Source organism: Gallinula chloropus, assembly GCF_964237585.1.
Source record: "Gallinula chloropus genome assembly, chromosome: 13".
In the NCBI taxonomy this organism is placed as follows: Eukaryota; Metazoa; Chordata; class Aves; order Gruiformes; family Rallidae; genus Gallinula; species Gallinula chloropus.
Genome location: NC_140098.1, coordinates 3,549,553 through 3,621,641, shown reverse-complemented (window position 1 = coordinate 3,621,641; position 72,089 = coordinate 3,549,553). Strand labels below are relative to the sequence as shown.

At 40.1% G+C, this 72,089-nt stretch overlaps 1 protein-coding gene across 1 annotated transcript; it reads left to right on the top strand.

Annotated features, from left to right (window-relative positions):
* The first annotated feature begins 49,396 nt into the window (after positions 1 to 49,396).
* On the top strand, positions 49,397 to 70,542 carry GPI (glucose-6-phosphate isomerase). Its single transcript, XM_084270167.1, has 18 exons — positions 49,397 to 49,569; positions 53,708 to 53,798; positions 54,665 to 54,733; positions 57,479 to 57,598; positions 58,282 to 58,365; positions 58,457 to 58,603; positions 60,294 to 60,365; positions 61,398 to 61,442; positions 62,251 to 62,304; positions 63,109 to 63,169; positions 64,795 to 64,838; positions 65,048 to 65,200; positions 65,540 to 65,669; positions 65,998 to 66,074; positions 67,285 to 67,413; positions 67,890 to 67,965; positions 68,047 to 68,113; positions 69,512 to 70,542. Exons 1-18 carry the CDS (start codon positions 49,451 to 49,453, stop codon positions 69,633 to 69,635), a joined length of 1,662 nt encoding a protein of 553 aa, XP_084126293.1. The 5' UTR covers positions 49,397 to 49,450; the 3' UTR covers positions 69,636 to 70,542.
* Positions 70,543 to 72,089: the final 1,547 nt, after the last annotated feature.

The window sequence follows — 72,089 nt, the reverse complement described above, 5'->3', positions numbered from 1 at the left end:
CATTGCTGCAGATGGTTCTGCTTCTGAGATCTAGAGCAAATATTCTTTTATGTTCCCACTTTTTAAAACATGCCAAACAGATAAAACACAGCAGAAATTCCCATATGCATTTCAGCATCCCTTACTGAAGTAGACTAAGCTGATTACTTTCTTTCCTAATAACTATGTTACACTTCTCTCAAAATACACGCTGAATGCATCAAAATTCAATAAGCCCATTAAAACCAGAATCTTCTAGGAGGCCTTGCTATCATATGCACAGCTGAAAATATTTTTCTCCTTGCTTTACAAGCTATGATGCCTCACAGTGGAAAGCATGATTAAATTGGTTTTCTTGATTGCATATAAATGTAGATGGAACAAAAGGGTTGGTTAATTTATATGCATTGTATAAGCAAATTGGTGATTATCTTCTCTAAGTACACATGAATTTCACTTTGCAAAGGAACTTAAGAAATGACCATGAAACATCTAAAAGTTAATTAGTGCCAAAAGTAGAAAAAGCTAAGATGAAGGGGTTTTCAAGCTATACAGTACTGAATTCGACAAGCATGTTAGAGATGCACTACAAGTTGGTGGTTCTGATTGATCCTGAAAGGCTCAGCGTGCAAACTAAGACACTCAACTGATCATTTGAAACAGTCTGATACTGAGCCAATACATGAAACTACTACATTCTAACACAACTACAATGACTAGAAAAAAAACATTTTCAGATTTTCTACAGCTATCAACATCCATAAAAAGTATTGTGTTTTACTTATAGACAACTTCACAATCAAACCTGCAAGTTTTAAATTCTTCAACTTCAAGATTCCCTTGTAATAAAATCAAATCAGAAGCTTAAAGAGGACATCGTATATCTTTAGCATCTAAAGGGATGTTTCTTTAGAGGGAGGAATGCTACACTTCTCAACATTAGGTATGTGGTAAATGCTATGTCTTAATGCTTTCTATGCTCACAAAATAAGCCTTCTTCCTTTTGCATCTTTTCTTGAATGAGTGAAGCAGAAGATGTTCCCACACTCTCTCCCTCCCTTCCCCAAGGTTATGAATCCCATGCTGCTCCTGGTGCATAGACTAAAAGTGGGGGCTCCATACTGTAACTATATGAACTTTATGCCAATCTAACTCTCACCATAATACGAAAAATAAAGTCACACAACATACAAGAATGCTGTGTTCTTGTCCAAGATGTAAACCTTGTATTTGATTTGGCAGAAAACAGAATAGTCACAGAAATCTAGTATAGAAAGTACAAAAAAGCATATCAGGAATAAAAATTATTCCTCCCTTTATGTAATCAAGATAAAAACAGTGTTGTTCATATACTATTAAACATTGTAAATAGAATATATTAGAACAAGCTCCACATTGAACCCTATCTCTTTGAAATCTATAAAATGCTACTTGAAAAGCTCACCACACTGTGTCCTCACTCTAAGTAGTTAATTCTGTAGTTAAGGAACCACGACTAGTGTGAACTATTTGAACTTCCACAGAGAATCAAGCAGACATCTGCATGAGTTGCTCTAAAAATGGCCATATTTGCATATAGGAAACAGAAATTGCATGAAAATGAGTGCATATGCAAATCAAGTTCACTATTTTTTCTTCCAAACGTAACATCCAAAAATCTTTTGGTTAGGTAATTCTCAAAAAATCAGAAGTACTTTATCCAACTTCACTGATTGCAAGAGACAAATTAACCCAGAAGGCTTTCAGACAAATAGAATTTGGCACCTTGCTGTTACTGTTTTAGACAGGCACTAAGGGGTCTAATCCCTCATCTGTCCTGTTTGGGATTAGCCTGTTAAGAAGGGGCAGCATATTTTTCCTTGAATCAACCCAGGAAACTGAGCTGGAGGAAGTAGTGTGCAAAACATACAAGTCTATCACTGGTTAGTTTAGTTACACAATTACCCATACTGTCAACTTCCTTTCAGCCAACTTCATTTACTACCTACATGAAGGCTTTACAGGCCATACTTGTAATTTTTTTGACACCTCCCCCCCCAAATTCATGTTTTAAGAAGGGCTCTGATCTCAATTTTAAAAACTGCCAGTAACCATGTTCTTTATGAATTCCAGTATAACACGAGGAAGATGATCCAAACTACCTAAACTGAATTATTTTGAAAGTAACACTTCTAGGCATTGTAGACTGGTTTAATTTTATGAAATACAGATTCCAAATATCAGGGCGAACTTAACAAGCACCATTCATGTAAAACAATCAAACATGAAAGCAACCAATTTCAATTCATGTCCCAAAAAACGTAACTCCAGAACAGCCAGATTGCTTACCAGGGAAAAGCCTGAACAAATAAAGTCGACTGCAAGGCTAAAAGGTCAGGAAAGCTGCTAGAACCAAGGGCCTCCTGTCTAGACCACACCAATTCCCTTTCACATTTAGTTACACAAATCTTGTGTAAAACAGAAGTTACTCCATTATGAGACCACCGTTCCATTTGCTGCCATCACCAATGTGTACATCAGATCCAGTACCTTGCCAATCCACCCTGAAATCCAAACACGCACACCTTAAACACAGTAAAAATACCTCAAATGGTCTTTTGACACCTGAGTAGGAAACTGGGAGCAGAACAGTTGGGAAAGCCCATAGGCTATTTCCAGAAGACCAGCCTTCCACTGGCCCCATCATGAGCTGATTTAGAACTAAGAAGGTTACCAGCTGAGGTCCAAACAATGCCAGTTTGTGTACTGGCATTGCACAACACAACTAAACACATCCTGGCCAAGGAAGCCCAGTGGCCTGAAGCTGGGACAGCTGTCGGTCTCAGACCCAAAGCTGAGCGTGCAGTGTATCACAAGACAGCCTCTGGCACTTTGATCACCTGGAGCACCACAATGCCAAGGGCAATGTGACAATGGCAAGGAGAGAAGAGACAACAGTAAGGCACTGTGGAGAAAGACATGCTGACCAGCCCAACTGTAAAAAGGTTTCACACCAGTAATCTACATGAAAGCAAAGACACAATACTTAGACAGGAGAAATGGAGAGTTACTCCCAGGCAGGAGCCTTCTAAAGTAGTAGTCTGCACTGCTGTGCTCAAGGCACAAACTATCCATACCAAATCTTTGTCTGGAGGGAAGAACCACAGGCTGCGTGCAATGTAAAAGGTTATTTAGTTCTTGCTTCTCCTTTTAGATAGGCTACTAATTGTAGATAACATGCATTCTTACCCAAGACTGATGGTGGAAACTACATGACATAGAATATCAGAATTTCAGCAGCAACCCTCATAGCCTGAGAAATTAAATTCCAACTTCAACTAGAAGTTGTAAAGTGGAAAATAAGTTGAGAATGGAAAACCAGTTTTGTAGTAATGCGTAACGCAGCTACAGCCATGTATCAAAAAACACCAACACACATTGTTCTATTCACCCAGAATACAAAAATGTCACTACAATGTTCAGTTTCCAGATGATTTATTAAATTCTTCCTGTTTATCATACATCTCCTATAAAAAAGGTGTAATAAAGGGTTCTTGGTTCTTAAATACAGTTGCTACTGCTCACGCAAAATGTTGCCCAAGTCAGGAACAATCTTTATTTCCTGTTTCATGCTATCTACATAGTAGGATGTAGGCACACACCTCCTGGTACTGGAGACTGGATTAATTTCACCAATGGATTTATTCATCATAAAAGGTCCAAACACACTTGCTGCTTCAATGCAATACATCACATAAAACCAACACCAAAAGCTAACAAACAAAACCAAAGGCCATCTACTCTCAATACACATCCATTAATATTAAAATTGACATAAGAACGACATTTGAGAATATAAAGGAGTTTCTCAACTGTATAATATATTCAATCCATCCATAAAAATAAACTGTACATCACTGGGATTGGAGGGGGCTTTGAAAAATCCGTTTCCTTTTGAAACACTGTCTCAGACAAAACTTCTCAGAATAGTACAAGAGCTGAAACTGTGGTTTGAAAATTAAACTTTTCAGTTGACAAGAACAACCATCTTCAAGTAATGCTGACCGCAGAAAATATGCATTAATCTCTGACATCAACTAAGTTATTTTACACCTGTAATTTCTTACCAACACATCATAAATACTTAAAGCATACGAGTGCTTTTATTAGGGTTGACAAGTATCATTATCTTCACCACCAGGGCAGACAGGGCTTACAGATCCTCAGGACTTGCTCCAAGCAGCCATCCGGATGTAGGCACATGATAAAACCTCAACAGTCCACGAGCACCAGCATGGAGAGGACGCGCGTCCTGGTAGCTCAGCCTCTTGGCAAGCACCACACATCACCAAACCCCGACTGCTTTTGGTCAGGTGCCTGTACTTTGGCTACAAAGCCAGAAAGGAAAACTAACCTCGCTTTACAAGGCTGACAGCCTTTCTAAGGGGGTGGGTTGCAGCCACTAGAAGACCCAGACATATCCAAGTTGTAAAAAGGAGGACAGGGGGAGAAAGGGGAAGAGAGACAGAAATAGTTTATTGTACCAATATCGTTTTAGTTCTTGTTAGCTCATGAATTGCTTATTGGGATTCCTTTTTGGCTGCTTGCCCAGAACAGTTGGAGGAAATAAACAAAACAGAAAAAGTAGGCAAGCCAACCCTTAGTGAATCCAGGAAGCCAGGGTTGGAAACATCCTCCTTCCAGGGTCTCCCCTTCCTAACACCAGCTCACCAGATGCGCTGGCCCACTCCCCTGCCCACTCCAGGTTTGGAAGGACACTGTCTTCCCTCCCACCAGTTGAGGATCATAGCTTACAGGATATACTTCCCAGGGACTATGTAGTTAGTGTAGTTAGAAACATCAAGTTGAGCATCCTATTTAAACGCATAGAAATCTAAACAGTCCTGAATTTTAGAACTATAGTCCCTATAAAACACACATTAAAGGTAGAAGTGCCTCTAAATCAGAGTTGTCTGTGTACTGAGCAGGATTTTTCTAAGGCAGAGCCTACAGTGTGTCAGGAGACTCACTATGTTTTCTTTGAAGTAAGCCATGCAACACACAGAATAGCACTAACTCCAGTCTCAGCAATAAGCTATGACAGCAAAAGGAAAAGCTGGTGAAAGGTATGTGCTAAGCCAGACCTTCTTTCAGGTTTAGGTGCCTCCCTACACGTCAGAAATAGATGCCTATGTCAGATCAGGATCACTGTTTCAGTCCTGCCCTGGCAATAGGTGCTTACATTATTCAAAGCAGGACCAGTTATCATCTGAAAGAGAATGGTGGGTGCAGAAGAGAAGGGAAAGTCCATTCTTCTGATACAGTAACCTAACAAAGCTTTGCACAGAACATGAGAAATTCCCATGCAATGTGACTGTCAGTCTGAGGAGACTTAAGACTCCATCTCTCATCTCCCAAAGGGTGCACTTGCTATCAGCCACCAGCACACTCTGTCTTGCTCTCAGAGCTGTAAAACATGTTAAAATGAAGAAAAGGCTCTTGGGACCACAGCAAGAGTGAGCATGAACAACACAAGCTTTGTGCAGAAAAGGCACAGCTCTGCCTCTGAGAACAGATCACCTACAGAACTCTGATTCTGGCCACTATCTGCAGGACTGCTTGGGAAGAGACGCCTGCTCACGCTGCAAGGAAACCACTTGCAGACAGCCAGCGGAAACAAAACACTTCTAAACAGAATGAAGAACTGCAGGCCGTGGTATTAAGGAAGGGATGCAGAGATGACTATTTCTGTATACTCCTGAGAATAAGTTAACATCTATTCCTATAAGTGGCCTTTTTCTGCCACAGACTTCACATCCCGCTGAAGGGAAGGCAAGAAGAAAAAGCTGAACTCGAGCACTATTCAATTTCAGCATACAAGGAACAGCAATATTATGTGGTCAGGCTTGTGCATCATGGTCCAGTTATGGCCATTTGAGGTAATCTGACCCCACATGCCCCCTCCAAAGTCTTTCCTTACCAATACACAGCACATCATATATGCCCTTAAAAGTCTAAGCTACAGCAGAAGCCACCTATGTTAGACTATTGTTCTCCATCCTGTCACTTCTGATTACAGTTTTACTTCTAAATACAGGAAGCACAAAGAATCTAGGACAGTATTACATTGTTAAAACAAAGAGAAAGCAAGCATTAAGAACAGAAAATAATTGTTTCTCAGTTCCATAGTGATAACTACAAAAATCACGCTTTCCTATGCTTCTGCAGACCAGCTTTAACATGGGAGGAACACAGTACAGCAAACAACAGAACCACAAAACTGAGAAGTCCCACAGTCATATAATCTCATAGTAGACATCTTAAACCTAGTAATAATTTAATCTTTGGGCTCTCTTCAATAATGGACTTAAGCATATGATTAGTTCAAGTAAAGTCAGTGTTATCTCCCATATAACTCAAGCACCTTGTTAGATCACGAATTGCAGCTTTCCAGTATTATAAAATCTGTATTTTTCAGTTTCACTCAGTGGGAAGAGAGGTTTTTAACACACATTGTATGTTAAATTTTCTACTGAAATTTGTTAAAGAGGTTTAGGAAATCACCTCGAAGAGCTTAGTTACTGATGAGTCAGTGCAGATCAAGAAATCAAGTAAAGAGCTCTATGTAGAGCTCTATTGCCACTAGCTTAGAATTATTTGTCCATGGACCCAAATACTGCATAAAAAGCTGCTGCACCTAAAAATTAGGTATAATTCCCACCCTTTGGCAAAGTGCTTAAGTGAAGTACTTGAAAGACCTTCCATAAACACTACACTCAATACATCATTTTCCAGAAGTCAGGTTCTCTTGAGTAAGTTTCCATTGCCCCAGAGAAATCATACCTTAAACAAGACATGGAAAGCAGTAAAAAGAATAAAAGCTCAAGTCAAGTAGTACAGCATTTATGCATGCCATACTACACACACTCTTCTACACACATGCAGTGGGGTGACTTTGTAGAACTGAGGGACTAAAATAAGAAGCTAGATTCATTATGGATGAATTCATCATGGGAAAAAAAAATCCCAGCCTCACATACAAAATGACGAGCTCTGGCCTGATCCTTACTGCTTAGGAAGACATCTCAGTGGTACAACTGACTGTTTTGGATAAAATGTCAGCCCAATGCTAAATGGGAATCAGAAGAGTAATTCTTATGTTACAAACTAGCAACAAAGGAATTTGGAAGGGAGCTGCAGCAGTAGGGAAGCCAGAAACATAATTATGCCACTGCATAAATCTATGGGTTACCTACACTTCAAATTCAGCGTGCAGTTCTGGTCTCCTTATCACTCTTTCTTCCAGAGGGGCTCATTTGGCTTACTAAATAGATTAACCACAGGCTCAGGAAATCCTATATGCAGCAAATCATTGAAGACAGAGTTTTAAATGAGCATAGCCCACAAGTTCACCCTGTTCTTGCCTTTCCCTAGGTATCCATTTATGATCTCCATGGGATAAAGAAAGCCAAGTTGGATCAATTTTAAAGTCTGAACCAGTGTGGCCACTTTTACCTTTTTATTCAGTCCAACTCAGTTGTTCATTGAAAGCAGTGTATCACGATGACACTGTTTACAGCTGCTCTGGAAACACAAGCATTTCCTCATCAATAAATCAGCTGTCAACTTTTAGACAAGGCTTCCAGCCATTTTGCTTTTCTTGCAAACATAGATGCTACATTTCATTAAAGCCACTGCATTCACTTATTAGCATATACAGATTTGCATTTTTCCACTGAAATATTCCTAAATCAGATTTCTAGACTGTTTTAACTGAGTTTGTGATGCTATGCAACTTAAAACCCAAACTCAGAGCAGTTTTAGTATGTTTTCACTGCCTTGAAATAACTAATGTTGTCTAACACTACTAAAATAATTAAAATTACAGATCTACATATTTAAAACTCTTCTTCTATAAAGACAAAAGTTTTGAGTGCTACATAAAACGGGTTATGTACAGAAAATCCTGTGGAGCCTTTGAGAGATTTTTCTTTTCCTCCTTGTTTTTTGTTTGCAGCAAGAATGATGAAAGATTTCAAAACATTTGGAGCAAGTGAACGCCAACAATCCTTCCTTTCCCAAATTACTACATTTCTTCAGAATTCTCAACACTTGCCCCAGAATGTCTACAACATTCTCTTGATACTAGACTAAATCAAGAGAAAGAAAATACTCTGTATATGCGTTTTCTTAGTTACATTAGATACACTGATCATAAACTACCCATATAAAGGAAGTGACTACTATTAGCATGTATTTACACATGTAAACAATGTCATTTTTCCTAAGTATATTACCTGACTATTTCTTTGTGACTGAAATTAAACCTAATCCAATATTTACTCTCTTTTATTTTCATCAGTACATGGTAGAAGCTCTGTCTATCTTAATGTTCACCTTCTCCTCCAACTCAGCCATTTAAAGTCTCCTATGTGAAAAGTATTAAGTGATACAAATTTAATTTCCAAAAATAGGAAACAGGAGTACTTATCAGAAAAACTGACATCAGCACATACACTTACTGCCTCATGACAGTTGCAGCCACAAGCCTTTTTGTTGTGTAGCTAATACACAGATTCACGTCCGAATACCACAACTCCTGCCTTCTGAGAACAGACTTTCCAAACGGTTTCTGGGCTTACTGTATTTGAGTAGCAGTAGATTCATCACTGAACAGCTGGAGTTTTGCCCAGGAAAACAAACTACATTCTATACTGAAGAGAAGGACATGATGATTAGGCCTTTCATATCCCTCTCATGTTGAAAATTATGGAATTATCAGAAAACTGTAATCATGAAAATGTTACACTAAGGAGAATGTATTTTTATAGCAAATGAACATAATTATGTTTACCATATTTGGGCCTGAAGTCGGCTGGCAATTCAGTCTGTATATAGACAGCAATATCTGATTCACTGTCACAGGATATGAATAAACCAGAGCAATCCAGTGCGAATAACAGTTTCCCTCCTATAACAAAACCAAATATTACTGTGTACATAATACTGTAAATAGCAGTTTCATAAATAGTAGTAGCTTAATAATTTTAACTTTAATTCTGAAAATAATTCTTGAACTAAATCTTTGTAACAGGAGACTTTTTTGAACTGTCAAAAAGCTTTATTTCTTACAAATCCACAGTTTGTAACATATTAGAGATTATGAAGAACTAATTTCTGTAGCTGATGAAGGAACAGTGGTGACAAGTAATTTGGGATCATAAAGATTTAAAAAGTAGAAACGGTAGCATGCATACTTCATAACCTTTCTTCATTTTTTTATAATCAAAAAAGCTACTTGTGTCTTCAGCACAGCGCTCCCCTCCTCATTAAGATCAGAATTTAAGTCTTAATTAAATATAGATGAGATTTTTAAAATAGCACCAACTCCTCCTGCAAAGGCAGGGTCAAAACATAATTACTTACAAGATCAAATGTAGCACCCTTCCAGTTTACAAGTCTCTAATACAAAAAAGAAGAAAATACAGACAAATCTTACCAACTATAACCTTGCCCCCTCCAGAACACCCAAAGCGCCGCACTTATCTAGTTGTTCTGCCCGCTTTATGCAGCAGGCAACTAAAAAAATCCTTCTGAGTTGCTCATCTTCTACAAATTCCATTAGCAACTGGTTCAAACACAAGTTAAGCACCACACACAGTAGGATTCTCCTCTTGCCCTTCTTCAGCAAGGTCCTGTGTTCCAACAAGTATCTCTGCATCTTCACCACAATGGCAGCAACTTACATCTCTGAGGCTCCAGTATCTACTGCGTTCTATTAGCTGCTTCAGTAATCCTGCTTTCTATTTCAGTCCACAGAATAATTTGTTGCCTTTTATCCCTGCAATGTAAATGCCAAAATAGGCCACAGGTCAACTTAAAATCAAAAAGCTGCAGACTGAAGGCTGAGGAATGCTAGAGCAATCCTAGGTCTTCTCTATCCACTCTTTACACTGATGCAGCTGTGAACATTTCTAGTCTGAAAGCAATTAGTTGGGCTTGTGCTTTCTAATGTTCTTCCTAAGAAGAGTAGCTTGATTAAAGTTCTTTTGTTTTTATTAAGAAAGATTAATATTTGAAGACATTCCTATTTTCCTGCTTCTTTAAAAAGGTTAACATTCTTAATGAAGTTGAATTTCTTTCAATGAAAATATATTTTATATGAAAACAAATATCTTTTTTATTGTCTAGTGTAGATGTAACATGGAATATAAATAACTTCCCACAAGAGCTCCTTGCTAACAAATGCATACATGGAATTCTGCTGGCACGTCTCAGCAGCAGCGCAGCTTTCCTCGCTTCCGGCTTGAAACCGCCACATTCAGTATACGGCACGGAACGGCACACACACAGCAGCCAGGCTGAGAAACACTGATGCCGATTGACTGATGCGATTTTTCCTTTTCAATATGCATCGTTCTTCGGTTAAAATCTATTCCCCAGAGAACTCTCAAAATATTTACCAATAAAATTACCAATTATTAAACAATTATCGATCCAAATTTACAACATACATACAAAGCACAGTCAGACTACCTTAACATATCCCAAAAGTAGAAGTACTGATCGTTCTATATTTAAAAAAAACCCTAAGCCCTCAATCATGTGCATGATTTGTCACCAGGGTATGTGCCAAAATTTCTGCACTGAGTTGTGCAAGACATTTTTTGCCCAGCAGAGGATACAATGGGATATTTATGCTCGTATAATACGACTTGAAAGAGAAACACATGTAAAGTTTTAATCTATAAAGCTAATTAATACTATGTGATTGATCTATTCAGTAGATGCAAAATCTCCATAAGCAAACCCGATGACTTAAGCTTAAACTTTTACTTATTAGACCTTTCTGAAAACTCACATCTGTGGCCCCCTATGTGAAGCACCTAGTACCAACAGTCCCACAATACCACATGTATGCATCAGTGGAGAGCCCTGACTTCACACCTAATTAAGTACATCCAATGGCGTATCTCAATATTCATTAACAGAGCTGAATTTTGTTCACAAATGAAGACTGGGAAGAAACATTTAAAATTTTAACTGGTATCTTCAGATGTATCAGTTATACTTAAAAATTATCAATGTGAAAGACTAGGTTTACATTAAATGATGCTTAGGTGATTTAAGCCACGCTGACACTCTTTCCCAGTAGCTTATGTTGACAAAGGGCTTTCTGCTGCAGAAATTGCAACACAGTAAAGCTCTGCCAGCCATGAGACACTTCAAAGAGGCCAAATGCATTTAAGCAATGTTTCAATACCAGCTGACACATCTATTACAGATCTGGCCAGACCCCTTTCAAATACATTTCTTCACTATTAGACTTAGAAAAAGGCATCCTTTTTGCCACAAGGACTGTTTATGCAGAGGGTGTGCTGACAGCCAGGACCACCCACCCTACTGGTACCAAGCAGTACTTGTGACTAATTTGGCACCAGCAAGCAATGGCAAGGAGAAGGCTACAAGACACAACATTAACCATCAAGGCGATGCCTGGCAATTTTTACTTTATGTACTACTACAAACCTCCCCAGGCACCATTTTTAGCTACTGCTGGATTTCCTCCCTTCTCCCCATCCCCCAACCAGGCTCCAAACCTTGAAGTAACCTTGTTCTGTTCCCCCCCCCCGCCCCCCCCCAGACAGCTCCATGCCTGAAACATAACCTCTAATCTTATTTTCTATTTCTAGCTTACAATTCACAGCCCTTATCCCAATTTTTTAAATTAAATATCCTCCACATTGCAGACTCTGCTTCCTACAATCAGGATAAGTCACAGAACATGTCAATTTATAACCATATGTTTCTTGTTCAGGACAATTTGACATTACTTTTAAGAGCATTAGAAACACATAGTATTTATGCAATACAGATTTAAAAGCCTTTTCCCAAAAAAAGGTTTTCACTACAAATGTCAGTAGTGTTGAAAAGCAATGAAAGAGCTTTATTTGTTAGAAGGTTTAGATAAAGACCTTAAAAAACAACAGATCTGCACTTCAGGGCAGTTTACAAATCAAAGCATTAACTTGCAGCAGTTACTGATACTTGAAGAGTATCTGTGGCCACAAAGCTGAAGTCCCACAAATTACAGGCTTTTATTACAAAAGAAGACATCTCATATCTGACACCATCTACTTGTGAAAAGGACTTTGCTTACTTGATGGGGGTTTTTTGCAACAGCAAAATATGTTGTTTATTTGCCATCAATTCTGTAACATTTCTTACACAGAACAAATTAAAATAAAAACGGTCTACTGGATCCATCTAGGCCACAATGGCCAAAATTGATGCTTTAATTCATTAGCTCCATCTGTAACTCTTTCATATTCTTTATCAATTGCACCCAGTATGTGCAGTTGCTAGGGCAAAATGTTCTTCCATGCACAAGTTGTCCCACAAAAGCACTTTGACACAGAACAGCTCCCTGAAGAATGAAAAAATATTTTTCTGTCTCCAAAGTGCTGAAAAACAAGAAGTTTCCAGCATGCATCCCAACCAAGCCTGGAGGGTGTGGATTGACACAGCCATGCCCCCTCAGCACTTCAGAGGGTTACAAGTACACCTCTGCATTTCCATCACCCACATGCTAACGCTCTCCTGCCTATCGCAAAATAAGCTATTTTAGCCCCAGAAAACACATCCCTGTGGAGCGTGCAGGGAACCTCTGTCACTGTTCACCTGCTTACCCCAAGGGAGGAACTGATTTGGTCACCATGCCTTAGTGAGCACATTCATTTATGCACAGAGAAAGTTAAAAAGAAAGGTGAATTCTAATGTGCCCACAGATCAAAATTTAACAAGCTAGTAGCTAGCCTTTCAAAACAAGGCCAGCTATACTGACATGACTTTCTGCTGATTTATCAGAAAGCTAGAGAGCCTAGGATGCTAACAGCAAAGAAATTGTCCCTAGTACTTAACAAAATTACTTCCTGAATTATATTTTAGACATAATCAGTTATGGAACAACCTGACCACACAAGCCAAATTAGGAAAGGAGGAATAATCCTTAAACTAAGACACGAACTGTTACAAAACATTTGGTTAAATTTCATATATAATTTACATATAATTTTTAATATATGTGTCATCATGTTTTACAATAAGTATGGTTTCTTTTGTGTTGGTCTGCACAGGCAGTTCTAGTAAATACTGCTAGATTGTTCTACTTTCTCTCTCCCACACCTTCAGCTTCCATCCTATTCTCAGCAGGGCATCATTTGAATTTATCAGTAGTTCCACAGAAATTGAATAGTGCAAGTGGGAGGACAGCCTCTAGCAATTAAGAATAAAAGCAGGTAAGTGAACATAAATCAGACTAGAGAAAAACAAATGTGAGAACTTTTCAAGGCAGCAGAGCTGGGTTTTGAAATGGACAGGAAAACAAATACAGAAATTGCAAATTCAAGAGTCATCTCATCAACATACTAACCAGATCAATTTATACCATGAAGCAAAAGCTAGCACAGTAACAGTAGCGCAATCAGAAACAGCCTGCCATGAGATTCTGGGGCTACTAGGGGAGTAACAACACTCTCTTTCCTAACTTTAAAAAAAAAAAAACCCATAAACTACCACATTGTCAATGAATAACCGTGAGTCAGGACTACCTTTCCCTCAGCAAAAAAAGGATTTTATAAAAACATATTTTGAATGGTAACTTAATTCACTCTGATGGGTCAACATTTGAAAGCTTCTCTGCCTCGCCCCAAAACGAGGGCTAGAAGCATCTCAAAAACCCTCACTGAGAGTGTCATGTCCATGCGTGACAGCCACAAAAATTTATCATAGCACTAGGAAAATATGTGCAAGCGTGTTTTCAAAAGGATACTGTTATTCAAGTGGAAAATGAGTATCATACCACCACTGTCCAGCAACCCAACTCTTCCAAAATATTAAATTCATTAAGCACGTTGCTAGTGTCCATAAAACACATAATTAAAGAACAAATAGAATATCACTTGTTGATGTAAAGATAATTTTTAAAATGTTTTCCCACAGTCTCTGCTTTAGGTTTGAAAGTTACAGAAGCAATTATGAAGTTCTCACTGAGGGCAGTATTAAGGTCTTTACTCTTTTAAAACTGTTTCCACGCCCGCCTTTCATAAACTTGTGGGAACACAGTATAGGTGGTTTTAGTCATGTGAGAACATTCTTCAGCAGTCACGAAGAATGAAAACCACGTCTGTACCAAAGGAAATCCACACTTGACACAGTTTTTAAATCCTTACGTCACTGAGAAGAGGGCTCCTGCAGTACTAACACTGATGCAGGCTGAAGATGCACGACAATTTGTGCCTCGATTTTGGATGAAGCATGCAATAAACATTCTACATAGTCAAAACAACCCCCTTAACATACAGCAACTTATACGAAACATTTAAATTACTCAAGAAGCATCCGAAAAAAACATTTCAGCTCACTGAAAATTTATGCTTCACTTTTTCAGAAGTCCTGAAAGAAAAATCTAAGATTTCTGAAAATTCTCTCAACTTACAGCAAGACCATCATCAGGTGAAGTCATCATAGTGCTAACAGTAATACCGTTACTACAGCTGTCAGTACTGGCGCTTAGAGAAACCAACACTGTTCATTCACAACGATTGATTTCTTTGTTTGGTACTCAACAATACAGTTAAATTATTTTTAACATTAATTTAACAACACCATTTTTAATATTAATTAGATTAACATGATATACAATACGAACACCATCAAGTAGGCATTGTATCTTAGATAAAATTAGTGGTCAAAATAGAAAATGTGTCTCCTGACCCTCTCCAACCTGCCACAAGCTTTCACAACACATCTGATGTAGTCCACATGAAACTTCACTGCTACAGAGCCTCCAGCCTACTATGAAACCCACTTTCCCACAAGAAGCGAGATATGCAGTCAACACCTCTCAAGAGCCATAGCCAGTGATCTCCTGTTTGAACCCCAGTGGAACCACCACGCAGTGGCTGGTTCAGACTGATTTTGGATAAAACTCAATGCACACTACTACTCCATAATCATAATATATTATGGAAATAACTCCTTCCACACATCTCATGAGAAGCAAGCTAAAATTCACCTTTCCCATTTACTGATAATACATAAACTTCCATATTTTTTCCCCACTAGGCAAGTTCTGACAAAAACCTGAACTCGTGTACTCTGCTCCTGAATTACCGATCACAGCAGAAAGTGAGAATCTCTACTGCACAGTCACAAAAAATAGCCAACATGCTTTTGTAAGAAGGATTTCCACCCATTCCTGTTCTCCAAAGCATTAATGGAAAAAAACCCAAACAGAAAACTGTGTTCCTACCGCTACTAATATTCCTTCCTTCTAGGCCTCTGGGAGGATCTTGTTCTATTTCTAGCTATCCTGTTAGACAATTACAAACTCTGTATCCTGCACAAACCTATAATGTGTACCGGTAGAAATCTCTCAGAAAACAGGACAATGAATAAACACAGCAATGCTACATTTATTTTTTGTAACTTCTTTTAAAAAAAAGACAATTATAATATCAAGTCTGTAGTTATCAACAAATTTTTGAACACTAAAAATATCTCACTTTCTTGCTTTGTATTCAACACCATAGCTCTTATGTCCAATTTCTTTTTCCTACTTTTAGATTCACGTCAACAAGCTTATAACACACAGCACTAGAAATGCATCCTCACTACACACCAAGGTTTTTTGTATTTGTTTTTATCCACAATACAAAATACCTATTTCCTGCATACATCTAACAATACCTATCATGCGCGTATTACGTGATGTATGTTGTCCTTTACTAAAGGATTTGAATTTCAGTGAGTCATTTTCCCAAAATTTCCATTCCAGAAATAATTACCTTCCTTCAAAGTGTCCAGTAACACTACACAGCTGAAGCAGACCATCCCACTTCTTGCATTTATTATTTTAGTAGGAACAATGTGTACTACAGTCAGAACTAGGACTAACCACAATCAGAGTATTATTTGATAGATCAAGGGATTTTTATCCTCAACTACCATGCATGTATTACTGTGGATCAGGAGAGTTTAAGCTGTGCTTCAGCTGCACAGACACTGCACTAGCACTCATACCAAGCTGAGTTTAGAACAACAGGAAATCTTTCACATTTTCAGCACGGCAGATTCCTCTCCCCATCTTTCAGCTACATTCCAATCCCCACTGTGTAATACATACAAACAGGAGAGTTTTAAATGTGAATTAAAGTCTAAAGCAAGAAAAAAAGCAGTGAAGGTAGGAACAAAAATCACAGGGAGAAAAGGAGAGTGATTGGAATCAGCAGCATAAAAAAATTGGATGATTGTGGACTTGGCAATAAAACTGATGGCTTTCTTTACAGTGTATCAATAAGATTAAAAATTGAGATTAAACCATATTTTAGGGCTCTCAAATGCTATTAGTAAGGCATTCTGCTGCTTTTTGAGTTGCTGTATGCATATCAGCAAATAATTTTAAACAGTATAGCCACTTGTAAAATGGACTCTTATCTCCTTTTACAGCTAACATATTATTCTGTTTGGAATAGAAAATTCTTCCACCAGCTGCTTTTCCTATCTTCCAGGTGATTATGCTGGGATTTTTTTGCCTCTGAGATTGAAACACAGACTCCACTTACACAGACATTTCTTCGTTCCAATTTTGGACAAGATAGCAGATTTTTATTGGTCAGAAGTAGTATTAACTACCAATAAAAACAATTTCATTGTTACATTAAGCAATCTATACTAGTAAATTCCTAGAAGATAATGGCTCAAGAAAAAAAGGTCAATTAAAAGAATCTTACAGCATCTTGGTTTTTACCACGTCAACGCTTTAAAAATCTGAGTATCTTATGCTTATTTTTGTCAGATTTAAGCTTATTTTAAGTGAATTGAAAGGTTTTAACCTAATTGTTAATTCTAAAAGGTTACACCAAATAATCTCAGTGTTTTTCACTGAGTTTATGAATGAGGAGTTGCTTTGCTATGTATCTTACCATAGTCTTTCAACATGAAGGTACTCAACAAGAACCAAATCCTTTTGAACATAGAGAAGAAACCAAACAAGAGAAGAAGAAATTAATATTCCCTACTATTTCAGAACATATTAAGTGGGGCTTCTGAGACCACCAAGTCTGGACTATTTCAGATGGAGTACTTACTGTCTCTCACAACACTGTCTTTTGTCCAAATGCTATCTGCCTGCAACAGTGTAAGGTAAGTGAAAGCCAACGAACTATAGGTCAGTGATACCATGTAAAAGAAAAGAAAATAACCTCTCACAACAGAAAGCTTTAGAGATAGCTAAATAAGGAATAAGTAGTCATTTAAGTCAACAGTGCTTTGAGACACGATCAGGCTTTTCACATGCTACCAAGTACTATAATCAATATTGACACATACCTAGTTGCATTTTTGTTCCAAGTCTCCTGTTTCAAACTACAGAAGTTTGAAACTTCTGCTCACATTAGGATTGATCTTAAGAGAAAAATATTTAGCACAGACATAGCATGCAAGATGCTCTGCATTCATATCATAATTTATTCCTCAACACACTGAGCAACTGGATCAAAACACAGCATACCTTCCTATCGACGACCTTGATGAGGGAACAGCATCCACCCTCAGCAAGTACACCAATGATACAAAGCTGGGAGGAGTGGCTGACACGCAGGAACACTGCACTGCCATCCAGCAAGACCTGGACAGGCTGGAGAGCTGGGCAGGGAGAAACCAGATGATGTTCAACAAAAGCAAGACTTTAGTCTTGCACCTGGGAAGGAATAACCGTTTGTATCAATCAGTACAGGCTGGGGGATGACCTGCTGGAGAAGAGCTCAGTGGAGAAGGACCTGGGGGCCCTGGTTGATGACAGGTTGGCTATGAGCCAGCAGTGTGCCCTGGTGGCTAAGAGAGCCAATGGGATCCTGGGGTGCATCCGGAGGACTACAGCCAGCAGGTCAAAGGAGGTGATCCTCCCCCTCTACTCTGCCCTGGTCAGGCCCCACCTGGAATATTGTGTCCAGTTCTGGGCTTCTTGGTATAAAAAGGACAGGGATCTCCTGGAGAGAGTCCAGAGAAGGGCTACAAAGATGATTAAGGGCCTGGAGCATCTCCCCTATGAGGAAAGGCTGAGTAAGTTTGGACTGTTCAGCCTTGAGAAGACTAAGGAGGGACCTAATTAAAGTCTATATCTATCTTAAGCAGGGGATGCAGGGGGAATCAGCCAGCCCCTTTTCAGTGGTCTGTGAAGACAGGACAAGGGGCAATGGCTGCAAGTTGGAGCACAGGAAGTTCCGCACCAACATGTGGAAAAACTTTTTCCCAGTGAGGGTGACAGAGCCCTGGGACAGGCTGCCCAGGGGGGTGGTGGAGTCTCCTTCTCTGGAGATATTCAAGACCCGTCTGGACACCTGTCTGAGTGACCTGTCCTAGGGAGCTGCTTTGGCAGGGGGGTTGGACCCGATGATCTCTCGAGGTCCCTTCCAACCCCTACGATTCTGTGATTCTATGATCTACACTTATGAGGACTGTATCACTTGCAAAACTTTAAGCAGCATAGTAACGTAGCATAGAAAATTCCATGAACTAGACTTACCCTTGTTTTTCTTGATACATGATTTAATGTGCAGTGAAAAACAATCAGTACAGCAGAGATGAGCAACTCATGCTCCAGAACAGAATAGATCAAATAGCATATGCAAGGAAGACACAATATATTATTTCCCTGAAACCACAAGAATTTTTGAAAAGAAACTACCTCATCTGTGCTAAAGCAATTTCAGAACAAAACACAGATACAACTTTTTAGCAGAAAGGCACTGACTGAAATACATAATTTTCTCCTGTTTCAGTATGCAACTTAAAATATCAGTAACAACATGTTACATCTGACAGAGAAAAGTATCCACTGGCTACACTGTGAAAAAGCCTTTAAAAATGTGAATGTCTCAGCAAAAAGAACCAACCACAACTTAAGGTCAAGTCACATTTTACCAGTCATATTAGCAGTAGTCTTCTCCATGGCACAAAGCTGAGGGCCATGAAAGCCTCCCAAGAGGAACATGCAATTAGAAAAGGGTGTTGAAACACAACACAAGGCAGAGTCTGGACAGACACTTTCCAATCGATAATCTCCTGAAGTGCAAGGGATGGAGAAACAGGCATTAAAGCACAAAACAGTAAGAGGATAAGGACAGACAATTCTGAAGAGACCAAGAGCAACACACTAATCTATAGATAGTTTGTTATAAATTACTTGAGATCTTTAGTTCAGAAACACACTGAACTGTCACGAAAGCCCCACATGTCAATGTATTGCACAAGTAAAGAACTCTGTGCAGTTTAAGAATAAATTAAACTTACTATATTGTAACATTAAAGCCAGAGGACCTATTCAACCATGAACTCTGGTATCTGTAAGCCATAGCAATTCACCCACTCCGTATTCAGTCCAACAAGGTGTCTGATTAATGTACACTCTTCAGAAAAGCATCCAGAATCAGTAACCATGAAGAGGTTTGGAGCAGTAACTCTCTGACATCTGACCGGCAACAACTTAAATAGTGATTCAATGATAAAAATGTCTCCTGAGGCTTGAGACGGCATCTATGATTTGATAGACACCTCTGCAGCCCTCATGGTCACCGTGACATAGTGATAGGACAGCTAGAATCTTCTAACTCGTGTTCAGGGAAACATAATTAAGAGAGAAATCATGGTAATTTATTTGTCTGACTATCAGACAATCCTAATCAAACTTCGTAAAACCCAACTGTTCCAGAAACTAAAATGGAAAAGTTTTCTCCTACTATGTCTTCAAAGGAAGAAAATGCACTTTTCCCAAAAAAACACATTTCCCTAAATCTTGTGTGTCAACTACAGATTTACTCTATCATACCAATCTATCACCACAAAAATGTACCATTCCTATATAAAAACAAAATAATGTGTCATTAGTGGTTTTCAACAGATTTTGTGTCCAGCAACATCTGCAGAGCAATATATTTCACTTAACCAGACCAGGATCTTTTCTAACCGCAAAACCAAGCAACAGATTAATTTCAAAATAGCACAGGTCGGATGTACCACTTTTCCACATGGATAAAACAGTAAGAGCACTTGTGTACCAAAGACTGCCAAACTATATGCTGTCCCATGACCCAAATTACCAGTTCAGTTTTAAGATCAAATATTATATGAAAGATAACGTTTAACTTAGGGTTAGTAACTTGGATCTGTAGAAAACCTTTGCTGAGAAGAACTCGTGAGCAAATTTGTGTTAAATTCATGGCCAAAGCTATTTTGTAATAACTTTTTTCAAACTTTATGATACTTGTTCCTCTTTGGACCTGAAATGAGGTCAAAGTGCTGAATCTGACATCACAATCTGTTGCCCTGGAAATTTTTGCAATGTTTAGACAAAGAAGTTTATTATGAGATCCAACAGGATTGCTTGAGAGAAAATGTTTTCATTCTCTTCCTGAAAGCAACAGAAGACAGACAGAAAGTCTGGAAGCTCTTTGAGTAATGACTCTTCCAACATTCTAATGAATTAAAATATTTCAAACAACAGTACTTCTGCTCTTTTCAGAGCTTTCTTCCAATTATTGGCATTTCCTCCCAAAATCCCATACAGTTTTCATCAGCATGGAATTCTCTTCAATGAGAAAACTAAGCTACAGAATTAGACTTACATTGCATTAATTTATGAAATTTAATTTTTAGATAACCCTGCTTTTCTATACATAAACTTCAGCAACTTTTCTCCCAAAATAGCAAAAAACAAAAACAAAAAAAAAAAGCTGTATTACCAAAACCTTAAGCTTGCTTTTATCTTAACTTCTGTATCTACACTGGTAGCTGCCCAGAAAGACAGTTTATTTGTACTCCACTGTGCGTTAGCGAAGTACTCACAGTTTGGTCTCTCTAAGTGAAGAATGTACAAGCATCTACTCAAAACTCTGTGTTCCTGCTGACAACAGCAGCAACCTGGCAGTCCTGATTTGTGCTACTTGGAACTGAACTCAGTGAAACAAAATTCCAATCACTACCAAATCTTACTTTTGTCTATTCTCTCCTGGTTTTTATTTAAAAAGTGAATGGGTTTAACCTTTCTAAATGATAAACAGATATTTAGCATTAGACCTATTTTTCAGCACCGTATGAAAGTGCTTTATTACATCATCTGCTTGTAAATGTTCATCTTGTAGGAAAAAGGGCAAATCTTATTACCTTATTATTTAAATATTTGCAAACCATGTTGCTCAGCCAAAAAGACACAAATATCCAACTATGTCTTTGGTAAGAGGCTAAACAAAGTTTATTCTGGAGCCATGAAGCATGCCCCAATGAAGCTGGATTCTGTAACAACATATTTGCAGAGTTTTAGTTAACACCACCTGGCCTTTAATTCCTGCTTGGACAAAGAACTGCAGACATTCAACGGCAGGCAATACTGCTATCCTTCCCTCCTGCCAAAAAGTCTCCTACCCTCAGGATCTTTCCATCTTTTACCAAACACAGGTGCCTTTAACAAATGATGAAAAGCCACATTTTTACCTTCAGTTGACAAACACAGTTTCTTCTGAGCATTTGGAAATGATGAATGTTGAAGTTACCCAGCAAGATGCATGCAGAAGAACTTACAGATCTGAAGAATTAAATTTTTAGGTAGCCTCTTCCTCCTTGCATTCTTCCTCCTTCTACACAATACCATCTGGTGCAAGACTTGCAAATAGCGTTCTGAGAAGAATTTTGAAATACTCAACAGAAAGAGATTATGTTCCTCAAATCTTTTGGAGTCTGTCACAGAATGACATTTATCCGAAGTGATCTTTCCCCTGTGACACTCAGTCTTTTACTCAAGCTGTGAAGATGCAGACACAAGAAAAGTCTTTCAACAACAAGAAGTGTATTTCTGTCTCTGTTCTTCCTAGTCACTACAGCTTTCACTTGTTTTCAGCATTTCTGCTATGTGCTGGGCCACATAAAAAGAATGCCTAGCTGCTTCTTCAGGATGAGACTTCCAGCTTCAAGTATTTTTAAGGAACTTTTTAAAGTACAACTCTCAGGAAGCAACACTTAAAATATCTCCAGATTTTTCTGGAATGTGAGATGTAGATATTCGGGTGCTTTATCTTTCCCTTGGGAAGCTCTTGTGCTTGGACTAGAAGTGTTCTTCTAAAGCACAAATCAGACAAGTTCTGTACAGGAAGAGCACAAAGTTCAACTTTCAAAAACAAAACCAACCCACCTAGGAACAGTGCTCATATGATATCCCCGTATCAGACAGACCACGCGGACATACTTCAAAAGATCTGATTTTACCACAGTAAGTCCATATGGATTCCAAACACCATTCAGAAACTCACAAACATACCAAGTTAACACAGTGAGGTAAGCTACTTGGGAAATTAAAACCACTCAGTTGCTGACAGCATTACAAGTACATTTCATTGCTAGATAACTCTCACACGAATGAATCACACTAGGGATGCCTGTGGACAAGTAAATGGAAAAAAGGTCCATCACAGTTCTTCCTTCCTACTCTTCTCCTACTCTCTCACACTGCTTTAAAGTACCCAAAATACAGCATGTTAGAATAAAGCATGAAAGAATCAAAGACAAATATTACTATTTCCACCAAGGGGAACAAACTTTCCCTTACATTCAGAGACTTAAAATTGAATTTTGTGTCATTCCCAGATAGCAGAGTATGCTGCACAGGGCCTGTGAGGAATCTTCTGCTATTGGACAGTACCACTTACATATCAACTTTGAGTGCACAACTAAACAAGAATCATGCCTAAAATACCGTTATTAAACAACCAGCTGACTTGTTCCCCTTCCACTGCCTAACCAACACACAGGTAGTGTCAGGAAAGCACAAAAATAGAATATCCAAACCTGAAAAGGGGTGGCCGACAAGGTGGTAGCGAGATCTTCCTGTTGACATTTTCCAAGTAATCTGTGTAATAGCATTACAAAATACAGAAATACTTACCAGAAAACATTAGCACCTGACAAGTAGCCCATTGAAACATGACTATATAAACCAAAACAATAAGTCACATTGACCAAAAAAATCTCTAGCCACTTGAAAAAGAAGAAAACTATTAGAAAAGCAAGAAACAAAAGACCACAAAGAGGGAATGCAACTATGCTGCACGACAATTAAAATCTAGCTAGCCTAAACCAGAAAATATGCATCAGTCATTTCAAGGAGCAAGTTTTACTTAAAAAAGCAGGTATTGGTCACAGTTTACCAAGGCATTGTAAATGGTTTTAAGGATTTCCTAAGGATTTTTTTTCTCTGATGCGACAAGAACAGTACCAACACACGAGGTAATTTAGAAGAAAAAACCAACCCACATGGACAGCTACTTTAAAGCCAAAGGTTTTTTAAAGTTTTTTGTTTGCTTTGTAATTAATACAGCAATGTTTACTAGTGCTACCATGTTCTCCTGCAAGAGCTTTCCTTCGAAGGGAGAGCATTTATTTCCTTTGTGAAAACAGTTCTTCAAAGGAGAGCCCTAGAATATCCCACTTCAAACTTGAACTCTTTGAATAAAGTTATAATAGGTGCTTGCCCTGATAGACTGCCATATATTACCATTAGACCAATGTACCAGCGATGGTATGCAATACCACAGCTGGAAAAACATCTGCTTTGCTATAAAGGCTGTTGAACGTACCTGAAAGCCTCACAGAGCCTCAGTTACTCCCTCCCACCTAAGATACACACATACCGATCTTTACTCACAGACACCTCAGGATTCCCCCAGCCACACCTGGAGTACTTCGCATTCCCCTGTTCACAGCCTTTCTTTCATTCTCCAAAGTTGTCAGGTATTTACAGGCCCTATGTTCTGCTATTTCCCCACACTCCCCTTTCTCTCGTACTCCAAGGCTGCTCCAACCTGACTCCTTGGAAATCCATTTGCATCAAAGTTTACGACCTTAATAGAACCACACAGATCAATCCTCCCCCCTCCCCCCTTTATCTCACATAACCAACGCACTAATCTTCATTAATTACACAAGAGTAAGAAAAGATTGATATTTCAAGACCATAGTTCTCAAAATAATTTGTCTTGTCACATTAGAGCACTTCAAAGTGAGACACAGCTCATTAGCACCAACACCATCTTTTTGAGGTTTCATAAGAAAAAAACTTTTTTCTTCTTTTTTAATTACTATTTTGGCAAAATTCAAGGACTGGACCAAAATGGTTTATTCACGGAATACTAGAAGACTAGGACTGTATCAGACTAAATCAGCAATTAACCTGCAAAGCAGTACTTGTGAAACAAATGCCTCCTACACCCCACCTACACCCCTTAATAGTTCTTTGGGGGCAGAAGGGATGAACTCCTCCTGCCATAAAATTATCTTGAGGTACACAAACAGGAGAAGTGAAGAAACCCACACAAAGCCAGAGACACAACAAAACACAACCATTACTAGCTTCTACTCAATGACTTTGGAACCCATCTTCAACAAATTCTACTTAACTTTCAAAATATTTTTTTCATCCTACCAGGCAAAACTTCAGATTTTATGGCTATCAAGAAACATCACCTTCTATGGTTTAGATCCACAGTCCCCACACAAGTTACCAGCTTTCAGCCACAAGACACAAAATCTAAACAGAACCCAGAACACAATATTGCCTGGAGATCACAAGATTGCCTGTGGCATGTTACTAATAAATTGCTGTTACTCAAAGGCCAATGAAGGTTAAGAAACACTAATGCAGACATATCTCTAAGCTCTAAGACAACCAGTGTGATTGTAACGTTGATTCTGCCAAGCCTAGCAGAGCCAGTTGCCCTCTGAGCCAGCCCCAGCACAATGTTTTGTGATGAGGTTACCCATGCTGCTGGAAATGTCATCTTTCATGTATGATATAAAACCCTCTCTATAGCTACTAACAATACCCTGGTGTTGTCTGCAACATGTAGGGTGTTGTTCTGGCTAACGTCCAACTGCAGTAATAATATTCTATCTACCTACAGTAACCACAAGATATTCTTCATTTTCAGCCCCAAGTGGTTTTGCAGCACAGCAGCAAGCTCTTAAAAAATTGCCACACTTCACTGCAAGTTCCACATTTCACTATGCATTTATTTGTCTACACAGATCAGGTATTTCTCTGGAAGTAGAAGCACCATGACATTATTGGGAATAAAGGAGCTCTTTTCGTATGGCACAATTAGTCATATCAGCAGTGATACCTATTTTGAGTAGCACCCATTAATCACTATCATTAACAGGATTTCTGGTGTACCAGCATTCATTGTACCAAGAACAAGTCTTTTCCTAGTAAAGTTCTACTATATAAACAAAAGCAGCAGCACAATTACTTCTGACACCATCCTGTTTTGAGTAAGAGGCAAGTGGCAGCCAGTTGAAATTCAGAGTAAACAGGGATGCTTACTTATACCTTACTGGACAGCAGAAATACAGTTGCTTTGCTGCAAAGAAAAACTGGCCACCATTTGTATGCTGGAGAAGAGGTGCAGGAAAGAAGCAGGGAAAAACCCTCTCTGGTTGGAAGTGGAAAAAAACCTCACAGAAAAATAAGATTCAGGTGGAAAAGATTCAAGTGATCAAATACAGGCTGATACTTAGGAAGTAGAAGAAACCTACACTTCCCATTTAAACATCTGTAGCAGATATTTTTTAATTACTTTGAAGGATTTACCTGTTAATCAAATTTCAGCCTGAGACTTCAACTAGAAAAACACTCTTTGTACACATTATTTCTAGCATCCTAACAGCCCTGAGTAACTCCTGATTCAGAATGAAAAACACCAAGGATTTATGCCTTTCGCCCAATTCCTCACACCCCAAAAGTTCTGCAAAGCACCAAAACCACTTATGTTGACTTGAAACACACCTTCTTACATTCATAGATTAAACACTTCGAAAATCCTTCTTTCTAGGAGGGAAAGTACAGAACAGAAAGGAAGAAAATCAAACCTAGTGCGAGTCTTGAACTTTGGAAAATAGCAATTCTTTACAGGAGAGGGGTCTGTCGTATTTTCTATAGAAGCATTGTCACTCCAGCCAAGAAACAAAATCATCTGAATATCCATGGTATACAAATAGCATCTGTGAACATATCAAGATTGGCCAACACTCCTGGTCTCATGAACTGCATACCACGACCTTCATGTGGCTGGGAGCTACGCGACACATAACTGCATACCTTAGAGAGGTGAGGTGAGGGGAGCGTACTGCAGGAGCTTCAGCCACCCATCACCCACAGGAAAAAAAGAAACACCAAGCAACAACAGCCTTAAATCCACAGCGCCTGTTCCCCCAACCTCTACATTTGAGATGATCAAACAGCTACACTGACAGTTACAGAATGTAGTGCCATTTTGGGAAACAACCTTCAACCTTTTGCCAGCTCTGTGGCCCTCTGGAGCCAGAGGCTGACCAACTCTCAGAGCCAGTTTATTGCTGCTACACACAGCCCATGTGTGCCACTCTTCAAGACACCCAGACATCTCTTCCTCTAGAAAGCACACAATATCCATGTCAGATTTATACCTAATCTTTATACAAGATCTTTTAACTTCTTTCAAATTTCTAATCTAACATCCACCTGACAAATAGATACCCACACCATTTCCTCTCCATTCAAACAAAAAAATACCCCTCAAGCAGGGAGAAGCAAAGCTGTATTAGTAAAGTTTTAAGCCGCAGCCTAAACCGAGCTATTCTCTCCTGCTTGCAGTTACCATATGCATACAACGCGCTAAACATACGGCTAGATAACAACAAACAGCACTTTTCAGTCAGCATCAGGTGAAAAATCCACACAAGCACAGCCCACTGCAGCGGCCGCCAAGACGGAGACGCTCCTGCCCGCAGGCCTCCGGGCCGGGGGCGCCAAGAAAACCCACCGAAAACCCATCGCAGGCACTGTGACGAGGTGTGCTTTCGGGAGGCCGACGTTACAACCCTCCTGAGGGCCAGGTCCCACCGGCACCGCCCGGGAGGCCCGCACGGCGAGCGAGGCCGCCTCACCGCTGAGAGCTGCCGGCACCCGGCGGGGCCAGGGCAGCGCCTCACAGCCCTGAGGCGAGGCCCCCGTGGCGGGGTCTCGCTGCCGGGCCGGGGCAGGCTGGCGCTCCGGGCGGCTGCGGGTCACTATTTAGCAGGAAGGTGCGCAGGAATTCCCGCAGGCGCAGTCCCAGTCCCCCGCCGCGCTCCCCGGGCCGCTCGCACACGGGTCACGGCGGCGGGAAGGACGGGGTGGGGGGGGCTAAAGCGGGGTGGGGGGGCGCGGACGACGACGACACACGGCCGCAGCCTCGCCACCGCCCCGGGCTGCGCGCCCGCGCCGTGCTAAGGCTGCCCTCGCCACCACACGGCCGGCCGGGCCCCACCGAGAGAGCGCGGCGACAGCCCCCCGGCCGCGCCCCGGGGCACCGCCGCCCTCCCCCCGGCCAGAGCTCCTCCAGGCGCTGCCGGCGGCTCCTCCCAGCCCCAGCCGGCGCCCCCCGCCGCGGCCCAGGAGGGCTCCCCCGAGCGGCCGCAAGGCGCTGGCTGCCCTCCTCCGCGCCCCGTCCCCTTCGGCGCCCGGGGAGGGAGGAACGGCGGTAACGCCGTCTATGCCAGCCCGGTGCCTCACACCACCAGGGCCCCGCCAGCCGAACTACGGGGCTGCTGCCGGCCTCCCGCCGTCCGCAGGCAGCAGCCGGGTGCAGCCCTCACCGCGGTGCCGAGAGAAGGTCAGTCGGCGGGAGCAGGGGCTCGGCAGCGGCGCTCACTCACCTGCCCGCGACAGCCCCCGCCGCGCGGCCAGCCCCGCTCTGTGTACTCCGGAAACGGCGGCTCCTCCGCCGGGCGCCGGGGAGGGGCCGGCCAGGGGGCGGGCGGAGCCGCGAGTGACAGCGGGAAGGGGAAGGCGGGAGAGGGCGGGCAGCCGCCGGCTGAGGGGTGAGGGAAGGGCAAGCGGCGGCGGAGAGGAGGCGATGGGAACGACTAGGAGGTGGAGGAGAGGCGGGCAGCGGCTGCACCGAGGGTCCTTGGGGGCGGGGACGCTGCCGGGGACACGGGGGAGGGTGAACTGAGGTGAGGCGACGGGGGGCGGTGGCGGGGTTGTCCCAGTGAGGGGTGACAGGGACCGCCCGGGACAGGCCCTGACTGCGGGGTGTACTGGGGAAGGAGGTGAGGGACTACCAGGCAGAAGAAAAAGGAAGAAAGGGAAAAAAAAACCCAAAAACCTGTGAATATTTTATACGTGCTTAAAATAATGAGGCTTCTCGTTCTGTTTTTCTGTGGTCAGGTGCAGTGTCCTTCCTCACTTTGTGATGGAGATCGCCAGTGGCACCCGCAAAGTAATGGATTCCTCTTCCGTTCAAAATTGCCACCTGGAGAAATTGCAGATGTCATCACTGCTGTTAAATGGATTGATTTGGGAATTAGGTAAAATGCACAAAAATTGTCTCAAATTGATCACTTTGACATAATTGTCATGGTACTACCAGCTTTAGGAATTGTTCAGAAACAGGCCTGGTTTACAATGGATTTTCTGTGTGAGTTTAAACTGTTTTGTTATTATTTCTCAGGCTTAATGAGGATTTTATACAGAAAAGTTTGTTGTGCAGTACGATATATTTTCAAATCCTATTTCCAAAGAAATAGTCTTCTGTTAATCCCTTCTTTCTTAGTAGAAAGTGATTATTTTTTAAGTCCAAGGCTTATTTAGACTTTAACATTTTAAATGGAACAAGCATTTAATAATGTACAGAATGTCTGGTAGAAGTTAGAAAATAAGGTACTGTGTAATAGTAGGAGGGTAGTTAAAAATTGTTGGAATACATGAAGGCAAAAATTCTGTCTACAGGGCTAAGCATCTGATCATCTGTCTCTGATTCCCCGCCCCAAAAGAAAAACCAAACCCACACACTTGGATATGATAATAATAAAGTGCAAATAACAGTAATTTCCACCAGTTCCAGTGCTGCTAATCAGAAAACTCTGTGGGAAGAAGTGAAATTGTCAATTTATTGGGCACCTTCTAGCCACAAGCTAGAAATAGTCCTCAAGTAGTGTCTGTGGGGAGCTGCCTAGGAGCAATCTGCGGCTTTGTTTCCTTCTCCATAACAGATGGTTGCTGGCAGACTGGGCTTCTCATCAGCGCGCTTCCCCCGAACTTTTCTTATTCTTGCATGTCTACTAAGCATGTCTCTTCCTAGTAAATTTAGTCCTCAAATTAAGAAATACCTGGGAAATACTTGGAAAGCATGCAAAGGAACAGAAGGCTGTCATATTGTTGGCTCCTTCAAGAGAGGAGTGTTGGAGCGTTCTTTGTACTGGAAGAGTACAATAAAGGGCTGGAGAAGCTTCCTTTTTTTTTTCCTGCTTTTAACTAAATGGTAGATGAAAGATTGTTTAAAAAAAAAACTCTGATGGTTTTTCAACAAGTTTTTGAATAGAAGGAAGTGTACATATGAAGTGGAAAAGCTGAGTGTAAAGGAAATAGGAAGGAGCTGAAGAGCAAAGGAAAGAGAAAAGAAAATAGTTGGATAGATTTTCCTTCCTCCCAGGCCAGATACTGAGGCTAACCTTAAAAGTAATCAAAACCAAAAAAAAAACCCCAAAACACCCAAAAAAAAGCAGCACACAATACCTCCTGGTTTTGAGTTTGTTGTTTGGGTTTGGTTGGGTTTTTTTAAGGAATGAATAGAGAGAGATTAACACATGCAAACACATTTTTTTTTAGGGATACTTATATTTCCTATCCTTGGGAATCATGTTGGTCAGTCTGGAGCTTTTTAGCTGCAAGCAGCTCTCCAGGAGCTCTGGTGTTTCTCTTATGCTGAGGCTGTGTTCTGTAGCCAGCGCAGAACAGTGCTGGGGACTGTTGTAGGAAGAAGCAAACCATCAGGAGTCATTATGGCAGATGTTACCACTCAAGCCTGACTCTTGTTTCATACCCAGTCCAGGCCTGTCCAAACAGAAATCTAGAATCCCTGATGAGCTATTGACATTTGCAACCTGCAAACTGTTCTTCACTCCAGAAACCCTCCTGATCTCCAAGTCACATACCTTGCAGTTCTTGGTCACTATCTCTGTCAGCGTGATAGAGAATCATAGAATCTTGAAGGTTGGAAAAGACTTCAAAGATCATCAAATCCAGTCCTATATCACCATGTCAACTAAACCATGTATTGAAGTGCCACATCTATGCATTTTTTAACACTTCCAGGCATGGTGACTCCACCACTTCTCTGGGCAGCCTGACCACTCTTTCACTGAAGAAATTTTTCCTAATATCCAATATTAGGTGATATCTAATATCATCTACCCTGATGCAACTTGAGAACATTTCCTTTTGTCCTATTGCTAGTTACTTCGGAGAAAAGACCAATCCCTACTTCACTACAACCTCCTTCCAGATAGTTGTAGATAGCTGCAAGATCTGCCCTCAGATGACTCTCCAGACTAAACAATCTCAATTCCTTCATCTCATCCTCGTAAGACTTCTGCTCCAAACCCATTACCAGCTTCACTGCCCTTCTCTGGACCCACTCCAGTACCTTGTATAGTACTTGCAGGATCACAATAACCTTCTGCCCTGATGAACGGCTGGCAAATTATATTGTACTAGCAGATAGCCATCCACCAGTTTGACCAAGAGATCCCAAAATGACACAAGCCACACTGATTAAAGCATATTGTGTTCACAGGCAGAAGTCTGTTCTACAGACCTAGTCTTACAGTTCAATACAATGCACAAACATATTCTTCCACACTATGAGGAGGTGTCCAAATTTGCCCCATATTTTGTTATCCTAGTAATTTAATTATAGTCAGTGAATCTGTGCAGAATTAGGTGCTGCTAACACTAACAGTGGAGGTATGCACACAAAGCATATTTTTTTACTTGCTGGATATATTTACATACTATCATTTTTTACAGTACTCTGTAACAACTTTCAACATGTGAATGTCTCTAAAGAGCAGACATTTCGTTTCAAATTTATTACAGGTGGATTTTATAGCTTAAGAGCACAGAAGACTGGTAAGAATCCTAGACTTAAAGCTAATATGTCTTAACCAGATGGTAGGAATTTAAGACAGACTGAGAAATAAATAGTAAGTTCACACTTCTTAATATGAACCGTGTATGAAAACATCAGATTCAGCAGAAGTACATAATAACCAATGCAGAATAAAGAGGAAACTCTTAAGGACTAGAAAATGTGTAATGTAGATATCTATTGTGACATTGTACATTAAAATGATTTTCCAGAATACTTAAAATGCTATATTTATACTGAATATTCTAATTTTTTTTTACTTTTGTGAATTCTAAGTATTTTGGAAGATGCTACTGTGATTATTTAGTAGTCATATTTAAATCCTCAAAGACTAGATATATTCAGTTATATTTATGATTTTCCTATTGATGTTTCATATATGTGAAAAGTGCTTTCCAAAACTCTGTGGAAGGGAAGGAAACCAGTGCGCTGTTTAAACAAAAAAAATAACAATGTTGTTTAGAGAACAGAGAGGAAACCAGCTTTGAAATGTATTATGAGTGCAACTTGATGTCATGGGCTGTGGGAGGAAGAAATCATTAGCTTGGAAAAAAAGCAGCACTGGCACAATAGCCATGTGCAAATGTTAATAAGGATATGCGTATCAGCAAGGTGTGGGATAAGATTAGGGGGATGAATGTTAGAAATAAAATCCCTCAAGAGTGGGTTGTCTTGTTAAAGGAAAAAACTAATTTACAAGAGATTCTTGTTGCTGTTAATCAGTTAGAGATATGTTTAGGGAAAGGAAATGTGAGGAAAAACAGGGTGACTTGGGGAAACAGACTTGATCACTAAAGTCCTATTGTATCCACAGTGATTTTCCCTGCGTGGCTACTAATTACTGTGACTGCTGTAGTGGTAGTATGTTGAAGTACAGGAAGAACAACAGTAGTGTTGCATTAATATTTGGACCTTATATTTGCAGCTGGAGGGTGAGAAGTAATGAAAATGCAGGTTTAGATCTAGATGTGTTACACAGTTTGTACAGTATGTCACAGTCCTTGTGGCTTGCAGCCTAACTCACTCTTGCTGTCTGAATGTTTGACAATGCAGGCATATGCGTAGGCAAATAAGACTTCTAAAAATACATTTCACAAATCATCCATTCCAGCTGCCAGGGTGAGAACAGTCCTTTTGTCCTGCAGCCCTGGACAACTAAAACCCTATTTCAGGCAAGTGAAATTTAGTTATTTGCTGCCTGACGGGAAAGCTGCTGACCTATGCTTTATACCCCTCAGTACATTGACCGACCATTGTGTCCAACCTGAGGCTTAAAATGAGAATTGGCCTCTTGCCCAGCTTCTTTGTAAACACTACCAAATGGCAAAAGAAATGTGTGGTTAGAGCCTCAGCCTGCTGTTTGGAAAAATTCTTGCCTGTAACCTCCACAGGCCAAGTCCCACTTTGGAAAGAGTGAACATGACTGACTATATATGGCCACATAAAAATAAAAATTGGGACAGTCACCTTTTCTTGTCAGACAAATCAAAGATCCAGGTCACCTTAAAAATCCTAGGCTGCCAGCCAATGATAGTGGCTATGGGGGAAAAAAAAAAATATATATATATACATACACACATATATATATTAAAAAAAATCTCTTAATCCTACATGGCTCAGTCCAATTTTGATGGAAGCGAATGGAGGCCATTGACTGCAATTGATGTTGGATATGTCCCATGACCTTCTAGTTTATATATTTAGACGCTCCATACTAATCTTCTCTTCTATGGGTCTGATGTCATCACCATTATTATAAGCAGAAGTTGTCACTTGGTTGACAACAAATAACCTTTCCAAAAAGTAGCCAACAAGTACGAATGTTTTGTAAGAGTGACATATGATCATGACTGCCTGCAGTCCATTTTTGTTTACAGGCACTGGAAGAATGTCAGATATTTTTAAGGTCAGTGTCCCTAGTCCAGAGATGAAGGAGAAGATGTGTTTGTTTTTAAATGCTCCTCTGTTAAAAAACTGTCTTCTGTTTGTGCTAAAATAAAGGACTAGACTGTGAAATAAATCCTTTGTTGCAACCAGCTGGATAGGTACAGGAATGGAGTCCTCCCCACTACATGCACAAAAACGGTCATTGGCATTTCATATTTTTGCTTCAGGAAGTCAAGTACTTAAACATATGTATAATTTTTTTTGAACGTCTGGTGATTCAGATGTCTGGGATCTCATTTTGCTTGTTTTCTTGAAAACTTTCACAAAAAGGAATCAGCTTGCAAAACCACAAATATGTACTTCTCAGCCAGCTGTGGTATAAGAGTTTGCATGGCCATCTCAATACTGGAGAAGGTTTTGTACTTTAAAAAAATATTCCAATGAGTAGCAAATTATTATGAATTCATTATTAGTTAGCCATTAGCAGTTGGCTTAGAACTATTCAAAGTGTGCAGCAAATATGGAAGTGTTGAGAGAATATTTGCAAGACACAAAGAGCTGTTGTTGACATTTGTAATACTAGATCTTAGAAGACTGTTATAAAACTGTAAATGTGTGAATGAGAACTCGACTGTGTGTTTGGTTTGTTGGGCTTTTTTAATTTAAAAATCAATCTGGTATTTAAGTATATTCCATTGTATTGGATTGTCACTAAAAGTAAAATGTAATTCTGTGTAATTGACCCAACTTATTAACAGGGTATTTAGGGCTTCTAATCTAATAAGTGTCTAAGCACTATCTAAGAAATGAAAAAAAAAAAAAAAGAATTAGTTCTAGAACATTTATAAACAGGTATGGAAAAACAGTACCCCCTCACAGTGAATGTTTGAAATGATGCTTTCTTTGTTTGACCTTGTACAAGTGATGGCAATATGGTGTGACGTATGTTTCAGATAATATAATTTTACTTTTGTAGTAAGTGACTTACATTGGGTATATACATAATTTTAATAACCTAAAGTAAATGTTACAATATGAATGGTGAATTTCAGATTATTTATTTCAACTTATGTTTCTATAAAAAACAAAAATGATATAAGTATATAAATATATACAAATATTTAAAGTAGTCTAGGAAGAAGCCTAAATGGTAGTTTTAAAGAATTTCCATGTGGTAGTTCCTGCAACACAGGATTGTTGCAGGAGGATCGAACGGGGGACCAAATGATTGCAATGCTTTAGTTTCTGTTAGGGCACTGTAACAAAGGCAACTCTATTTCAACTCCCTGAGCAGTACTGATATTACCTTTTGCCTATACAGATTATTTTCTATTGTGGAAAACTGCTGAATAAGAGTAATTTTGTAATGGAGAACATGGGATTACGAAAGAGGGTTGAACAGAAGGATAACAGAGAAACATGTAAGCCAATATCTCACAGTTGAAACTTTGCTCAATTACTTGATAACATACAGAACAGTGTAGTAGATAAAGCTGTGATCTGATGCAGGCATTACACATGAATGAATGTCTTTTCTCTAGAGTTTCCTCATTAATTACAGAAAGATTCAAAGGCCGTGACTGGGATTGGGATTTAAGTAATCCATTTACAGGAAGATATTTCTCAGGAACAAAATAATACGAGACTGACAAAGCTTCCTTCATAAATGACTCTTGCGAAAACCCTCAATACAGAGCCTACCCAAACCTGTCCAGGTCTCCTGGTGACATCATGAAATACGAGATGCTTGTGAAGTAGTCTTTGGCCACCTGTTTGTCCTGTGCTTAAGAAGACATTCAGGATGTTGACAGAGAAGTGTGGGACTTATGTACTAAAACTTGGCAAGCCATTCTCATCTGCTTTCCAAGCGACCAGTGCAGCTAGCAGCGCTTGATTGGCTGAGTACCATTTTCCTCTGGCTCCAACAGGAAAGCCATCGTAGCTGACCTCAGTGGTTGGTTTTAGGTTCTTGATTTGTTTGGTCAGCTTATAGTGCTTTCATATTTCCTCTGTAGCTGCAGCCAAGAGTCTATTTGGTTTGCTTGCATCATGGTCCACCACCTGGGCCTAGTTCTCCTTGAGAAATCTGACAGCAGGTTTGAGGAGCAAACTCTGCTCATCACTAAGCTAAAGATGATTGTCGTGGTTTTACCCCTGCTGAGAGCCGAGATCCACACAGCTGTCTGCTCCTTAAAGGAAAAGAGCAGGGGAAGGGGGAAGGGTGGGGGGGAGAGGCAAGGGAAGGGAAAAGGAAGGGGCAAATAACCCCAAAACCAAGAAACTAAAAGGCCCGTGGGTTAGGATAAGGATAGTTTACTAAGATAACAGAAAGATAAAATACAACAATGCTAACAGGACTTTAGAAAAAAAAATATATGAAGCTGTTGCTACACAATGCAGTTTCTCACCGAACCCACAGCTCAGGCCGTGCCACCCAGAGCCGTCCTGGAACCCGACCGTCCCCCAAGAACCGCGCATCCTGGAGCCGCCCCTGCTCCTCCTCCCATCAGCCCCCCTTTATACTGAGCATGACATAATTGGCATGGAATACTCTCTTTGGCCAGTTTCGGTCACCTGTCCTGGCTTCGCCCCTCCTTTCTCATGAATAGAGAAATACGAAGAGCTGAGAAAGTCCTTGACTGTCTGACAGCAACTAGAAACATCAGGGTGTTACCAGCACTGCGTTCATTTTAACTCTCAAACACAGCATTCCATCTGCTGCTACAAATGAAGTTAACTCCATCCTGACCAAAACCAGGACAATGTTGATACAGTACCCAGTGATTTTTTTTGTTTGTTTGCTTGCTTTTTAAACTTCCTCAGCCAAAATAGGACACAACTGTCTGTGTTACTAGATGCAAGTATGCTGCACTGCTGCACACATGCCAAGGATGCAGGAGCAGGTCTCATAATGTTTATGGTTCCCTCTACTGCTGTCTTTTTCACAGCCCAGAAATTCCTCTGAGGGATATTCATTTGCTTGAACTTTATGGGCTACCAGAAGTTCTTTCTCTGGCATCCACAATTTTAGATCCTTCACCATCTTCCAAATGCACCACAGCATCCAAGGCCTTTTATGTCTGAGTGGGCTAGTTAAAGGTACTCTCTCCTTGTTTCAAGAGGCACATGTAAACCTCTTTACTGTGCTTTGGCTCCAAAGATCCCGATTCACCTGCCATTAATATGAAGTGAGTGTAGCTTTGTTGAAATTGATAGCTGTGGTTTCCAGCTCTGCTGCATGACATCTCATCAACTGCAGTACTGTAAAAGGAGATACAAAAAGCTACCAAGTGTGTATCAGACTTATCTCATCACAGTTCTCACTGGTGTGAGAGGCAGGAAACAAAACATCAGTCCCACAAGAAGTGCACACATGCGGTATGCAACTCTTGTGTAAGTGGTCACATTTGTCAGCATGAGGGACTAAGAAAGCAACCCTGTGGTAGCAACTGACAGCTGAGGTTTGAGGGGAAGAAAGATTTTCAGCTTTGTATGTGCACTGCTAAATAATTCTAAGAAGCACATAATCAGTACCTACAGATGTATTTCTTTTTTTTATTTTCACACTGATAAATTAGGATACTATAACCCAAATATATACTTTTTTGATTCTTTTAGGCACACAACATCAAGGCAATATCACTAAAAGATAGGGGGTGGCAAAAAAATCTGTAGGCCATACAAATTCTTTACATCAGTTGTTTTCTGTTGTTGGATTTTGCATATGTTAGTTTTCTTTTGGAATCCCAAGATTTAGAATGAGGAAATTATATATATCCTTCAAAGTTGAGCTTTGATGGTGGTGCTGAGTGTCAACACAGAGTATATACATCTCAGTGATGTTTGTAATTCCAAGAGTTGGAAGATGAGAAGGCAATAAATAATAGGATACAGAGTATGCTCTTTTTCCTTTTTAATGGGAGAATATTTCAGATATGGTTATGTAGTTGACAGATGCTCAGTTTAGCATAGAAGAAAATAAAAAGAAAAGAGATTGAAATGCAGAGTCATATAGAAAAGAAAAAAATATTAGTAAGGGAACTAATTAGTAAAACTATTCTGAATTTATCACAACAAAGTAACTTATGCTTAGCTTCCTCTAAGCAAGCTAAATACATGCTACCTCAGTGTGCAATAAAGGTAATACAGAATGCTAAGTCCATGATTTTTTTCTATTTCACTAATAGTAGCTGTACTCAGTTTTTATCCAGCCCAAAGACAACCTTAAAATGTGCCAAGAAACGCATGTGTACACACACATATTTGTCTTATCTTTGCTACTGCAGATACTGTGAGACATAAATGAATTACCCGTTTTTGCAAAGATTAATACAATAAAAATACACAAAGTTGATTTGTCATATTTATCTTTGGTTTTCCATACTGAAGGTTACAGATAGAAGAAAATGGTAAAAAAAAAGTGTTGTAGCACTGAGGCATATACACAGCATTGTGAGTTGGGGACCCAATGCAGATCTCATATTTTCCTTTCTGTACAATTTTGGAGACAAAACTGTCCTGTCATAGAGACTATACCAGATAATAATCATAGAAGTAGTGAAAATTGTCTATTATTGTGCTTTTAAATGGAAATACTCTTAAATTAAAAAGTACAACATTCACATCTATCCCACAGTCTAGGCAATACTGCTTCTAAAAAAACAAATCATCTGTAGAGTTGTTGAGGTAACATGATTTGGTATTTCCTGGAATAATTGCCCACAAACATGTGAGCCTGACCCCTGTGCCAACTAACAAACTCTTGATTATGTACACAGGGTGACCCCAATGATGCTTTCACAAGAGCAGGATTTTCGGGATTAGACACATTAGTCCCTGGCAGCAGTTGTGTTTTTCTCCTCATATGGATTAAATAACATACTGACAGTCTTCAGAGTTGCTAAGTTTGGCCTTCTGATTGCAAGTTCCATGCAAATTCATGTTTTGCTTGGGCTCACAATTCTAGGAATGGTGGTTTCCTGAGAAAATCAAGCTCATCATACTTTGGGACACTCTCTCTCTCTCATGGTCTCTGTGCATGTAGAATTGGCAAACCAGCACAGTACCTTAGAAGAATGAAGTTCAATCTGTAGTGGTTTTTATGCCCTATGTTTTTGAGAATGTATAATCGTTTTTCTGAAAACACATAAACAGAAATCTTTGTAAAGCTTGTTTTTCCAGCTGTTCAGTGGTATACATGTAATTTGGGGTTTCCAGCCATAACTGTAGTAGCAGTAACAAAATATATTTAAAGCCTTTTAGCTTTTACATAAAATATATGTGGGCATTTGTTTCAAGGTAAGCAATTGATGAATTAAGAGTAATATTTGTAAATATCCTCAAAATTCGATTTGATGAGAATTCAAAGATGCAAAGATCTGGACAGCTTTCCCCCTGAACAAATGTATGATAGCACAACAGATAATGTAAAAGATTGTATCTATAATCTAAGAGCCTGCTATTATTTGCATTGTAGTCACTTGTGCATTCTGTATGACCACAGCCTTTTAAATTCAAGGAGTCTGATAATATAGACAAGCAAAAAAATATGGGCAGGTATTTCATACAATCTGTAGAAAGAACATTAGCATTTAGATCTTTTTGAAAAGATGCAGTCTACAGAACTGGGATTTTAAAGGGAGATACTGGCAAAAGAATTCCGCTTATCTGATATGCACGGGCAAAAATGTCAACTTGAAGGGTAGACATCTTCTAAATCAAAATCTACATTACCAGAGAACTTTCTTGAACTGAAACAAGCTGCAAGATGGGCTTATTCCTTAAAATATTAATAGTAAATTTTGATGAGATGTTCTCATTATGCTTTTACTGATGAAAATTCATTAAATTGCAATGATGATAAATCTTGAGAGATTAAGTTTCTAAATGAATATCAGAGGATTATTTCTGGGTTTTTTTAAGACCCTGAGATTTGTTTGGCATGTAGCTGAACAATCAGTTATCTTTGCTGACAGCCTGGTTTACGTGACTACACTATGTGCTGCTGTACACCAAATGGCATTGTCCAATTGGGTTTTATTTTTAGGCTGCTTTGTAGCAGATGCAGACTGGCACATCACTGCTTACTCCAGTGATGTGTGTTACATTCCCAGCAGGAGCCCCACTGAGAGGGGAGGAAGGAAACTTGCAGAAAAGATAGTGGTGCAGAGCACAAGTCTCAAAACTCTGCTTTGTGGGTCAGCTGCCAAGAATTACTACATGTGAATGGTACTTTAAAGCTGTCTTTATTCCCGTTAGGGACTCGACTTACAGATGAGAATTCATACACAGGGAATTTGCTAGAACTTTGAATTAATATGCAAATTACCAAAACAGTGTAAGTTAAAGCCACCTCCTACTTGATACTGCAAATTCCCGATCCTCAGGCTTGCATGCTATTCACTGCAGCACTGTTGTACATGTAAAGAAGTAAACATTTTAAAGGGTACATACCAAGAGCTTGGTTCTGCTGCTTTTAAGATGAGCAACCATCACTGAGTTTTACATAATGGGTGTCAATCAGACCCTGTGACCATAAAAAATGCGTTTTTCTAGAAACCAAAGTAACTTAAATGTCGGTATTAAATAATTTCTGTTGTGAAAAGTACTTTTAACCTGGAAATATGTAGCTTTTTCTCCAAATAGTATGTTTTAAGACATTTCCTTTCTATTGTATATGTGCAAAGTAAGTACAATATATAATTTTACATAGTTATAATTACACAAAATTATAATCCTTAATATTTAATTAATGGCAATATAATTTATAATAACAATTGCATAGAAAAGTGATAGTTACAGGAGCTGACATAATTTCACTAACATCAAAACTGTTTTCCCATTGTTTTCAGCAGAACCGTGTTTAACTGATTGGCTCACCTTACAAAAACAGACAACGATGGACCTGCACATCAGGCTTGCGCAATGATTTCCTCCCTGAACTTGGCAAGTGCTTTACTGTGAATATAGTCAAAAAGTATACATAATGTAGCAACTTTGCTATCATTCTACATGAAAAAAATGTGCTCACTTTCTTTATAGATGAGTATTTTTCTTGCTGTTTTGTCTTCTTAGTGTGATGCCACTAATAAGTAAACTTCCTGGCCATTGCGTCGTTACCAGAATTATTAAATGTGCTTCCTGAATTTCTATTCATTTTCATATTGAAGTCAGCAATAGTAACTTTGAATATTAAATGAGCAAGGCTGACAAGTAGTAAATAAGTAGATCTTTATTGAAATTGTAAACTGAATGTAATTTAAAAAATCAGAGGAGGCACCATTGCTGCTCTTGCAATCACCTTTCAGATTAAAAATCTTACTTCAGCCTCTCTGTAAAGGAAAGAAACAGTGAATTGCAAGAGACTGGGTGCAGTTTATATGTAATATCTAAAAATACTTCAGCAGGAATTTACCTCTCAGTATCGATTATACAAAAAAGGCACAAAAAGCTTTCTGCATACAGTTGGCTTCCCAGAATACATGAAAAGAATATGTGTGTGCAGAGCTGGTTTGTGTAGCCACTGGAGCCTAGACGATTGCAGGGCAGCATCACGCAGCCTCTCAGATTGAGCAGAAATCTTGTCTGCTTTTGAAAGGGGCAGTTCCACCATGCCCTCAGCCTCAACCTTCACTGCTGCTGTACATCCAGTACTGACACTGTATGTCCAGTAATGTTCTTAATGCTCTGTGCTAAGCCAGATGATGAGGCTTGAATAACAACCTTCTGCTGTAGTTTGTTGTGGGGTTTTTTGTCAGAAGTCTTTTGGAAAAGGTAAAGATTTTTGCATTGACACTAAACTGGAGTCCAGATAAACAGTATGATGCTCCATAGCGTCATCTTCAGTTTGAAAACAGCTATTGCATGGGGCCTGATTTTATGACACTGAAGTCATGGGTGTGTCAACATTTTCAGTTGTGTTCTTATATTAATGTTTATAGCACAACTGCCAATTGACCCCGAAATTTAACCTCAAGACATACATATACACCTGAACTGTACTATTAAAGTAAGTGTTCTTGACCATTAAAGGCTCTGATTTCTGTAGCAGTGGACATTACTGAAAATTCATAGCTCTTTACTCATTTTTCAAAAGCATACCCTTGCTTTCTGTAGTATTTGATATAATGGTAAATTATAAATGAATGTCCTGCCTTGTTAAAATCCACTGAGGAATGGTGTCCAAGATGAATGTATTCCTATACTACCAAAGCATATTTAAATCTGGTAGCCAGTAGTTGTTTCCTGTAACAAAAAATATCAGTCTATGTTAGAACGAAGACATTTTAGAGACACTGTGATTTGGCAGCTTTGGCAAAACAATAGTTAACTGAAGGGGAGATTATTTGTTTTCTGTGGTTAATAGAAGTAATACAGTGTTGCAATTTGTAAATTCAGGGAATGTGTCTTCTAAAAATAACTCTTAAAACAACTCAAGTGTAGGATTCTGCTGGGTTTGGCTTCCATGAAGATATAAACAGTAGTACCTGTGCTCCTCTCAAAAGACATACATAGTTTAACTACTACCTATGTATCGTAGCAGAGACAAGAGACCCAAATGTGACAAAAGGGAAATTGCTCTCGTCTTGCAAAGTTTGATTAAAGCTTTAGGCATAGAGCTTTTTAGATGACAAATGCTCAATGAAATAATATTATGTCTTTTTACTCCAGAGCACCATTAATCTGAAGTTTCAGGACTTTAAGAAATGTTAATTAACTAGTTACCATTCATGTGAAGTGTTAGCATTGCAGTCATTTTGTGGGCTGATAATTGAAGCATGGGAATAGCAGGTTCTTCAGAAAGGATGAGATCAGGGTTCTCCTCCATGTGCATTCCCTACAAGGTACTTACAGTGATGTTAACTAGTAAGTACTGATCTCCATGGACCTTCCATCAAGTTAGCCCAAAAAGAGCAAGAACAAATTTGGGCAAGACCCTGAACAAATTCTGTTGTACCCAAAGCGAGATGTTAATGCAGCCTGAAGCTTTGTGCTGGACACTTGGGAGCCCAAATATGATCGCTAAGAAGCCAGGCAGTGTTCTTCAGGATTTGAAGCAGTTGCATGTTCAGGGAAAGAACAAAGACACTGTTGGTTCTGCAGGAAGGTAAAGGTTTGCATCACTTAAATATATTTTCAGAAAATTGCCTGCTCTAACTACAGTAAATAATGTGCCAATTAGGAAGCCACCGTTAGTTCTATTGAAACGCATCTCTGCATAGGCTGGCTGAAATCTGTTTGTGATTTCAGTATAATAAAGGAATATGAGCACTGCAGAATATGACTCACAATAGAAATTCCATGCAGTGTGGGATAGGAATTGTTCAGCTAATATACATTTCACTTAATGTTTTGTTGCCAACAAGAAGCAGATGATTTGGAGGAAGGTGTAGAAGACCCATAGGTAATGAATACCTAGCTGTACATTTTAGACCTCATCCCGATATTCATCTGTTTTGAGTGTTAAAAACCTGAAGCATGGCATTTTCATATACTTCCCACATTTTTTTTATTAAGAAAATTCACTACTTATGAGTATTACTGGTAACAATTTAACCACTGAATCTCTTTTTGAATCTTTTGAAATGATTGGTCTCAGTGATTTCCCTTAACAAATTTTTCTAATATAATCACATTCTTGTTTTATTATTATTACTGCATTTCACAACAAATTTATTCTTGTTTTCCTGTTAGAGGACAGCAACAATTAAAGCTCAAAATCTACCTTTTCTGTAATATTAATATTTTTACACTTTTTTTTTAATGTGTCACTTTAAGGGTAAAAAACAAACATCCTTCAGTTTGCCTTTTCCCTAGCCTAGGTCCTTCTTCTCATCCTTCTTTTAATTTCATCTAGCTCTGCAGTATCCTTTATTGAGACCTTTGCAGCCTGTATCTTTATACTTCCTTCCAGAGGGTATCAATACAGATACCTCTATCATTCTCCAACTTATTCATTACTACTTTTCTCATGCATTCCAACATTTTCTTAACTTGTTCTGACCACAGCTACATGACCTCAGTCTGTTTTCTAAACTGATATTTTTTTAGAATGCTGTGAATCACATAAATAACTTTTCTTTCCTTCCATAGCACATACTTATCAAAATCAGGTTTTCTTCAAAATCAGGCCATCAGTCGGCCCACATGATAGTATCTAATTAGGTTTTTTGAAGTTCTTTGAAAGTTTCTTCTTCTTTAGAAGACTATAGTCTTCTCTAACCATAGTATAAATAGCTTGTCATCTACAGATTTTGCTGCCCCTTTATCATATCTTAGTTTTCTTTCCAGATCAGTAATAAACTTATTAATTCACAGAGAACTATTTCTTTTACTGTGTAAAACTGATAATATAAAAAGCTCTAGTACTATTTAGGTTCTTAAAATGCCTGTGCTATGGGGGTTTGGCCCATATAATTATTTCTTAAAAGGAAAAAGATGCCTTATTTAAAAAGAAAGTAATTTCAGACTTTTGAAACCTGAGCTTTACATGTATAAAAAAATAATTTGGTGCTTTGAACAAATCTCCAGTATATTAAGGGTGACATCTTTCAAAAAATGTTAACAGAACCCTCAGTGAAACTGTTGAATTTTCCATTACCTTTAATGGGTAAAGAGGTGGGCTGCCACTGATGGCCTTCAAAAGCGCTGCCCCTGTGCATAATCATCAAAACAAGTGATGTTCTCCTTTTTTTTGTTGTTGTTTGTTCTCTCTTTGGTTGGGTTTTTCCCCTGAAAGAATACTTTACTGTGACATGATGAGAGGTGTTAAAGCAAGGCGGTAACCATTTCACAGTTCCCCTGGGAAGGACAGAGGGAAAGACACGTACAGACAGACCCCGCATCCTCAGTGCAGTATTGCCATCTGTTGGTCACTGCCTCAGCGAAGCTGCACAAGCAGCCTCGGACCAGGAACCGCCACACTAACTTGAGGTTCATTATTCCTATTTTCTGCTCCCGAGAGGCGGCGTTTCCAGGGCATTTGCCCTGTACGGCTGCATTGCCGGTGGACTGGCTGGACAGAGCTCCCAGCTCTGGCCCAGGCTGCTCAGACCCTCTTCCAGATCTGAAGCTACTACGCAGGGCAAAGTCAGTGAAGACCAGGCAGGTCTATAGCAGGAATATGTAAGAATATCCCCCACTGCTCCGAAGTGGAAAGGGAGTGTAACCTGCAAAATGTCTTTCTGTTTTAAAACCTGTGAAACCTGCAACAGGTTAAGACTATCTTAAAAACAGTTGTTCTTTAGAGCCAAGAAGTGTTTGCAAGTCATGAATCTAATCAACAGCAGTACTTTGTAGTACAAAAGATACAGCTCAAGACCTGGAATCAAGAACATGGTGTTTCAGTTCCAACAGTTCATTAGGAAACCCTCAGGAAGCCATGTAGATGTTTACTTTCTCAGTACTGCCAAGCTGAGATGCTTTGCAGCAGGTTTCAAAGTGCCAAGTACCTGTACAGTGGATTCAAGATCCGATACCTCTGCACAAGATCCATCAATATCCATGTCTCCTAAACACATGCCTCCCAAAATTTTGTTACATCTAATGAACCAACAGTCATTATGAGCACTATTTGAACCAGTTACTCAAATGAAATAATTTCATCGTAAAGAAATTAATTCCATGAGACAAGTGATAAAACATAGAAAGAATCAGCAGTGGGAGCCTTACAGGAATCACCATCTGTGATTGCTGTCCTGACCATCAAGAAAGACTTAAAAAATATTCTGAAAAGACAAGCCCAGGAACAAAAATCACGGGACAGGAAAAAAAATATATAATGGGGACATTGATTTTACTATACATGGACATTTTCCACACACATCCTACCTCATGGCCCAAAGGAAATGGTAACAGCTCTTCTCTGTTCAGTATCAGACCAGTATTCCTTTTCTCCTTGCAAGTTTCCACTTCTGTTGCAGATGTCAGGTATCTTTTTTTCCCCCTCAAACTGTTTAACTGCAAAAACTTTAGCAAAATTCAGAGCAGTTTCTTCCTGTCTATCCTTAGCATGAAGACTTGAAGAAGAGTTTGTATCTGTCACAGTTGGAGTAAAAAGATTACCTCTCCTTGCATGCCGCCCCTTTCTTAAAAGATGAGGGCACTTACATTCACTAAAAAACTTTAAAATGTAGGTATAGATAATCAGCTCAAATATTTCAGAATTAGTACATTGACACAGACAGTCACATTGCTTGCTTTTCCTGAAGCCTGCTCCAATCTCATAAGAGGTATGAGTTTCTTTGCTGATTTGAGTGAGCCCAATTAATTCGATGTTCCACCCTGTTCACTTCAGTGAGTGTGCCATTGGGTTTCTCTCACTGCTAAACCCAAACGTCGATGGCTGTGAGACACTCTGCAAATCTGGTTCCTTTTTTGTATTTGAAACCTGGGGCTGGAATTGAAGATCTGCTCTCATGTCTTACTATCAGTCCTGAGAAGAAGCCATTCTACGGCTTTCTCTGTGGCCACTCAAGCGTTTTGTTTCAGTAGTGGAAAATGAAAGCAGGATTCAAGACTGTAGGTTTGTTTGCTTTCATATAATAAAGTAAGTTAGTACAATAGATTTAAATGGAAGTGGAATTATATATGAACATTTTTAATCTTACCAGAAAATTTCAATTAGGGGAAATTAGCCACTTGGTTCTTTCTGATAAATTAATCATAGAGATTATCTATTAAACGTGCCACTTAACCTTTCTGGTGTAAGTGCCTGAGGCAGTAGTATTTAGGCTCTACATATTCATTTGGAAATATTAATTTCTATTCAGCTGTCTTCCAAAATGGAATTTTCACTTGTCTTTTTTATAAGTAGGTCATTGTGCAGCTGTTGTTAATAGAGGCTGGCATTTGTAAAATGGTAAATCCACCATTGTACCCTATAGGTCACAAAATTGATCTCCATTGATTACAGAATATCCTTTACCCAAATGCCTTTTCTCAGCCTCAATGGGTACTGTTCCCCCCTATGATAGCCTTTGGCCTTTTTGGAATGGGAATATGTTTCAGTTGGTTGTCTCACAAGAGCTGAAGCACCACTATGTTCACACCATTTGTCTTCCATTAGTTTAAGGTTTTGCCTTGACTCTACATTATCACTTCCATTTACATTAGAGCTGCCTTTAAATTGATCATACAGGAAACTGGTATGAGAACTATCAGCTGTCAAAGAAACAGCTGTCTCAGCTGCTGAACCTCCCAGGTCCAAATCCTCCCTCTGCACCCTACAATGAAATCAATTGGTCTTTTCAATGTAGACAAGGCTTTACTGTCCCTGTAGCAGTCAGCTGTTGCACAGCTTATAGAGAGACAAGCAACTCCTGGAACAGCTACAAACCTTATCCTGCAGTCTTTAAAGATTAGAGATAGGACCTTGGCCTGGATATCTTTCTTATGTCATAAAATTTGCATAGTCTGCTGCAGGAATAGTTTGAACTCTAGAACTCTCTGAGGTGTGTATACTCTGCATCGTAGGGAAGAAGAGAGCAAGTAAGAAAGGATGAGGCCTAAGAAAAGAAAATAGGAATGACAGACAATTTACAAACATTAATGTTAATGAAATGAGAGATAACATCTCAAAAAATCTTAGAATAAATTATTCTAAAAGAAAGTAAAGGAAATTTACATTATGCAAGCTGCAAGGACGTTAGGTATGGCTAAAAAATTAGCATCTTAGCCGAACTGGTAGCAAGATGGTGATGTTACAGTCACAGTTTGTATTGTGAACTAGAATTAATGCATTATTGATTACATTATTGATTATCTGAGCCTGTACATTCTTGCCCAGATACAATAAGTATGAGAAGAATACTTGTAGATTTGGGATCCTGCTGACTTTGGGTTTGGGTCAGATAAACTTGAAGATCTTCAAGGTTTAAGATCTTGAGAATTTGGAGACAATTCAAGTGATTCAAGGACCATGATAAAAAAATACAGGGAAGGGGAAAAAAAATTGAAGAGAGCTGTGTTGAAACTTGGACTGAGGTACAGTTGGGCAGTTGCACTGCCTAAGTACATGGGATTCAAATTTCACATGAAAAGGAAAAGAAAAATTACAAGATTCACAGTTGCTACATGATCAGAGCAGTAGGAAGCTACTGAGCTGTGCTGTGGTTAGGTAGTTGGAAAGGAAGTGGAAAAGTGAGTTGGCCAGAAAAGAGGACTGTAGTAATAAATGAGGATTTAGGAAAGGAATTTTCAAAAGACATGGTAGCAGGTCAAGTGACAAGAGGCAGTGAAATAATGAATGTGAAGGAAGTAACACCTCAGATAATTCCCATGTTTTACAGTGAAAGGCAGGACAGGGGAATTGTCTGTTTAATAAAAGCAGAAAAGTAGAAGCAAAATTGAGACATCATCACCATTTAAGTAAACAACAGGATAGCTGGGAGGACCTGCAAGAGAAGCAATACGAATTTGTATACATGGCAGACCTCTGGCTTGAGGTTAATTGGTAGAAACAAGTGAAGGTGCTCTGAAAACAATGACTGCTGCTGATAGCAGGAGAGAAACTCAGGAAAATTTATGTAAGGGATCCCTGGATTTAGTAGGGATACAGTGAGACAACTTTAATGAAATCCCATTTGCCCTGATTTGAGAAAAATGAAACAGGTGAGTCAGGAGCTTTTAATGACTGACTATCAAATGCTATCAGTGACGCTGGTATTTTAAAAAGGATATTTGTTCTTTCCCTATGACTAATAGATATTTATTAGGCCAAAGAACTTTACATCCTGGGTTACAGTGTGACTATGGACAGGAGTCTAGGATTATTGAGGGTGTTATCCTAAAGGCCTTGTGAAAAGGAAGGAAAACGTGTGCATGGCAGTGTGCGTGATGACCTTAGTGGCTTCTTACAGACTTCCTGGGCACTTCCGTGCTTCTTTATGGAATCAGTTCCATAGTCCAAGTATAACTTCTTTAATTTTCCTTCATTACATGAAGGTATGCTGGGAACCACACCACTGATGGATGGTCAGTGGATTCAGGCAGCATGAGAAGCAGCTTTGCCTCAGAGAAAACTGTGCAAACCAGTGGTTGGCACAGATGACAGTAGCCTCCAAATATGTAAAAATATAAAAGACAACTTACCAAGCGATTAAGGTTTATTTTCCTGAAAGAAAAAGGCTTTGGCCTACTGAACAGTTAAGTCTGAAAAAGCAAACCGTAGAAACAAACAAGTTTGAGATAAGGAAGGACTTGCTTTAGACAGTCTGTTTTCACTCTGTGAGAGGTACACTTTTGCTAATATATTTAAGGATCAGTAAGAATCTTTTTTGTGTAGCAGCAAGGAATTTGTTTAGCAGCTGATTCTGCTGCTTAAGGCTGGGGCTGTGATTTTAGTGATCTGAGTCAATTTCATGCTCTGTGACTCTGATTTAGGCCCTGATCCATAAAGGGGCTTAGGTGCTTAAAATATGACTTCACTGGGATTTATTCACCTAAGCCACACGATGCAATCTCTGGAATTTGACAGACTCCTTTACACGCCCGTGTTTAAACAACTTTCTGCTTTATGCCTGGAACAGCCTTTTCTTCCCCTGAAGAACCGCACAGCTGCTGGCCCGCCTGCCCTGGCCTGCCTGCGGAGCCAGCATGCCACCGCCCGGGAGCCGAGAGTGGGGTGTGGGTGCCCGGCCGCAGCTCAGGCCTGTAAGCTCCTTATGTAATATGGTGGGGGAAGGCAAGGCCTTCGGAGCGCAAACCAGAGCAGCCACCGTGTCGTGCAGGGGCCAGCTGAAGTAGTGGGCAGATGCTGCTGGCAAAAAGGGTGGGCACCCCTTTCAGGGGTTTAGATGTCTAGCTCAGGTTTTGGGGTGGCGTTGATGCCTGGCTGGGGTCCACAGCTGCATCCCTACCCGGATGGGTAAGGCAGATCGAGCAGTGCTTTCCTCACCACGCTCCCCCAACCCTTCGCACCCCTCAGCTGGTCTGCACCACGCAGGACCGGGCCGTGGGGCTGACCCTGGCTAAAAATAACCCCGAGAAGCGGCATTATTTTTAACCTGGTCAAGCCCCGATGCACTGACACGAGCAGTGGCCCTGTCATGACTGCAGCGGCTGCCCGCGGGCGACCAGACAACGGGGCGGCCGGCGAGGCGGGGTCCACCGAACGGCCGCGCAAGGGCCCACCGGCCCCCGGGGCATCACGTTGGTTCCTCGAGACGGGGAAACCGCTCTCCCCTCACACGAGATTTATAACGGGGTGGGCGCTGCGGAGGCCCGAGGGCCGGCGACCCCTCCGCTGGGGCCACTACCGCTGCCCACCCCGCGTGGCGCCCAGCCAACGCCTGAGACAGACAACCCCAGCCGCTGCCTCTTCCCCGCAGGCACCCGCAGCCGGGCTGACCACTTGTCTCTCCCCGCCAGCACGGCAGCGAGGGAATTCTACGGCCCGGCGGGGCGGCCCGCAAAGGGGAGGGGGGCCGGGGCCGGGGCGGGGCCGGCTGCAGGACGCCGAGCTCGCCTTTATAAGAGCGGAGGCGGCAGTAGCAGCTCTACTCTCTGCTGTGTGGCATCTGTATCCGCCTCAGCCGTCTCTGGCCGGTAACATGGCGCTCTCTGGCGACCCCCATTTCAAGAAGCTGGTGGAGTGGCACAAGGCGAATTCTTCCAAGCTTGTCCTGCGGCAGCTGTTCGAGGCCGACAAGGATCGCTTCCAGAAGTTCAGGTGAGGCTGGGCGGCCCTTGCCCGCCTTTCCCTGCGGCTGAGCTGGGCAGCAGCTGCCCCTGCCCTCCCCGGCGATCGCCGTGGCCCGCCGGGCCCTGAGGCTGCCGGCACGCCGGGCACTTCCGCGTGCGAGGCCCGCGGCTGCGTGGGGCTGGCTTCGCTCCCTCAGGTGGGCGCTGCCGGAGAGCCGGGGCCTCGCCCTGGGCGGGAGGGATGCGCCCTCCCGGCGGAGCCGTGGCCGGAGGCCGCGTTTTCCACAGGGAGGATCAGCACCCCGCGTCGCCCCCCTCCACTCCCTTCCGCCCCGAGAAGGGAGCGGGGCCCGGCGGGGAGGTGCCGCGCACGCACACGCGGCCGCTCTGCTCGCCGCCGCTCCCGCCGAAGTGCGGGGGGGCCGGGGGCAGACGGCTGCTGCTGGCTGGAGCCGTGCCGGCCGCTCGGAAGCCGGTCTCAGACGGGGCACATGCGCGCGGGGCCTGCAGCGCCCTGCGGCGAGCGTGCCGTGGGCCGGCGGGAGGCTCGTCGCGCCGCGGGGGGCAGGTGCCGGGCCGGGGCGGGGGGGCGTTCCTGGGCAGCCCCCGAGGAGGGCGGCCGGGCGTGCTTGTCCTTGACTCATCCTTGCAGCAGGGTACGTGCCGGGAAGCACAGCGCCGGGCTGCGGCTCGCACAGCGGCATTGTGGGTCCTTCGTTTCGCAGCGTCTCGCATCCGTGTGCTTAGTCATGATAAGCTCGGCGATAAGATCACGAGGAGCCGTCCATCCCTGTGCTGCTCACTACCTGTCGGTAGTACGGCGGTGCCTACCCCGAGGTGGGGAAGGGGGGTGTTAAGCAGGTTTACCCCTCCCTTAGTTCATGCTCTCCGCGTTACAGAAGAGGCATTGCAACATACCTCTGCTAGAGGAGGAAGTAAGATGTGGAAGCACTGTAACTTCCAGTGGCTCTGTTGTGTAAAGTGGGGATGGTGCTGAGAAGTCACTTGTGTGGTTATGTTGCTGGACTATATCAGCTGGACTGTATCAGCCATCTGAGAAGTCTAATGTAGGTACATCCCAGACTTGAGTTTTAAAGTGAGCCTGGGTAATACAGTGAGTTTCTGTTCTCAAGTGTTAAGATTGATATGTGCAACAAGTTCTTTTGGTAGTGTCCTAGGTAAAGTAAGCTTGCTTTCCTTGTCACTGCATTAAATCCGATTTTTAAACTAATTAAAAATCACAGAACCATAGCGGCTGGAAAGCACCTCAAGAGGTCAAGTCCAACCCACCTACCAAAGCAGGTAATCACATATGAAGTCCTGCCTATCAGTATGCAAGTGTTAAAATGTCACATTGATGGGAAAAGTATGCCAAATTCTTAGGAGTATTGACTTCATCTGGCTGTTAGACTGTTAAAAAACTTAATTAGTAGTTATTTTGTACAAAGCCACTACCTCTTCTAAAATAAAACTAGGTCTGGTTGCAAGTTTTCTTTATCTCCATTATATCCCAAGAGACTAATTTTGTAACATCCTTGGAACAAAGGGAGGCGAAAGCGAAATAGCTGAATAAATCAAATGGTGCAATTGAGAAGTTTCCTTTAAGGTTCCCTGCTGAATGGCTTATGCAGGTGTTCTTATTTGGCATAGCACTCCATCTTAATCTTACTGGCTGTCACTTTAATATTATCCAAGATACTTTAACCATAAAATGCGTTCTCTCAATCTCATAGTCTGTGTTTAATTGCTCTCGTGAATGTGTTATGTACTTTGACCTTTTTTGGGTGTTACGTTGTCACTGTGTACAGTCAACCAAGAAGGTAATTTGACAACTGTCCTTTCAGATGTGCTCACCTCTAACATGTATTCTTCATGTTAACGTAGCTAACTGTGTTCTGACATTTTATCAGTTCTTGTTAGACATTTTTTTACCAAGGCTATCTGTTTCAAATAGCTGCCCAATTTCAGGATAGGAAACAGTTGAAATGTATGGTTACTTACTATATCTTAATCTGGTTTTTTTCATGATTTTCAGTCCTTTTTCCTGATAAACCAGCACATTGTATCAGGAGAGCTTTCTCATAACAAAATACACTTGTAGAACTGATAGCTTGGGTTAGTTTGACAGATACTCTTGTATACTTCTCACTGATTGCCATTTTGAGTCAGATAGTAGGATAATGGTAGTTAACATCAGTTGAAAGCCTAAGCAGCCTGGAGGTTTGGCCCCAAGGTCCTTTCTGTAGTTTGCACCTCTCCTCATATGAGATTAATTTTTGTTAATACTTTTCAGCTAGGTCTCCTAGGTATTATCATAAAAACATTGACTGTCTCCCTTCATTTAGAAGGGAAAAAACTTCTGCTGATGTAGAAGTGCTTCCTGATACTGGGTCTGTAGGAATTTAAGACTAGTGTGAACAACTTCTAATCTGAGTATTTTACCTCTGGGAACAAGTATCTATCTATTCAATGTTACTAGAAGAACCTTACACTCACTGATTGTGTCCTACAGAACATGGATAGAAGATGCTTTCTTCCTTTTGTCCTTTCTTCCTGAAAATTTGTCCTATCTATCTCTAGTTTGAAAGGAGTTAGAACTGGTATGATGCAGTCATCAAAACTTGGTAGGTAATAGATACTTGCATGTTGATTAAGGGACTCTTCATGGAAATGGCTAGTGCATGATATAAAGCACTATCATACCCCGCTAGTTGGGTTGTCTATTATGAAGGATCAAAAACCCTCCAATCTAAATGGAAAATATACCACCATGGAATCAATCTGTAATAATACATTCTGGTTCCATACAGCTTCTGTAGCTTGTGATTAAATAGGCAATAAAAGCCACTGAGATGCTGGAGGTGACTTTCTGATTAAGGACTGCATCACTTCAATGTGGATGTGGCTTATGTGACATGTCTCTTCCATCTGTGCAGTGCTACCATTAGCTGCTGCACTGCAGAGTGCATCTCAGCTGCAGGATTTTGGGGCTTCTGTTTAAGTAAAGGGTGCTTAAATTAATGAATCCACCCAAGTGTCTAGGTCCTGCTGATTATTACTGTTGTTGCAAGTTCAGCTCATTCTTCCTTTGCAGAATTTTTCCTGCTGTCATATCTGTTTAGAGTAGCAATTATGCCATGGTTTGTCCTTGTGAAGTGGCTCTGGCATACATGTGCACTAAAGTAACAGTGCATATTTCTGTGTTCAAGTATTGGGAAAGAGAGCAGGGGAGATACTGAACATCACAGGAACATTGATAACTTAGATGCATGCAATTTCCTGTGGCTTGGGCATGTGGAGACTGAGTAAAATATAAAAGCCTTCTGTGCTTTTGTTGGAGGCCTACTGAATTACTTACAGCACTTCCATATTTACTCTAAACCATGTAATCTATGTTTGGCTGTAAACTAGTGCAAAGAAATACGTAGAGAACATCCTGTAAAGGACAGCACAGGGGCTATAGAACTTTGCACGGATACAAGGATAGAAAATACAAATGAGCTCACTTGATTTCTGTTGGACAACCATTTCTGTGTCTCATCTTGGAGGTAAGCCTAAAGTGCTTGTATTTTGAAGTGCTACAGCTTTCAGATGAGCTTTAGTTAATTTGGAGACTTCCACTGAGTCAGTGAAGGTGGTGAGACTACACCATGCACAAATGGGCTTAATTCTGCATAATAGCTGTCAGAATGTATACAGTTTCATGTACAGAAAGTCTTTGAAATCAGGTGTGTTCCAGTTGAAGAAATGACTATATTTACTGAACCTGTAGGAAGACAGTTTAACTCTTTCAGCAGCAAAATAATGTAGAAAGCCTTTTACCTATGATGTATTAGGAAAAAGCTAATTATTGCTTGCGAATGCTAGGTGGTCAGTGAAAACAATGTGAGTGTTGGACAGTATGCTAAACATATTTATATGTGAACTTTTACAAGCAGAAAGTGGATACTAAATTTTAAGCTTATTGAAAACCATGGTCTTCAATTAACAATGCAGTAGTAAGTCACTCTATGAAACTTGTGGTCAAACTGGTCCCTCAGGTCATCTTTACTAACTTAGTATAATGAATATTCCAATTATTTTGTAATCTGTAGGGACATGATTGTTGTCTTGCTTAAAACCACTCTTCAGTAATGTGTAATTAAATAATCTGTTTGTTTTGACAGCTTGACTGTGAATACTGATCATGGGGACATCTTACTGGATTATTCGAAGAACCTTGTTACGGAAGAAGTGATGAAAATGCTGATGGAACTGGTAATTCCTTAGGACGTTGAGCTAATAAACTGAATAACTTTTCTTTAAATTCACTTTTATGTCCAACTGATTATTGTAATGTTGCTTATATGTTTAGCTCTGAATATGAGAGGGAAGTTAGTAGGCATCTGCTACCAAATCATGGTACTGTTCAAAGTCTTGCCTTGTCCTTTAGCCCCAAGATAAAGGCCCTTTTTCAATGTGCACATCTGTTGTGCTAATGAAAATATTTTTGTCGGTAACAAGACTAGCTGGTATATGGCACTGTTACTGGGGTCTGCAGTAAAATAAGTTTAATCTGAAATTGTAAGAGAAGGTGATGTCTTCTATGGCTCCGGTTGAAATGATACTTTGTATGTCATGCAGTCTTAGTTTTGAGATTCATTTGTGATTTGATGTAGAAGGTAGTTTGTCATTTAGCATGGTTTCGCTTTTTCAACTCTTCCTTAACTGTTCGTTCAGTCCAAGGCTCAGACTAGGTGGGAACAGATTTTCCTTTTTAAAAAGGAACTAACAAACTTACTTTTGCTGCTCTTCTGGTTAAAAAAAGATACAAAGAATTGCTAATGAAGCCTTTAGCAGTATGACAAGATGAAACTGAGTAATTGAGATGGATTAATTCTCTTGGTCATTCAACACATGTTACTGTGTAACCTCTTAAGGAAAAAACAGCCTGCATAAACATACTTGCTTTAAAATAAGAGAATCAGCTTTAGAACTACAATCTAGCAGGTGTTTTTTAATTTAGTATCACTTTTTTTCACTGTCTTGTGGTAAATGCTCACACGTTTTAATGTAGCTGGACCTTTGCAGTGTGTGTTGACTTCTTACTATTTTTAAGAGGAATCTATTTTTATGTTTCTCAGGCGAAGTCCAGGGGTGTGGAGAGTGCCAGGGAGCGCATGTTCAGTGGAGAGAAGATCAACTTCACTGAGGTAAAGCTATTTCTGTCCGTGGTTCTTTCCCCTCAGTTGTGCCTACGTATTATAAGTGTTCATGCATCTGTGTAGATGTCTTAAACTTATTCTAATGGTTACTCTGAAATACTGAGTGATTGTAATGTCTGCTTCATTACTTACATGATACATTTTTACAGGTTTTACAAAAACAGAGGAAAATATGTGTAAATAAAGCTATTCAATCCTCCAACATATATCTTAACAGTTTAAGAGCTTTTGTTGGTACTTTTTTCTTCCCTCTTATTCATAAGATGATGAGTTGGATCTTGCAAAGGGCATGGAGCAGAGTATTATATACTAAGTATTCCTTACATGGTTTTACCTAATGTCAGTGTTCATAAAACTCAGTACACTGCTTACAAAGTTTTAATACAATTTGGTTGATGCTACTTATTTTTGGGCTGTGCTATTTGTAGTCTCTACTGTTCAATCTTGGGAAATTAGCCACTTAATTCGCTAAGAGAATGTCTTATCTGGCTAGATATGAAGGTTGTAATTACGCTTAAATCTGTACTAAAACATACAGAAAATGTAACACTTTCTGAAATTAAAAGTAGGATGAAAACCAGAAACTCAACAGTAGAGTGATTTATTAGTCTGCCTTAAATACTAAAAGCTATTTAGTATGCTTGAGGTAAATTCATGGATATCAGTATTTCCTTTGACTTAGTTATTGAATAATTTAGGTGTTACACAAGCTGTTTGCTTAAAATAACTCAGCAGTTGGACATTGTATTGTTTGTGAATACTACACGCCTGTAAAAAAGCACAGATGGAGCTTCACTAGAGAAATGGTCCTTCTTCCTTCTGTATTAATGCTTTTGGTCCTAGGTAGTGAAAAGAAGTGGGTAAAGTTGTAAATCTGCCTGCAGGGTTTTCTCATATGTTGACTCAGTAGCCTCATAACAAACTATTGCAGGTTTAGCCCATCTCTGCCTATATTATAGAGTTGCTCTACATTTGCTCACATGTAGACAGCTAAAGTCTTCTCAGAAGGATGCATTTTTCACAGCAAGAACTCAAGATTAAACTGGAGCATTTGACTTTTGCTATTAGCTCCCAATTTGGCTACTGCCTTGATATGGCACCTTTATGTAGCAGTTACCTGCATGACAGCTGTAGAACATCTTTCTTTCATTATCAGGCTTTTTTCATTAAGAGTCAGAAGTAGACTTGGAATTAGATTTGGTTTGTTTAATTCTTTTCTGTTTGTATAGAATATCAAATCAAGTTGATCTGGCTCTGGGATATGAGTGTGTGGCCAATGTGAAACTGTCCTGAGACCATGTAACAGGATGCTGTCAAACAGCATGGCTGAATAAACTTAAACCAGTAAGACAGCAGGGAGCTGCTAAGTGTCAAGAATCGACTTGTCTGCTATTTTTGTTCTGATTCAGAACATTTTAAGCTATTTGTCTTAATTACTTAAGAATCATCTGTATTTGGAGCTGCAGGCTTTGGCTGCATAGTGTGTGCTTATGTGGAAGTAATTTGTAGTGCACCCAGGTGTGTCAGTGCCAGGTGTTTATCCCAGATGAGTTAAAACTTGCAGCTTGATATGATGCAGACAGTGTACTGTAGGGTACCTCATATTTGACCACTCATTATGGGGACAGCCTTCATAGCCCACCCAATATTTAGGGAATACTTCTGTTTAAGAGTAGACCTCGGGTCAAATATTGCTGCTTCTCTTGATCAAGACAAAGCTTGATGGTGAGCAGTATTTACCAAATAATACCAGTCTGTGGCTGAGTGTTGCAAAAAGCTGCCTCTGGTCATCCCAAATTTAATATGGTACCCTTTGAGAATTAGGAGCTGAACGCTTTCTCATATTCCAAGTCAGTGACCACAAACTCAATGATTTTTGAATTAGCATTTGGTATTTAAATCATAACTTGGCAGCTCATATTGTCTGTGTTGTCTTTGTCTTACAATGCCTCTCATTATCTGCTCTACCTCATTGTTCCTCACTACAAACTTTTTAATTTGTTCATTAGTATTGATTAACTCCTTCATTCTAGATTAAAGCTGCTATGCTCCTGAACAGGCAAATCAGAATGGATTTCAGTGCTTGGACTTGTGTGCATGGAGAATTAATACAATGTGGTGTATGCTAACAGATTTTTCTCCTAACACAACTGCCATCTATGTGTCTGGATTGCAAGTATCCAGGGAACATGTAATTGTAGGCAATAGATAGAATAAGGTGATGATTGTATTTTTTGTCAGTTGTTTAAATACATACTTAATTTATTTCAATATGAAATGGGCTACTCAGGGTAATTGACAGAGAAAATAACTTCAGCTGCTTGTTTCAATTGATTTTTCAGTATAACTATTAATAGAGAATAACTTCATCCTTGTATACCTGAAGCATGCCAGAATAATTTTCAGTGAGTACTGAATATTGCTGAACACTGAACCTCAATGATTAAATGCTTTTCAAGGAATTTGGAGCTGCCTTTTCAAAGTGAACAAGCTGGTTTAGTTTACGTATTACATGCTTTTGTAAGCCCCCTGCACTGATTCTGTGGAGTGAGAATGTTTGAGAGAGCTGGTGGGGGGTGTGTGTATATATGTACATACACAAACTACTGCTTTAATTCTGTTTAATCTGAAGGGTTTTTAAATTTTGAAGATTATACTACTTTCTGGATGAAGCAACTGAGGCCCCTGGGTATAATTTGGAATTAGCTTCATTGATTTTTTTTCTTGTTCCAGAATCGAGCTGTGCTTCATATTGCTCTGAGAAATCGTTCTAATGTGCCAATACTTGTAGATGGGAAGGATGTTGTTCCAGAAGTAAACAAAGTTTTGGACAAAATGAAACATTTCTGCCAGGTATGAGGTGCCACCACTGCTTATTTTTCATCTATTTGTCCTATACCTACCCAGGCTTGTAATGTGTGTTGTGAAGCAGAGACTGTAGCCTGGTTCACATTAGTTATTGTGTCTTTGAGGCTTATAGTTCAGGGTCAAATATGGAGTTGGAGCTGGTTTTACTGTGATTCACTCTTCTCTCCCAGCTGTTTTTAATGGGCTCTAGATTTTCTCTTAGCAGTAATTTTGCATTTACTTCAGAATACCTGTAAAGCATTCATATATTGCCTTGTTAACTTTTTATTGCTGCTGTCTTCTAGATTAGTTAGTGAAGTTGATTCTCATTAGAGACACTGAACCCCATCAGGTTCAGATGTGTCACGTAGTTCAACGCCCAAAATGTGTTCATTTTTAACTTGCTATCTCTTGCCTTTGCTGAAACAATTACAAATGCTATAGCAGTCTACCAAGGAGGAGAGTTTGATCTTGCAGTGTCCTTTAGACTTCTAACATTTAACGAAGTGTTATCTTGGACATAACTGGGTATCTAGTGAAGAAGGTAGCTTTGAGTGCAGCTTTCAAGCTTCTAGATTTTTAAAGCCTGTCTTTGGAAGCTTCCTACAATCCCTGGAAAGACAACGTATTTCCAGTGTTAAAAATGCTACTTGTAAAGTATAAAATAATGGTTACTTTTTTCCCTACAGAGAGTCCGTGGTGGTGAATGGAAAGGCTACACTGGAAAGGCAATCACTGATGTAGTCAATATTGGGATTGGTGGCTCTGACTTGGTAAGGTCCTGACTTCCATACATCATTTGCATCTTTTTGTGTGTGTGCATGCTTGCAGTGAAGATAAAACCTAATTGTTGCTTCTGTCCAGGGCCCTCTGATGGTAACTGAAGCGCTGAAACCATATTCCAAGGGAGGCCCTCGTGTTTGGTTTGTATCCAACATTGATGGTACACATATAGCCAAAACTCTGGCTGAGCTTAAACCAGACACTACACTCTTCATCATTGCATCAAAGGTATGTCTAATACAAGCACTGGGGTGTGACTTTATGTAACTGTAAAGGATTCAGTCAGAAGGAAGATCTAGATTAGAGACTTCTAGTGTGGACTGTTTCTAAGCAGGCTGGCTGTGATTCATCCTAAACTTTGAGTACAACCTTATGTTGCTGATGAAATACTTAGGGATCCAGAAGTCAAATGCTGAAAATGATGTGGCCTAAATAAGACTCTCTCAATCCATTTCATGCTGTCTGGGGTGCATTTCTCAGTTAACGCAAGTTTTAAGCTTTATTGGCAAAAGTTTATTTTACTGTATTTCTCCGTTGGTGGAATGTAGGATCCTGTGTAGCTATTTCTTTAGAATTTAAGATCTTGTCTTATTCTTTCTTTATTTAAGGTTACTTTTGGTCCTTTAAGTACAGTTTTACATTTTACATGTGCCTTGCATTAAAGAATTGTATGTAGTAGGGAATCTTCATTCTGTTCTAGGGCAGTAACAAAATATCTTAATGTAAATAACTTAGTGTTCAAGGATCTGAATATAAGTACTAAGCTGCTTTACTTATAAAGTCTGATGGTGGTTTATGATGATTTTTTTCTGAATAAAGACTGAACAGCTGCCTTTAAGGTTTTTTTGCCTAGTAACTTTGTAAACATAACTTCTAGCTCCTGTCTTCCTTTGAGGAATGCTTCTGTCTTAGCAGAAGGAACTGGTGAAGAGAAACTTCATAGTTATGTAACTTGGGTTGCCTTCATTTGTAAAGCACAGTAGAACCTTTCTGCTGTTGAAGACAATCTGCAACAAATGAACATGTGTGTAATGCTGGCCATGCTGTAGGGTTGTGCTCATTATTTTATCTTGGCAATACTTGGCAGCAGCTTATGGAATAAGGAAACTTCACAAAAAAATACTAATGGTCACTTTGAGTAATTGAGTTCAAGGATCACGGTTCAAAGGCTTAGAAGACTGCTAAATTAAGAGTAACACTTCAGTTTGTTTGCCGGACTGTAGTTGGATAATTGGATATATTTGGAAGAGGATGAATAGCAGGCTTTTTGTTTTTCTTAACATGCTTGTGTTTCATAATGAAATATTTCTGGGGATGGATGAGAGGAGGTTGGATCTAGTGTTCACCCTTAAAGCTGAATTTTGATGGTTGGGTAAACCAGAATGGCTGTAGATATTTGCAAAACTGCATGACTGAACTTCTGTGCACACTTCATGAAGCAGGCAAACATTTTCCTCTAGTCAGCAAAACAAAGTTATGACAAGAGTCTTAGCAGAAATGAGTGTTCCTACATGAAAAAGTAGGAATCCAAGAATAAGAGGACAATGATCTGTTATCTTCTGATAGGGGGTCGGAACTAGATGATCTTTGAGGTCCCTTCCTACCCAAAGCATTCTATGATTGTCACTCAGTCCCTCTTTAGTTGAGTAATACTTTTCATTTTTTGTGGAAGACTGCAGTAGAAAATTTTTGTTTCAAGGCTTTGTGCTAGTTTGGGAGAGGGATGGTAGGAAATGGGGAATAGCTGTCCAATAGTTTTGGGAAACAAAGCAAACAAAGGTTTGCTCTTTTTATGAAATCTAGCAGCAGTTTGTTATGAAGAGATCTAGAATAACTTTGTTTATATGGTACATGATGTTTTAGCAGCCTGAACTGGTTTAAATTTTAAGTGGTTTACATACATTTTTCTGTTGTGCAGACTTTTACCACCCAAGAAACAATCACCAATGCAGAAACAGCTAAAGAGTGGTTCTTACGTGCTGCTAATGATGTAAGTCTAGTATGTTTAGGTTACATAACAGAATGCAACAGCGTTTTACTGTGCAATTTCTTGCTGGTCATGGTGTGCTTTGTGGCATAACCAATAGCTGCCTGAGCTTAAGCTGTACAGCTCAACAAATGCTGTACGAACACTTCAGTGCTTCATGGTTAGTGACAGGCTGCTACATCTGACCCAAGTGCAAAACCCACTGGTGTTATTACTATAAATGGCTTCCATGCATTGTTCTCCCATATCCTGTGTGCTAAATAATAGTGCAGCATTTGTCTCGTTAGTAATTTGGAACAATTGATATGGAAATGCAAGAATATGGTGTTTATGTGGCATTACCTTCCTACTGTTCGCTTCATTTCTAATTTTTAAATATTCACTATGGTTGATATACAAACATTCCTATGGCAGATGGCTGTGCTATGAATAGAAACCTTGTATTTGGCTCATTCTTTCTCCCATTTCTAACCTTTACGAGAAAAAAGCAGATACTGCCTGCCCATCTAATCAGATAGTCTTTAACCTGTTCCAGTCAGAGTAGCTGTACTTAGTTTGAAATTTGGGCTTTAAAATTCCTTGTTACACTATGGTTGCATACAATTCATCCAGAACACTTAGTGAAAGTGAAAGACCAAAGTCTAAATCTGGAGCTTGAGATTTATCAGCAACTTGTTTTCTCAGTCTTTTGACCCTAGTCAGACGGGTAGTGCGTGTACAACAAATGCCACGTGCTCCAAAGTGGGTAGTGGTGGTGATACTCCAAACTGATAACATACTCTTCAGGAAATAGTGTGCTGCTCCAGTGACTGTTTCCAGAGCACCTTCAAAGAGTATTATCACAATGCTATCTTCAGACAGGCATGCAGCCAAATCCCATACTGAATGTAAGATGACTTCAAGTTGATAACACAAAAATAACTGATGATAATCAAGAGTGTTTTGTTCAAATGTAACTGGTGGCAGATCAGCTTGATGACCAGAAATCAAAATGATGAGCTTTCTAGATCTAATAGTTGGTTTATTTTTATTAAGCCTTCAGCTGTGGCCAAGCATTTTGTTGCCTTGTCTACCAATGGTGTAAGTATAACATCTTTTTTTTCTATATACTTTTAAGATGGCTCACTTCAGATACATAGGCTTCCTTACTGGGTTTAAGATACTGTTACTTAAATACTGGTAGTTAGCAGCTGCCTTGAAAGGAAGCATATCTTTTCTCCACTGAAAATAGTTGAAACACTTGTGGAGTAATCAACTGTAGCAAGGTTGGACCCTTGTTATAAACTTGTGCTTTTTTCTACTAGAGCTTTAAATCTGAGATCAAGGTCTTCATACTTGAAATTATTGCCCTGTTATTAATGACTGTTACCTCTAAGTGCTTAAGTGTATCTGAATGCACTTATGTAAACAAATGTTACTCTCCTAGACTCCTCACAAGTGCTGAAGTAATGCAGGCAGCTTGTGTAAATAATCTATTGCATATGAGCATATGTACCCTGATGGGGAGTTTCATATGAAAGTATGAAAGGCCAATAGCAATTAGGAAAGGACTGCAGTAACCAAATGCTGTCAGGTCTTGTGGTGTGAAGTTCTCTTCTTCCTTTATGCTTCAGTTAAATATAAACAGAATGTCAGTCCAACTAACTATATTGTCACCATCCATGCAAAACTGTGGATTTTGAGATTACTGAATAGTGGTAGTTCTCTCTGGGAATTAAGCTATAGTTTTTCTGATGGTGGCTATATATTTTTAAAATATAGGCTGTAATTTGAGGAATTGTGAATTTAGCAGGTACCCAACTTGTGGGGTTTTTATTTGTTAGACATAACTTATTTAATATTTGGCTTACTTTTTGGTGTTCTTACCTGCTTTTTTTTTTTAATCCAGCCTAAAGTTAAAGACTTTGGAATTGACCCAGAGAACATGTTTGAGTTCTGGGATGTAAGTAGATGTCTAATGCATGTTAACTGCTAGAATAATCTTAACTTGCTTTAGAAGATGCTAACTAGATGTCAGGAAACTGCCAAAACACCTAAATTACAGCAGTTGTCTCTGTACTGAAATATCTGGAAACCCTGAACTAAAGGCAAATCAAGAATATTAGGCCAACAGTTTTGTCTTGGCTGTTCCATGAAAAAACTGCAGTCCAAGTCTAAAGAACCTTCTATATTCTTGGCTGTCTAATCAGCTGTTGGGTAACAGGAGACACAAGTCTTAGCTTATTCCTCTATGTGAGTAGTTATTATAAGCTGTGACATTTGACTGTTGGGGTCTACTGTATATAATCTAGGCCTGTAAAGGTCAAGCATAAGAAACTTGATATTTTTGTAGCAGATACATATATTTTAAGTATTACTGCCCTTAGTCTTGGCCCCTGTAGTTAATCAGAAACTAGTTGGTTTGTCTCCATAACTAGATGCCAGACAAACCAGATTTTAAAGCCACTGTTTAGAAAATACCTAGAGCATTACTTTTCCTCAGATAGTGTTATAGTCTTTCTAAAGCAGTCTTGTCTTACAGAGGAGTGATATTACTAAAGCAGTTAATATAAGCTGCAAATTTGGTATTTGGAAGCAAACTGTAATTGTGAAGGGATCTCTGGATGTTATACATCAGACAAGTTGGCTAACTTTAAAGCCTTCAAAACTTATTCTAAATGCATGCTGTTACTCCCTAATAGTTTGAATAAGCTTGGGTTTAAAAGCCTTGTACTTCTCCTGTTTAAATCAATCTCTTTGTTTTCAGTGGGTTGGTGGCCGCTACTCTCTGTGGTCTGCCATTGGTCTCTCCATTGCCCTGCATATTGGTAGGTATTCCTGTGATGTAACAATGCTGAGAATTAGTCTGTTTGCCTCAGGACTATAACAATGCAGTGCATCAACAATAGTGGATTGTGGCTCAGACTGGGAGCAAATACTGTTTTACCCAACCTACTCTGAGTGGATGTTTGTGCTAAGAAATAGCCTGTAATGCAGTGGAAGTGTTGAGCCTTCACTACTGCAAATGCAGTTTTGGAAATTAACCATGCCTTGGGTGCAGATAGTCAGACTGCATCTCTAGTCACTTGCACGGCCTGACTTAGGTGAAGTTATTATGTTAGTGCTGAAAACTAGACCTTGCAAGTGACATTCCTAAACTGTTAAACAGTAGATGTTTAGTTTCTCTGAGTATATACACAACTAAACCTCAAAGTCCTGTGTAGCCAGTATGAGCTCTAGTTAACGCTGTTACCTCTATCTTCCTCCCATTACTCCTTTGGTCTCGAGTACTTGTTCTTCTAGGCTATAGGGCCTGATGGTACAGGAGTGCTGTTTCTATCTGCATTTGATTGTGGTGTGAACATCAGTTTTCAAAAACCCCACCTACTTGTACTGTGACTGGGTGGCACTGGCACTTCTGATGCATATCTAAAATGCAGGTGGAGAGTACAGTGAGCATCAGAGCTTTAGGAACTCTTTTTCTGGTGAGCAGGCTGTTCCAGCAGTCTTGCATTTGCTCATTCATCCCTTCTTTCATATATTGAAAGTCTGAAACCATGATGTCATTTTTTTCTAATTAAAAGCTAGAATGTCTTTAAACCAAGGTTAGAAGAAAAATATTGATGTTGGTGTTTTTGGAATGGTATGAATAGGAGTTGTCATGTGTCAAAAACCCTATGTCAATAGCAAAATGAACTTCAGTCAGGCACTACTGTTTTTTCTGCAATAAGCGATTCATTTCTGCTGTCAGACAGATTTGGTTCTGGTAGCTGACATGGAAGTCTATCTGCACTCCTTGCTTTTACATCCTTTACCTCCCAAAGCTGGCTTCTGACAATACGTAGAGTTGCTGCTTTGATTACCAAAACTTCACCTCCATTTTTTCATATAAGAGTCAGGATTTCTGGCTCTGCAGGAAAAGAAGTGATTTAAATATCTTAATTATAGAGCAAAGAAATAAGGTGTGTTAAGAGAATGGGGAAGGAGGAGGAAACCTTTTTCTTGTGGTTGTTTCCCCTCAGACCAACACAGAAATCCTTGCTGTACTAACCTTGCCATTTCTTTTGGGATGTGTCTTCTGCTGTGGCTGTGAAGTGACTAAGTGTTCAAACTTGCTGAAAACTATGTAGCCTTTAATACAGAGCCTGGTTTTAATGCTGCTGTTTTCCTTACATTTCTCATTGTGCCTGAATAGGGATTTGAGGCAAAAGTGTTTGAAGTATGCTTCATGAAGTTGGACTTGCCCTGAAGTCTGGGCTTCAAGCATAACTAAGTAGTATCTGGCTTATGGGATGTAAACTTCAGGACAAACCAAAATGTGACTTCAAATTCAATTAGCAGTTGGGAGCCTTGCTGTATGTAGGGAATCTTTGCTGTTTCATAGTTGTCTCTATGTGAAAGCTAGTTTGAGTGGTAATAGTAAATAGAAACTGATTTTTTTTTTTCCTGTTAGGTTTTGACAACTTTGAGAGCCTGCTTGCTGGAGCCCACTGGATGGTGAGTATGAAATGCTTATTTGAGATTTCTTCTTTTAAGAGTTGTTAGCAAGATAACTAAAGGCAGATTGTTGTATTAAGTTCAGCTCCCCATATTCTCAGTGTTCTAAAACAGCTATGCTTGGGAAGCTCTCCCTGGATCAAATCAACAGTAAAAACAATTTGAGTTGGGAGGGATGATATATTATTCTTTTGCTTTGTGTCATGTAGGATAATCACTTCCACTCTGCCCCACTGGAGAAGAACCTGCCAGTTCTGTTGGCCATGCTGGGAGTCTGGTATATAAACTGCTATGGATGTGAAACCCATGCCCTTCTGCCCTATGACCAATACATGCACCGCTTTGCTGCCTACTTCCAGCAGGTAAGGCTCAGACAGAGTAAAGGTTCCAAGAGGAAAACAGAGATGCTTCTGTCCTGGTTCTAAATGCATGTTTCTTGGTTAAAATTCAAATTGCTTAAATAAATGTAATCAAGGGTGTAGAGAATGTGTCAACACTGGTATTGGCTTATTTGCTCAGTGAACTTAAGTATTTTTTTTACTCTTTTCCTTCATCCTTCCATTATTTTGGTGTCAGAAAACTAAGTAGCTACATCCCTGGCAGTTATGAAACTTCCATGAATGAGCAGCAATCATTAGTTATGTATGGAAATGTATACTGTGTAGTTCAAAACAGCTCATCCTGCCCTTCCATTCTTTTAGGGTGATATGGAATCTAATGGCAAGTACATTACCAAGAAAGGATCTCGTGTGGACTACAATACTGGCCCCATTGTGTGGGGAGAGCCTGGCACCAATGGGCAGCATGCTTTTTACCAGCTCATTCATCAAGGTAAACTGAAGCTACGGAATTAGATTCTGAACGGTTAGGAAGCTGGAAGAATCCAAAGAAATTACACTAGTTTAGAGGTTAGGCTCATATCTAGCATCACATTGCCATTGTAGTGCTCTTAATGACTTTGGAAAGCTACAGAATGCAGGCTTTAATTCACATAAAGCTGAAACTACTGAGCTGTATTTTCACTTCCTGTAGAGTAAAAAGCTTTTTAAAACAAGTGAAGTGACTCAATCTTCCAGTAGCTGTGACAATGGGGTGTGAATTACATATGCTCTATGACCTTCCTGTTGCAGGGTTATTAACATGGCTTGCTTGCTTACAGGAACTCGCATGATTCCCTGTGACTTTCTGATCCCAGTCCAGACCCAGCACCCAGTCAGAAATGGCTTGCATCACAAGGTAATAAATTCTTGGTCAGGGCACCCGTATCTTCTTGTATCTGAAGGTATTGAAGCTTATTCAGTATTGCAGCATGTGAGACTTGTAAGTGTTTCCTCTCAAACTAGTCACATAGGCTCTGTGAACTTTCACAGTAGGTTTGAAAATGCCTAAATTATAATTACATATTATATGTAACAGAGGTATTTTTGTTGAAGAAATCGCAGTTACAGTTTAAGACAGAAAAATGGTGTGGCTTTATTGGCCTCCTGAGACTGGAAAGAGGTGAACAATTAATTATTTGGAGAGAATTCATTGTAGGAATTGTAAGGAGTGCAATTCTTGAAGAGTAGGTAAAAGCAAATTTTCAGTGATCAAAATTTCTTCAGGGATGCTGTTACATGTCTTTGAGCTTAAATTAGTATACTAGTACAGCCTATGCAATTTTCTTAATAGTTGATTTTTTTTAAACTTGAAAATCCTTACTTGGATGATATATTAGTGAATAATATCTAAGAATTTTTGAAATGCCATAGTAGACCTGGACATGTTTCCAGCTATTTATTGCATTATTTAGAAAAAAACATGATTCCTCACTAAACAGCAGTTTTGTCATGTTTTCAGATTACAAGTGCTATTTAAATTGTTATTTGGCAAAAGTTACCATTACACATTAAGTATGGGTGAAAACTTGAAGAACTTACTGTATCAACAGTCGAATCCTTATCTTTAGTGCAATGAGTAGGACAAAACTACATATGAATTTGCAAGCTAACATTAAGCAAGGCATAGGAAACAAGCTTCCCCTCCCCTGGTAGGGATTGGCACATGGTATGCTGTGAGGGTTTTCCTTCATGCAGAGTATGTCTTAGTCTATTACCTTTTGAGTAATCTGTACACCATATGCTTGGAAAGCCAGGTACAGCATGGGATAAACTATAGAGTATACTGGGTGAAAGAGGTGTGTGAGATCCTAGCTCCTTTAGTCTCACTGGGGACTTGCTATCAGTTCCAGCAGGGACAGGATTCTGCAGAACAGTCCTGGTTGTGTTTGCATGCATGTGCTATCAAAACAGTAATCAAGTCTCCTGGTGCTCTTAAGGTAAAAAGCAATAATGGGCACTATTGCTTGTTTTAGTCTTAAAAGAGTTGTCTAGACTACGTCTCCATCAAGCACATTCCAGCAAAGGAAACAGTAGCTTGAGTTGATGTTTTTATTTCTACCTGGTAGATTCTTTTGGCCAACTTCCTTGCTCAGACTGAGGCCTTGATGAAAGGGAAGACGGCCGATGAAGCTCGTAAGGAACTTCAAGCAGCAGGACTGAGCGGAGATGCTCTGGAGAAGCTTCTTCCCCATAAGGTAACCAGGCTTCCACACTTGGGACTCTTGTGAGGGCATTGTGTTGGCCCTTACTAATGGGGCAGTGCCCTCCGGTGGCTGTCAGGTGCTATTGTCTTGACAGTTGTGAAGGTAGTGTTACACATCATTATATCCCGTCAGGGCTAGTGGAGCAGCCTGTGAATGGCACTCCTGCTAAAGCCTGCTAATCTGGAAGCCTTCTGAGGCATTTCAGAAAAGATCAGCTGTCCCATCACTGCTCCAGGATATTGACTGTTCTACTTCCTGTAGCTGTAGCAGCCAATAACAGTGCTTTGGAGATAAATATCTTTTTAATAAAACATAAAAATGATATAGTTGTTGAAGTTTTAAAGTTTTCAGGGTTTTATATTTGCTATTAGAAATAATCCAGTGTTGGCTATAAGGAAAACACAATTCAAGTTTCTGATAGGAGTTTTCAAACATACTAGGTAACAATATAACTCTTGTTTTGAAAGGTCTTTGAGGGAAATCGACCAACTAATTCCATCATGTTTACAAAACTCAACCCATTCACTCTGGGAGCCATCATTGGTAAGTAATAGATATCTCCTGTGTAAATGGTTATTAAAACATTTGCATAAAATTTACTGATAAATCTCTTTCTGCTTATAGCCATGTATGAGCACAAGATATTTGTTCAAGGAATTGTCTGGGACATTAACAGTTATGACCAGTGGGGGTAAGTTGTCTATTTTCTTATGCTTATTGACTGTGGTATTCCTTAATCTATCATGACATAGAAAAAAGAAATGAAAAAATGTGTAATAGGGGAAATAATTACAGGGTAGTTATAAAAAAACAGCTATTTTGGGGATAAGTCACTATATATCCTTGTTCAGCCATGCATAGTAACTTTGCAGATACAATATTAGCTAAGACCTGTATTTAGTTTGATTTAAAAAAAATCTATCAATGCAGGAAAGAGGCAGTAATAATGTCTTAAATAGTCAAGCAGGCTGAATACATGCTCTAACTAGAAAGGACAAAAACTTCCGCAATAGAAGTAAATGACTTCACCTACAAACTGTGTCTAGATGTATTTGAATGGCATCTGTTAAGCAAAAGATTGACTACCTTGATTTCTCTGCACTGGAGTTGAGTGAGATACCCAGTAACTTTCTTGCCAGATGTCTTCATGTGTAGGACCCCTGGGTCTAATGCAGGGCTACACCTGTGACCAAGGTTCATGGTAGAACTCCATGTGAAGAACAGCTTTGGAGAGTTTTTTGCTTGGTCACCTTGAAAAATGGAAGATTTCAGAGCTAATCAGATTATTTTTAATCTGTAGTAATACTAACTGTGCAACTTGCTGTATTAAGGCATCGGCAGGAGAAAGAGGGATTGGTAAATGAGTAAGACTCTCCAGGTGAAACTTGCCTGTGCTGTGAGGGGTTATTTGGAAAAGAGTTTGCTCTACAGGCCTAGAATAGCAGTTTAAGTGTTCTTGAAGGTTGAAGGATAAATCTTCCTATGCTTTCCTAAAGCTATTATTTCCTGCATAACAAGCTTTTATCTGCTGCTAATTCTGAAATGCGGAATGGGGCAGTAGTAAGTAAGCTCTTATGGCAACATGTTAATCTAGAGTGGCATACAAAGTTCTGGAATGTGGGGATGCTGTAGAACCAGCCTAGCTTACAACAACTGTTGGAATATCATAGGTTCTTATACTGTCTCTTGTTGTAACTACTGGATAGCACGCTGCAGTGTTGGAGAGGCTTCTAGACCCCCAACTCAGCTGTCTGTTGTGGTGCTACAGATCAGTGTTCTGAGGGATGTCATGTACAGTAAGCAGTAAGAAGCTGAATGCATTCTGCATTGGGGCAGGCTGTGTAACAGATGATTACTGAAGGGGACTTTGAAAATAAAACTCTCTTCAAACATGCTGTAACTTGAGAGCTCTGTTAGCTAAGCAGTTGTAAACTCCAGGTTATGAATGGTACTGAGTCAAGTAACTGTCAGTGACTTGTGGAGGGAAAAACATTGATAGTGGTCACTGTCAAGTTACTTTTTAATGGCTTGTATAAATTGTTAGCACTAATACTGCTTTCCTTTCTTTTCCTGACTTTTATAAATGCAGAGTTGAGCTTGGAAAACAACTTGCCAAGAAAATTGAGCCCGAACTGGAGTCAGATGCTCCAGTGACATCTCACGATAGCTCAACCAATGGGCTTATCAATTTCATCAAGAAACACAGAGCCTGAAATGAAAGATTTGGAGGACATCGACAATCTAACTACCGAATACCCAAACCTGTTGTAGTTGTGCTTTTTTAGCCACTTCTAACAAAAATAGCACTTTACAGTTGTAGCTTCTTCACTTGTTGCAGGTAATCTTGTTGCGTCAAGTGCTACGAACAAACTAGTTTTGTGGAACCCTGAGATTGTATAGCTGCTTTCTATTTTTGTGGCTGTTAATCTGTAAAGTGCAGCTGGTATGTTCCTCAGTTCTTATTCCTCAACTTCCTCAAAGACGATCACATACTGATAATAGAAAATAAAAGGTATGATGGATGAGTAAAACTTCTTCACTCTGTATCTTTCAAGTGTAGATCTAGCAACACTTGCCTGACTGACTGTGTAAGGTTCTCTGAAGCCATGTAAACTAATCTTTGTGGTTTTGGACTTGTTCTACTGTAAGCTAGAAACTAGAATGTGTTCAAAGAATCAAACTTACTGTCCAGATTGTGTGCTTTGATGCATTTGAACAAGATACAGACTCTTTGATGCTACTGTGAAAAAGGGAAGTTTTACTACAGTTTATTTGAAAGATAACTTGATTTCTTCATAAGCTCTGGAAGCCCTAGGTGGACAGCGATCTGAAAAGGAAGAGTTCTTGAAATGACAGATACCTTAATTTTCCAAACAGTTTTCAAGAGGTAGAAGCAGAAGAAATGTTATTTTTGGTATCTACAGAGGCAGTTTCTCTTCAATCACTACCACTGTTCTGACAAAATGAGTGGAGACCACCTTACCTATTTTGTTAACAAGTTGCTTATATCCTCCTTCATTCTCTATCACTGTTAACTCTCCTCTGCTAGCAGACTAGCATGCTGTGGCTTTTGTTCTGTAACACCTTTAATAAAGGTACAACACAAGCATTGAAAGGAAACTTAAGATGGTGACTAGTTCTCATATCCTGCACTCTTTGTGCCATGGCAACATTGTCTGAGCTTGTAACTCACAGTGCACATCTTGGCTGTACAAATTGATCCCTCTGCTGCGGAATGTGAGCTCCATAGTGCTTAACAATCTGCTTGCATGGATTTAACTACTTTAAACTCAGATTAAGTGTTGTTTGTATTGTGCTCCCAGGCCTTAGTGTTGATCAGCACTTTGTCTATGTAAAATATGGTCACAAAAAGAGAACCCACTAGAGGGAGGCAGTGTATTTTCAGATGAGGTTTTAAAGCTTTTACACAGCTGGGTGAATGTATGTGTTAAAGCCCACCATCTCCTCTCTGGCACTGTGTGTGAAAGGAGCGCTTTGTGTAGCACCTACCATTCACACCATGAGGCAGTGCACTGTTGTGTTACTTCAGTCTGTTACTCTTGAAAATTAGACCCCACAACTTTCCTTGGGGAACAAAACAATATGTATTTTCAAAGTCCTTGGTTATTCTGTTTCCAAAGCCTTTTTTGGGTGAAGGGCTCCCAGTTCCCTACAGTAACTGGGCTGGGCAGCACTCTATATAAAGCTGGAGCCAGGGTTGGTAAAATGAACCAGTCCTCGGCTGGGGCTTTCAAGTGCAGGCCTCCAGGCTTTCAAAGAGAAGACATTCATTGATTGTGGAAGCGTGTCAGAGAAAAGCTCTGTAGTATCGGCAGGAGCTGATGTGCAACGTCACGGGCGCGAAGCTTCCCCCGCAAACTCTGGCGCTGCCGCCACGCGCCGGCCGGGCGCTCCCTGGCGGCGCCAGCGGGCCGCGCCAGCGCTTCCCTCAGGGAGAAGGGCTCCTGTGAGGCGGTGGCGGCAGCTGCCCCCGGGGAGCTCTCGGGGCTTCGTTCTCACGGGTCCTCCCTTACTCCTGCGAGTCCTGGTATGGGTAAGGGCTGGCGGGACTGCCCCGTCGGTGTGGGTGCAGTTTGCCAATTGACGGGGAAATTACCGGGTGAGCAAAGCACTGCTTGTCAGCAGCTTGATGGTTCAACTACATGGATGCTAAAACCACGACCTCAGACCTTACGGAGGGTGAAAATGACTGCTGTGGCATCACAGCTAATGGCTGTAGTCAAACACCGGATAAAAATGGTGAAGAAACTTTAAAATGAGATTTTTTTTTTGCTCTGTAGCAGTTGAGGCAGCCATCAGTGGAGAGGTTACAAACCACGTGCAAAGGAACAGACCCTAGTTATGTTTTGAAGACAACATGACGTAAAACCTGCATATATTCAGGAAGTGATTTTCAGTGATGACAGTTGGAGGCTAAGAGCCAAGAAATTAATTGTGTGTCTGCTTAGGTCTCGCTCATCCTGGGCTAAGTCCTTACAGCCGTGTTGGAGGCAGATAGCGGCCCGGCTAGGCCCTTGGCTGGACCGGCGCGCTGTGCTTGCCTTCAGCTGTGATGTGCGTCCAGTTCAATAAAAAGCGAGAGAAGTTTTTAACTCTCTGGTACTCAAGCTCCAGTAAATCAGTTTAAATCCTTCTGTATAACATCA

Excerpts from the sequence above, each read along its gene's own strand:
- GPI (XM_084270167.1), top strand. The coding sequence starts at position 49,451 with ATGGCGCTCTCTGGCGACCCCCATTTCAAGAAGCTGGTGGAGTGGCAC. Across the intron at positions 65,201-65,539 it reads TTGCTGCCTACTTCCAGCAG|GGTGATATGGAATCTAATGG; the intron begins GTAAGGCTCAGA and ends CCATTCTTTTAG. Across the intron at positions 67,966-68,046 it reads CACTCTGGGAGCCATCATTG|CCATGTATGAGCACAAGATA; the intron begins GTAAGTAATAGA and ends TTCTGCTTATAG.